Raw genomic sequence first — 72,089 nt, 5'->3', positions numbered from 1 at the left:
TGGGAGTAACAGATGAGATGTGGAGGCATTCTCGGGACTTGGAGTTGTCCTGGGTGGCGCTGCAGGGACAATTACTGGACATTGTAGATCTTCCCATGGCCCACTGGATGGAACGTGGGAGAGTGTGGGCTATGATGTGGACCATTGACCATGAGGTGCAGCGATGCTCAGAGATGTATTCACCAAATGCAATGAATGTGTCATGATAATGGAGGAGAATGTTGCTATGGGGGGAGTAGTGGGGTTAGGGGGATGGGGGGTACATGCAGACCTCATATTTTTTTAATGTAATATTTTAAAAAATGAATTAAAAAAATAAAAACACAAAACAAAACAAACTCCATTTCCCTTTCTCTCTTGATAGCCATTTGGCCCTTTGTGTTTTTAGTATTGTTGAAATTGAGTGTTTCCTGATACTGGTTTGGCCCTTGTTGTGTACCATCAGTTTTCCCTCAGGAAATAGCTGAGGTGTGAACAAAGTGCAGGGTGACACAGAAGGAGGGTTGCTGATGTTGGTGGTGCTGGGGGTAGGAAATGGACGTGACAGTGGAGGAGACCTTGGTACTGCAGATAGAGCTGCTGGCTGAGAAAGGGCACTTGGTAGGAGAAGCAAGTGCTTTCCAGCAGTGGGAAATGGAGCCAGAGACCCAAACCTGGAGGGCACTTCAGGATCAGCTGAGTGGTAGATGGCACCAATAGCCAATTCTCCTGCACTCCCGGCCACCCACAGGAATAACCGTCCCTGCTCCTCTGCTGGTGCTTGCATGTGATCAAGGAGCCATGTGTGACTCTTCAGGCAGAAGCATGTAAGCACCCATGGCCAGGAGCTCCAAAGACTTCACACTGAAAGGACAACAGCCTGACTGGTGACCCTCCCTCCACTTGGGTTCCTGAGACTGGACTGAGCAGAGCCTCCCTGCCACACACACACACATACACACACACACACACACCCCTTGGCATGGGAAGTCTATTTACTTTTAGCCACTGTCTCAGTTTGCCAGGGCTAGTCTGACAATGCCCCAGAACTGCTTATTTAAGCCCCCAGGTTGAAGGTTCTATCATGTGCCTCTCTGACAGTGATCAGATCAGGAAGGAAAGGCTTGGCCCTGTGGACGCAATCCTTAGCAAAAGGGCATTGACCATCACTAGCCGAAGCCAATTAGTCTATGGGGTGTAGCAGTGCTCCAAAATGTATTCACCAAATAGAATGAATGTGCCACACTAATGAAAGAGGTTGATGATGTGGGAGGAGTGGAGTGAGGGGGGTGGGGGTATATGGGAACCTCTTATATTTTTTGAATGTAACATTTTTTGTGATCTATGTATCTTTAAAAAATACAACTAAAAAATTGATGGGAGTGGGGAGTGGAGTATATGGGAACCTCTTATGTTTTTTAATGTAACTTTTTGTGTGATCTATTAACTTTAAAAAAAATATTTAAAAGATTAAAAATTAAAAACCAAACAGTAATTAGAGCTCCACTGACCCAGGGCTTACTGTGAGCCACTGTATGCATCCTAATTACATTCATTCTTATAAGTGGTCCATGAGGTCGGTTCTGTTTGATCTGTCCTAGAATGACAAAGTGAGACAGAGAGGCTGTGACTTGTGAAGGCTCCATAGCTAGTCACCGTAGCGCTGATACTTCCACCCGGGACTCCTCAGCCTGGGATGCTAACCAACACACTGACTACTGTTAACTGTGCTCCACGGAAATTGACTTAGGAAGTAATTTGATCAGCTTTGCTAGGGGCTGAACTTACCTGCAATGAATTTTGGGGCAGTTTGGTCCTTCAGCAAACCTGTAGTACAGAATTCACACTCTTTATGATCAATGATCCCAAGGTTGGAGAAACTGCGCCTGGAGCCCTGGAGTTGATCAAATACCAGTGCCCATAATCCCAATACCATGGTGTGAACATTGGTACAAATGGACTTTGAAATGCCTTTTGCTGTTCTTGTTGCTTTTAAGGCTCTTTTCTTTAGATTTTAATTAATATTTATTTCAGTTGCATAATTTCCTTTTGGCATACACAAAGCTCCAGGACTTGAATTTGCCTGTAACCCCAGCTAATCAAAACGGCCATGAAATGCTTTAAACACATAAAATCCCATTTGAATGAATGTATTCTAAAGACAATTCCCATTTTCCAGGCGGCAGTAAGGCATTAGAGCAGGAGTCAGCGACTTTCTCTGTGAAGGGCCAGGTGGGAACTCTCCTGTCCCAGGGGCTCTGTCACTATCACTCAACCACGACATCCTACACAGGGAGGATAGAGAAATGAATGGGTGTGGCTATGTTCTAATAAAACTTTATCAAAACTGGCTGGGGGCCAGATTTGGCCCACAGGCCTTAGTGTGCCTACAGTGTCATATAGAAAGGCGTGCTTATGGCTCATTCTTGATTTTCCTCCAAGGGGCAGATCCCTAGTCATTCCTACCTCCAGGCCCCTCTCCGGCCTTGTTCAGTCAGCCCTGGAAGGTGGGACTGCTTATCAGACCTGCAAATTCAAGAAGGAGATACTGAGTCTTCAGGCTCACTCTGCCCTTCTTCCTCTTGGGCCTGGCCCGCAGGGGGCAAGGGCTCTGCTCTGCATTTCTACCACATTCAAGCTTCAGAAACCACAAGCCCCACTGTGCAGTCCTCAACAGTACTTTCCATCAGTGACACCCTATCAAGGAGCAATCTACAATCCACCTTAGGGTGCTATGGAAAGGGACTCCTCAAAGGTACAAACAAAATGGTGTAGCATGAACTCTCTTTGTTATTCTGAAAATCCAGATGAATTTTATATTCTCTCGATAAAGAAGCATTGAACAACTTCAGACACCAAGAGTCCTGGCTTTTTCACTATTATCACATGATGGCCATCAACTCACTGGCAGTATCATAGGTACCATAGACTCAAAATGTAAACCCCATTTAATAAGTGAAACTATTTACAGTTGTTCAAAACCTATGGCTCACAGGAAGAAAATACATGAAGTGTGTGTTGGCAGAAGGTCGGGAACCCTTCCGTTCCACCCCTCTCCGTTTCAATGGCCAGCAGAGACAGGTACCTTGTCAGATGGCCCCAGAAGTCCCCTTCCTTCCTTGCTTCCTCCATCCAGTCCTTCCACATGCTAGAAGCCAGGCAGAGGGGTACCTTGAATTCAAGAGACATCCCGGGGGGCAGGCTGAGGGCCATAGTTGCTTCAACTGGAAACTACGCTTCTATGTGTGAAGTGAAGCTCATGAGACTCAAGAGGCCTCCCACTAGTACTCCAGCGAGAGTTGACCAGAACTGGGGACTCACCTGGGCACCACTAATACTGGGTGGCTAGGAGAAGAGGAAGGAGGCATTTTTTGGAATTATTTTCCACACCATTAACTTCCTTTCCAAGGGAATCTGTGTTCCACATTATGGGTTGAGCTGTGTGCCCCAAAAAGATACCTTGAAGTCCTAATCACAGGTACCTGGGAACATGAACTTTTTGCAAAAGCATTACTGCAAGCAGAATCATTTAAACTGAATGAGGCCGACTGCAGTGGGTGGACCTTTAGTCCAGGATGGCTGCTGTCTTTAGAAGGGAGGTGTGGGCACAGATAGAAGGGGAGTGCGCCATGGGAAGAGAGACAGAGCAGGCCATAGGGTGACTGAGGAGGCACTGAAAACCGAAGGCTTGCTGGCAAAGGGACAGGTGCCCCAGCGGCCAGGACTGACCCACCAGAACGGCCCACGCACTTGAGGCTTCAGCCTGCAGGGCTGAGAGAGCGGTTCCTGGTGTTTTTAGCCACCTAGTTCATGGCACTTGTGAAAGCAGCCTGAGAAAAGTGAGATGTCCCTCTTCTGGCACTACCATCCCTCCAGGATGGCTGAGGGATAGCCCAGGTGCCCAGCTGTCCGCCAGGCTGAGGGTCCTCAACCAAGGCTTTTATCTAATCAGATGCCTTGAGGAACGCCCTGGGGACGGACAGAAACAATGTTGAAAAGAAAGGAATGGGTGACCTGGACAACTCTGAACACCCTTCTCTTCCTTCCTTCTGCCCTCTCTTGGGTGCTTCCGGTGCTTAGACCCCAGAGCTCTTCCCACCACGCACATCTTCCCAGAGGGGCCGGGCCAGACGGTGCAGACCTATTCCTGGTTCTTGGTGGGTGGAAAGGCGGCTCGAGGGTTCCAGGGACCCAGGACCGTCCATCAGCCTGACTGCTTATTCACAGCCCCGGGAACCACCGCACATACTGCTCAGGGGAGCGGTGCATCTGTGTCTCTCAGTAATAGAAGCTCTGCTCTTCAGGGTCCAGGTGCCTGTCCCAAAGACCCACGGAGCAGCCCCTGACCCCTCCACTCCCAGGCGCCCCATGGAGTCTTCCTCCCTGGTGAGCAATCCCCGCCCCCTCCAGTCACTTGACCTTCCCGGTAGACCTTTCCCAGTATGATGTCCTGCTCCCACCCCCACAGAAGCATCCCCCACCCTGCCCGGGCCCCGCCCCCACCCCCTGCCTGGTCCCCAGACCCCTTCCACGAGGTGCCGCTGGGTCTCCAGTCCCCCTCCGGGTGGCACAGCCCCGCCCCAGCCGCTCCCTGGCAGGGGAGCCCTGCCCCCCAGCATCGCCTCACCCCGCCGCTCGATGCTGCCCCTCCCGTCTCACCCTGGCCTGGCGGGAGAAGTCGCTGTGCTCCTCGGGGTCCAGGCGCCGCGGCGGGAAGTAGCTGAAGGCGGACAGCGCCGAGATGGGCGGCGGCCGGGGCTTGCCCCGCAGCGTGGCGGCGGCGATCTCCTCGTCCCCCAGGCCGCCCCCTCCAGCTTCTCCGCCCAGGCCAGGTCGGTCTCACCCGGCCGGGGGCCCCTCCCGAGTCCGCCTGGCTGCCAGGCGCCCGAGTTCGGCAGTTGCCGGGAAACCGCGGCCTCGCGTCACAAAGCTGGGCGGGGAGCGCAGGGCTGGGGCGCAGGGCCAGGGGCGCAGGGCCGAGGGCTCAGCCGGGCTGGGGATAGGACCGTGCCCTCCCGTCTCCCTGCGGGTCCCTGGAGCGCCCACTTGGGACGCGAGGAGCCGCGTTTGCTGGACTGGGGGCCTGCGCCGGCTTGCCCTTGCCCTTGAGCTCGCGGAGGGTCCCAAGCGGGCTGTCTGGAAGAAGTGCAGGCCACCCGCGCGCTGCATCTGAAACCCTCCAGGAGCCGCGGAACACTAGTGGAAGAAAAAGGTGGAATTCATTGCCATCGTAGAATTAACTCAGTGTGTCCGCAGCAGCATTGTGTCAACGTGCAACGAATCAATTTTCAGCGCCTCGGTCATCATTAGGGATCACCGCTCACGGTACTGGCAGGTGCGAGTGTGCAGCGGCACAAATCGAATCCAGCCAAGTAATATCTGGGAAAACTGAGCTGTTCCGCAGCGCTCTGCTGTTTCTTGAGTCAAATTCTGGTTCAAGAGGTGCGTTCCTTTTGTCGAAAATTCACTTAATTCTAAAGCCTCGAATGTGTGTGTGTGTATCAGTAAAAAGGAAAAGGGGAACAAAACTGGCCTTGGGAATACTTTAACCAGGGTGGCTCTAGGAAGACCGGCTTGAAACATAAATGATAATGAGGAGCCAGACTTGTGAAATCTGGGGAACAGTTGGTCATTCCAGGCAGAGGGAAGAGCATCTGTGGTGGCCCTGAGGCCGAGCCCATTGATGTGCAGGCGGCAGAAAGGGAGGACAAGGATGGTGCAGCTTTCAGAAGGGGTAGGCAGCAGGGAGTGCAGGTGGACAGGCAAGCAGGGGAGGGGTCGCTCTCAGGCCGGGACCAACGAGCACCCCTCTCAGGGGGCTTCTTGCCCGCAGGTCCTTGCTGCAGGCAGAGGTTTTAGAGATTTTTCAGTACCATGTCCTTGATGCTAATTAACAAAAACAGTAACCACACATTCACATTGGCACCCCTAGAAGTAGAGGACCCTAGAAGTATGGTACCCCTAGAAGTACAGCACACTAGCAGTAGGGGACCCTAGAATTATGGCACCCCTAGAAGTATGACCTAGCAATCCAGTCTGTGCTTCTCCTACCCCTCCTTACACGTACCCTCACCAAAAGCTGTGTCAATAAAATCTGACTGGAAAAGAAAGCACCCTAGCACCTCTATGAGAAGCGACGATAGCACCTGCCATTGACTAAGCATTCCCTTCACTGTTTGCCAGGTGCTGCCCTAAGCAATTCCATGGCATGTTTCATTGACTATCTTCCACTATTTAGACTACACTTATTTGAAATTTTGGGGATATCTCAGCCTCCAGAGGTGCTCAGTTCACCAATGAGCCAAAATCCCCTCTGGATTTGTGGCCCAAGCCCTTGTGGTGGTGTAGCATTTTTGGAGGGAACTGACTGCTCTTCTTCCCCAGGACTATCTCAACTACACTGATTTCTGCTCCTCCCTAGTTTTCCTTCCATCTGACAAGCATTCCCCAAGTTCCTTATGCACCAGCCTACGAAGGCTTGGAAGGCAGCAACTTTAGGACCACACACTCCACAGGCACCTCTCCCAGCAGCACCATCCCTCTGCTTCCAGGCCTGGCTCAGGCAAAGTTCTTCTTCACTGGGAGGAAGGTAAGCAGTGCAAGAGAAACTGCTCCCCTTTTGCTCAGCCGGAACTGTCAGTGTACCGTTCTGCAGCTACTGCTCTGCCCAGCAATTACAGGATCCAGGGACCATCCAGAGTTTCATGGGTGGCGAATAAATCTAAGCTTTGCTGCCCCCTACTGACCGGAGAATACCTCCATTGCTTAAGAGGTGATGCTCACAAGTACAGCTCTGTTTAATCATTTTCCTTTCTCTGCTTTAATTTTGAAGACTAATGGCAAGAAGATGCTGTGTTCAAAATTATCTTCAAATGCATGGCTCCAACACTTCCAACAGGGACACTGGGAAATGTCTTGCTAATCTCTAACCATTTATGTGACTGTCACCTCAAATTCTTCAGGGTCATCATCAGAGACCAGTGCTACGCAGTGAATACTAAAATGGTTTGAATCTTGGTTTCACTTGCTACTAGATGTCACCTGCTTTGTCTAACACCACTACAGGGTTGGTGGGCAGACTATATGAGGAAATTCAGATGGCCCCAGCATTATCGCCCATTTGGCTTGTGTCTATAGAAACATTAGAATTAGATATACATGAGGATTTGGGTCGTAAGGACTGGACTTTGAAATCTAACAACTTGTCAAATCCCTCCTCTTGTTGTGGGATGGTTAGTGAACGCAGCAGTCATGTACTCAGTAGCTTAAATTTTTCATAACAAGCACATGCATTCTTGCAGGATGAAACATTTTAAGCAGTTGCAGAGGGAGCGCCAGCCCCATGGCCTGACTTTGCTTCATGCTTTGCACAGTGTGCTGCAGCCGGCGCCATGTCTCAGATGCTCCCCATCCACGGCAGCCTGCAACTCAGGAACCCACCCAAGGGCCTCCTCTCACTCCCTGGGTTGGCCTGAAGTCTCCTGCACTCCCGCAGAGGTTTGCAGAATGCCGGCTGCACATCACTGGAATGTGGGCTCACTTATCTCTTTGTCCCACACAACTGCTAAGGCAAGCACAGGGGGTCTTTTCTCCTTTACCCTGGAGCACTTAGCACAACACCTGCAAGTGGGAATCCCTTATATGATAGATGTGTGAAGTGCGCAGGGGGAGGCCAGATGAGGCAAGGGCTCCATGGAGGAGGGAACTGAAAGAACAATGCAGGAAAAGGCCATGATGGATGAGGACCTGAGTGGAGAGGGTGGAGGAATGTTCTAGGCTGCACGTTTTCTTCACAGTATTCACAACCACATTACCAATGTGCATGACAATGTAGTGAGGTCTCCCCTCTTTAAACTCTAAACTCAGGGTTTACTTTCATACCAAGGGTGAGCTGAGAAACAAGGAGGATGGACTAGAGTTGTGGGTTGGTGGGGGAGGGCTGCAAGGTGGGGCAGAGAAGGACAAGAGAACTCACAGAAGGCAGACGTGACACTGGGCTTGGTCTTGGTAGCAAAGAGGGACTGTGGAAGGGTTTCTGAGGCATAGAATGATCCAGAACAGGGCTCAGGCCCTAAGCCATGAACTGCATGAACTGTAAGTAAGTACCGCTAAGAACTGTAAATGAGACCACTTCACATGTTTCCAAGATGTGAGAGTCCTTTCAGCCTCGCCCCCAGGTGAGTGGCAATTCACTTGGGCATATGAACACATCTGAATCGATTGCATCTCTCTCCCGGTCAATCTTTAATTTGCTTCTATATGTCTCATTCCTTCTCTGCAAAGAAGCATAAAATTTTAAAGGGAACTTAGAGCTCTAGAACTCATAGAGTTTCAATAACCTATGCTAAAGATATAAAAAAAAACCTTAAAAAGTAAAGATAAAGAGATCTAAAAAGTTACATGTGATGGTTAATCACCATCCAGTTGGTGCCGAGTAATTGGATGATGCAAGCCCTGGCCTGCCACTGTGAGGACATTCTGTTGGTGACTTTAGCTTATTAGGCAGTTGGTTGCATCTAAGGCTGGTTACATCCACAAACAAGGGTGACTGCCTTCAGCAAGGAGGGGAGTCCCATCACCCCAGCAGCTGGAGGTCTTAAAGCAACACCAAGGCTCTCAGCAGTCACAACTCCTTTCTCTACTTCTCCAGCTTCTCCCGAGGAAGTCATCTCCTGTGCTGTTTCCAATGCATGGCCTGCCCTAGGAAATCTGAACTTGCCTATCCCTAGGGTCACTAAGCCAATTCTACTAACAAATCCCTTCCTATTTACATATGGCCCCATATCCTATTGGCTGTTTCTTCAGAGAACCCTAATACTGGTAGAAATGCAGATATTACTAGCTAATATGTCCTGTGATTACTTTGTGGTGGGCCTTTTGCTAAATGTTTTTATGTGTATTAACTCATTTCATCCTTATTTTCTGATTAGCCATTTGGAAATGAGGCCCAAGGTTATACAATTTGCAAGAGAGGTTGAAATCAATCCCACGTGCCTGACTCCTGAACACAGATTCGCAGTCCTCTGCTGCATTGCTGCTCAGACCAGGTTCAAGTCTCATCTTCACCCGTGGTTCTATATCCAAGGCAGGCATTGACCATCTCTGAGCTTTGGAGAGGGAACATTGCCCAAGTCCAAGGCCCCTGGAAATCATACAAGCCTGTGTTCAAGTGCTTAGCATGGAGCTCTGCACAGAGCAGGTGCAAAGTAAATGGCAGCTACTTACCCTGTTCAAGGTCCCAGAAATAGCCGGCGGTAGAAACCCAGTCTCCTAACTCTGCAGCCCTTTCCACACCTGCCTGCCTTGTCTCACTCTCCCCTTGAGCTTTAACCTGACTGTAATTGGAGAGTGAAGCATCTGTACTTCACTAAATGCAATGTAATTCACTCATGATTTACGTTTTAGAAGATTTCCCCCACAATCAAACCTGCCCCCTCACAACCCTCCCTAAATTTACTTTACTTCATTGTACATTTAAAATAAAAGCTCGTGAATACATATATACTTAAAGATTTTATTTTAATTGACTCCCCCCCAGTTGTTTGCACTTGCTGTCTGCTCATCTTCTTTTTAGGAGGCACTGGGAACAGAACCTGGGGCCTCCCATGTGGGAGGGAGGCACCTAATTACTCAAACCACCTCTGCTGCATTTGATATGTCTCATTGTGTTTCTTCACTGTGTCTCTTAGTTACATCACTCACTGCATCATCTGGTTGCATCAACTCACTGTGTCACCTTGTTGCATCAGCTCACCAAGTCCGCTCGTCCTGTCAGCTTGTTATTTGGCTCATCCTCTTTAGGAGGCACTGGGAACTGAAACCGGGACCTACCACATTGTGGGTAGGAGTCCAGCTGCTTAAGACACATTCACTTCCCTGTATTTTATTAAAGGATTTTTTTCTGTATCGTTCTATAATTATAAATATTATAGTAGTCTAAATTGCAGTCATCTGTTTTCCCATTGCTCCTCCTCACCATACATTATATATGCTAACAAAGTTCATCAGGACATGGGGAAAAAATATTTCTTATATTTGTAAAAAGAGGAAATGAATTTCTCTAAAGAGCATACTCTTTTCATTTAGCAGATAACTGTTACAAGATGGCAGGTTTAAAAATAGTCATTCATTGTATTCCTTTATTGTACTTGATCAGTTCTGTTTGACATATAAAGTCAAGTATCTATGATACTAATATTAAATTGAACTTTAATTTTAAATCAATCACTGACACTTGGTATACACAGTATAGGGAAAATAAAGGCTCCTTCCATGTCTCTGTAAGATCTGGACAGATCCTTTTCAGATCACCAAATAGTCCATAATTCTGCAAAATGGCTAATTCACAAATAAGGCTCTTTTTATACTGACTCCCATAAAAACACAACTCCTTTCATGATCTGAGTTCTGAAGTCACTATTCCTTCTTGTCAGCACTGAACCCCAGGGATTTGAGAAAAGAATTTTCTTGATAAATATTTGACAAATTCAAGCCTTGATTTTACCATCTCAGCCTCATGAAAATGGATCAGTTATGAGAAGAAGAAAGAAAAAAGGAACTGGCTAGTATAATCCTTCATAACTGAAATTACCATGTTGAACTTGTTTGTCTCTAACAACCTGCCCACCAACACTTGCACACACATAAGAATGGAAGCTCCTTGAAGGCAAAGTCACAGTTTTCTTACTTGTTTACTCCCAGAGCCCAGAACAATGCCTGGCACATAATAAGAGCTCAATAAATATTTGTTGGTTAAATAAGAGGGATATTTAAAGAAGGATCAAACATGATTCCTGTCCTCAAAGACACAATCAATACTAGAAGTATGCAACAAGCCAAAGCAGAGTGTGTGAAGAAAATCAGCATTCCAGCCCTCAGAGGAGTTCAGGGTTTTAGTTTGTGGGGAAAGAAGAGTCCTGAGTTGGGTGCTAATGAATGGACAGAATTTAGTCACAGGGAGATGCTGTCTGGAGGGAGAGGGAGCACTGGGCAAAGGAGCAAGGCAAGAGAGAATGGAGTGGATTAGGTGGGAGGGAAGAGACCACCAGCTTGGAGCCAGGTAACAAGGTGCAGCCTGCAGGGGTCGCAAAAGTCAGAGCAGAGGAGGTGCTACTGTATCCTGTGAGTAGGAAAGAGACAAGGTTTTTGATAACAGGCTGGCATGCTGAGGGTTTTCAGAACATTAGCCTGGGGTGTGCAAGATGAACTGGACAAGAGTAAGCCAGAGAGGAAACCGGGGAGCAGACTAGCACCAATACCTTAGAGAACTTGGGAAACTCATCTACATTCTAGTCACTCATCATCATAATGCCTTATTAAGTAACTTACAAAGGAAACAATAAGGTCTTAGGCATTAGGGAATGATGAAGATATTGGTTTTAGTGAGTCATCTTGTCCATTCTTTCCCTTATACCAGGGGGAAATTAAAACAGATATTTCAATAATTTAATAACTCTAAAAACAGAGTTGAGCATATCTTATGAAGAATATAGGCATGTTCTGCTTTTGGAAAACTGAAGGTAAGAAAATTCCATATTTCAAAACAGAAGCCAAAGATTTATAAAAAATATCCGGTACCCAGAAAAGCCTAATTAACAAAGTGGGTACTTAAATTAGAGATATGAGATTCTTAGACCACTGGGCTAGCAGACTACTTAGGACCCTGGAAAAAGCAAGTTTGAATTAGGGATTACTTTGGGGGTGGGGGAAATGGAACCATATAAGGACAACTTGATAATCAAGTAACTGGAAGTGGCATTGTTTAATAGCCTCTTTTCCTAGTAAATTTTTGCTGTTAAAATCTTTTGAGGCCATTAATGCATAGTGCTACACTGAAAAAAAATCGAAAAATAAACTTATTTTTTATAACAATCCAAAACATTCTTAATATTTTTTGGCCAGTGTTTACTCAAGATTTGGCTTTTCCTAATGGCCAACACTTTCACGTCAATCACAAATCTGTTACTTTTAGTCTACTGAAAATGTACTCGGCTTTATTAATGATGCTATTTATAAAATATTATAAGGAATTTCAAAAAGAAATATCCTGAGAAGTAGTTTTAATTTCTGAAATCATCTATTTTTCTCACCCTTTTAAGAAAATAATCCTTGCCAATTCACTTCAACAGGCCTTGTAACGTAAAAACCACAATAGTTTCTTTATCTTTTGTGTACATCTTCATCAACTGTAAAAGGTAATACAAATCCTTCTTTATCTAATTTAATTTCAATATCTGGTGAGAGAAGGAAAAAAGTCTTCATGTGATACCCTCACAAACACTATCTTCCTTTACTACTTTGTTCTATTTTGATTTCTTACAAACTATTTATCAATAGGACAGAAGGCTGCAAAGAAATGACCACAACCAAATGAGGATGTTCACTCACTCAGCTTCAAGAACAAGCCTATAACCTGAAATTAGGGAGGCTTCCTGGGCTAAAGCAAGGAGTATGTCCTGAAATTAGCCAGGAGCAGTAGGAACCACCCACTCTCTCCTTCTTCTTACAAATGGTGGCACACTCTCAATTCAGACAGTGAAGAAAATCTTCTAAGTTCAGCAAAGTTAGACACCTATGCAGCTCAACCCATCCATCTCTTCCATGCCTCCTGGCAACTAATGCAGCCCATGACTGCAGCACCCCATCACTGCAACATGTGGCCAAGGGGAGTGGCTGGAGTTCCCTTCCCAGCCCTCTGGTGTATGCCATTCCATCTTTAGAAAGGACCATGAGAGCAGCAGAGGTGGAACATGTGACATGAAGCCTATCAGAGATGGTCCTCTTTGAGATGACTTTTTAATTGATGAAAGGAAGGATTTGGACTTGAAGTCACCATAGTCCAGTAGCTATTTCCGGGATGATTCATGTGCTTACATCTGTGCTAATGTGGTAGCCACCAGCAATGGGAGGCCTTGGAGCACTTGAAATGTGATATATGATTAGGGAAATGAATTTTAAATTTTACTTATGTTTAATTTAATTTTAAGTAGCCATCTGCACTAGTGGCTACTATACTAAACAGCACAGGCCTAAACTATAAGAGCAGCTAAGGAGACATGAGCACTTCTTGTGTTATTCCCTCAATTATACCCTCTTGCCATATGTGTTTGAGGTCAATATTCTTCTTACTCACATTTTACAGATGAGGAAGTAAAGAAAAAGGTTAAGAAGGCTAAATACACTGTGGAAAGTCATTCTGCTGATCTGTGGCAAGCTGGATTCAAATACAATCTATATACTATATTCTACCATCTACACTCTAGAGCCTCATGCGGGGCAGGGAAGATTCCATTTTGCATTCTGTGGCTACTAAGCTCCACCTGTCTCCCAAAGAGATAACAACCACTAAGGTTCTGTAAACAAACTCCCTGGTACTTACCTATTGTATACCAATAGGGTGTTACATTTTGGAAGCAAAGTAGATCTTGCTCCTAAAAGGTCAACCAATCCAATCACTAAAGATTTATGAAAGTGAAAATCCACAGGGGTCTCCAGGGAATGGTATGGAATAAGAAATGATTTCACTTGATATTTAGGAAGAAGTTTGGGACCCTAAAAATTATATATACAAACATGAGAGAGATAAACAAGATACAAAACCAGAGAATAAAGTGAAGGTAGTGAGTTACCTATGTATAAAAGTTTGATACAAAATTCCTTTAATAAATGATGCTTTTCCAGGACTTAGGACTGATACCTTTCTTAACACAGCAATGAAAAATATCCTCATTATACTTCAAGTCTAATAGCTCAAAATATCTTTAAAATGTGTTTTAAAAGTGGTCACTGAAAAAAGAACAATAAACATCACGACAATGCTGTCAAGTTCAAGAAACATCTCTGAAACTCTCAGAATTGCTTTAAGGACCTGAAGGACACTCAGTTAAATTTTTTAATTCAAGAAGAAATGATAAAACTGACATCTCAATTCAATAAATAAAGGATTGCAATAGAACAAATAGTGATGGAAAATTGGTTATCTGTCTAGAAAAGAACAGGTAAACTCCTACCAAACATCAGAATGTGGGCATATCTCCTTTTACTGAGTTTTGCTTTATTGCACTTTGCAGATATTGTGTTTGTTTGTTTTTTTAAATAAACTGAGGGTTTGTGGCAATCCTGTGTCAAGCAAGTCTATCAGTGCCAGTTTTCCAATAACGTGTGCTTGCTTCATCAGTGTCACATTTTATTTTGCCCATTTTCCAACAACATGTGCTCGCTTCATCTGTGTCACATTTTAATTGAGGTATATGTATTTAAAAATAAAAAATAATGTTATAGCATACTTAAAAGACTATAGTATATGTGCACTGGGAAACCAAAACATGCATGTAACTCACTTTATTATGGTGGTCTGGAACTGAACCTGCCAAATCTCTGAGGTATACCTATATAATAAATCCCAGGTGGATTAAAGATCCAATGGGGAAAAATTAGTAAAATATTTGCACTAACACATATTTAGTGAAATAATCTTATGCATGATGGGAAAGTCAGGAACCATTAAATGACATGTAGATTTGGCCACACAAATCTTAAAAACACAAGGCAATAGAAAGATGAATGAGGGAGCAAGAAGGCAATTCCTAGAAAATACAAATGGTCAATAAACATTTGACAAAATGCTCAACTTCATTATTGCTCACTCAAATGCAATTTAAATACATGACAAGACACCCTTTTCCACTGAATTGCTTGGCAAAAGCTAACAGGACAAAAAAACTGTACAGTGGAGGTGGGGGTGACCCAGCCACCTTCACTCTCTGCTGGAGAGGTGGGACATCTACCATTCAGAATCACTATCTACTGACATTACACTAGTAGTCCCACTCTTAGCATTCTAGTCTGAGGCTTGAAGGAGCATGGGCCCCAGTAGAATGACATGCAAGGATGTTTACTACAGCATTGTTGATAGAGACCAAAGATGGAAAGAACCTGAAAGATTATAAGCTGGGTAACTGGTGAGTAAGTCCCATAAAATACTACACCACTTCGAAAAAGAACGTATTTGATCCACACATATTGGTCTTGAGGAAGGTCTATGTATACTGAACATAAGGGTAATTATATGATACACTGAACATAACAAAGAGAAAAGAAAATTGGTTTCCATATTTGTGTACGTTTTGCATAGAAAGCACAGTTACAAATTTGTTATTTCAGGGAATTGAGGTGGTTGGGGTTAACTAATTTTAGTGTTTATCTTTATAGGCCTTGGCATTGTTAAAATTTTTTTAAAAGAAAAGAGTAATGACTTTTTATATATTTAGCTTTTACCAGAATATGATCCTGAGTCAAGTTTGAAGGACACAAAAGAATGTGTTGAAGTCTGTTGAGACTATTTCCAATCACACAAAAAAGGTGTGCTGTGAAATTTATGAGAGGGAATCTTTATAGCACAGATACCACCTAAACTAAAGTTTCGCAGAGAAGAGTGAAATTTCTGACTTGGTTTAAAAATGCACTCAGAAATAATTATGATTTGTAGAGTTCAGAGATTCAGACTTTTTAATCAAATGGCTATTGTGCATGCTAAACCCTTTAAAACCCTTGAAGTGAATCAAGGAATACTAAGACTCATACACCTTCAACACTTGAAACCATCTAGAAATCTCATATAGCGGGAACTGGTCCTATAGGAAAAGACAGAAATGGGGTCAATTTACCAAAGAAAAGGCCAGCTATTACACATAGCTCCAAGTAAATGAAAGTTTTCCCTTTTAATAAAGTTATGGAGACAAGTCAAAAGAGAAGTGACTTAGTTTTCAGAAGGGGCACAAGAAAACTGTTTGCCCTCAGTGAAATAATGCCATATACTTTTTGTTTTTACCTTATAGAAAGGATATTCTAGAACTGAGGATAAGTACAGTTGTGTCAGTTGTGCTAGACTCAGTCTTTCCAGACATGATTCTTCACCTGAAATGAAAAGCATTCCAATCAGTTTTGTTTCAATTTTCCTACTTGTAATGAAAAAAATCATGAACATCCAGCAGTAATTAATTCATTCCAGAAGTGTGATGGATTTTTAAGTGACACTAGAAAATGAAGTTGTTAGAATTATGCCCTCATGCTTGCTTAACCAGTGACATCTTATTTTGACTTCTACAAACCCAAGCTCCTAACTTCTGCCCCTTGTTGGGAGTCAGGCAGTTACAGCAGCAGACGCCTGCTAATGGGAGCATCTCGATGATCCCCCACAGGAGCATGAATGGCCTGTTGAGGTGCTGATGTCTTCCACCTATAGGAAGCATATCCACCAGCCCATCAAGCCACTGAACCACCACCATGGCAGCGCCAATCACGTGAGGGATGACTTCTACAGGAAGAACAACATCCCCAGCATCAAGGCTCCTGGCTTTAGGTACTTTTCTCCAGCCTGAGGGTCACCCCAGGCCCCAAAGGCCCAGGAGCTCCTTTCATGGGGGAAGAGGGACAACTGGGGCATTAAATCCTCATTGTGCTGACATCTCGAAACTGCAGAGATTCCCCTACTTGACCTTATGGTGGGGACAATGAACGACAAGCAGCTTCCCTAAGGGGCCCTGGTTAAGAACCTGGCAGACACCTTTAGAATGTAGGCACATCCAGCAGGTGGATTTTTACATGAGACTTTTTCAGATTAAGTGATGCTGGTGACTCATTCACTGCGGGCACCTTCACAACATTAAAAATATCCCCCCACCTTAAGTGACTGGGATTTGTGTTCATGGGCTTTCTGCATTTGTATTCTGGGAGGGGTGTGCAGTTCTTTTCCTAATAGTCACAGAAGCCACTACTACCTGATATTATCTCTAGTGTACCTAAAACAATGCTTGCAATTTACTTTCCTCAAGAGGAAATATCAGGAAAGTTACATTTTAGCACAAATGAACTCTAGATATACTGCAGTGCAATTTCTCCCCAGAGGTCTGAACTGCAAATAATGGAATTTTGTTCACTTGAGGACAAAAATCCCTAGGAAGGATGGATGGCCCTGGTGGCCAGCATTTTCTGCTGTCAACCTGTAAGTGAGAAGCAGCTGAGGTCATGAGGAAAGCATGGAGCTTGGCATTCACCAGGGTTGGGTAGAATTCTGGCTCCTCCATTTTCTAGCTCTGAGGTCTAGTGTAAGTCTTGTCATCTCTCTGAGCCTACATTCCCCCATCTTTACAGTGGGGAATGCTAACCTTGTCTGTGTCTGAGTCTGAATTCAGTGTCTCAGGGTTTGGAGGCTAGACATCAGATCAAGGGATTAGCAACCACACAGTCCTGCAGGGGGCATCCTGATGTTGGCTCAGCCTCTGCTCATCACATGGCCATCTGAATCCTGTGGTCTCCACTTCTGCACAGGGGTACATCTCTCTAGATCCCCTCCTTGTGAGGTCTCCAGTCCTGTAGGATGAAGGCCCTCCTGGCTCAAAATTTGGTTTCATCTTAAAATGATCTTTGAGATTCTTCCAAATAGCTCCCGCCCACAGCACTAGGGACCAGGATTTGAATGTGTCTTGGGGGATATGAGTCAGCCCCCATCAGTAAGTCTGTGAAGGGCTTGGTGAGCTCACAGAGTTGGTCATAAAACAGGTGGCCCTCTGGTACACCACCCTGCTCATCAATCGTGCTGAAGATCATCAACTTTTGATGATTTTAAAGCAGTTGCTTTTTTTTTCAAATTCTACTCAGTTTATTCATTTTTTAACAAGATATTACATTAAAAAATGAGGTCCCCATTCACCCCCACCGCCCCCACACCACCACTCCCCCCACAGTAACACTCTCCCCCATCATCATGTCACATCCATTGCGTCTGGCGAGTACATCTCCAGGAATCGCTGTACCCCATGTCCTGTATTCCACACCATAGCCCACACTTTCCTATGTTCCATCGGGTGGGCCATGGGAGGACAAACAACATCTGGCAATTGTCCCTGGGGCACCACCCAGGACAACTCCAAGTCCCGAGAATGCCTCCACATTTCTTCTCTTCCTTGCCTTCCCCGCACCCAGCAGCCACCATGGCCACTTTTTCCTCATCAATGCCACATTTTCTTGATTATTAACCACAATAGCTCATAAATAGAATATCATTAAGTCCACTCTGATCCTTACTGTATTCCTCCTTCCTTTGGACATTGGCTTGGTTGTGTCCATTCTACATCTATGTCAAGAGGGGTTTTAGATTCCACATGGATATTGGATGCAATCCTCCTGCTTTCAGTTGTAGGCACTCTAGGCTCCATGTTGTGGTGGTTGACATTCTTCAACTCCATGTTAGCTGAGTCGAGTAAGTCCAATAAATCAGAGTGTAGGAGCTGTAGTCTGTTGAGGGCAGGGCATGCCTATCATATTGTCAGTCCAGAAATTCAAACCCCCAAGATATATCTTAAGCACCAGCACCAACTACAATTCCAGTAAAGTAGCATGAAAGGCTTGTGAAAAGAAATCCCATCTGAGTCCAGCTTCATCATGCAGAAACACCAGTTCCAAAGAAGGGCCAACTGACATGGCAGTGAACCCCATCTGCCATGACCATAGAACCTGTGGGTCTCTTTAGCCCTCAAAAGGACCAATATCTGGGGGTGTATCTACTTTATCTCTCTCTAAGACTCTGCTCAGGTGTGCATATGGGCAATTCTTCTGACAACCTCCAGACTCTTTTTTAGAGACTCATAGCCATATAAACTCATTTGTCCTTTCCATTTCCCCCTTAATTTAGGTCAAACAGCATTTTTAACTCCTGTTATTATATGTAGATAGGGATATTCTGCTGGTCCGCATTGAACCTTTAATTCAAGGTCATTTTCTAGTTGCATCATCAGCTGGTACTTGGAAGTGATCCCTTGGTGCCAGGGAGGCTCATCCCCGGGTGTCATGTCCCACGTTGTTGGGAAGCCATTGCATTTACATGCTGAGTTTGGCTTTGAGACTGGCCACATTTGAGTAACACGGAGGCTGTCAGGAGGGAACTCCTAGGCACAGTGCTGCTCTAGGCCTTGTTCTTATATCAGGTATATAGGCTCACAAGCATAGTCATTAGTATCAGGGGCTCACTGTTGGACCCTCATTCCTTCCTGATCCTTACCGTTGCACCTGGAGTACTACCGCTGCTCCCCTCCGGACAACGGCAGAGCCCCCACTGGCCAGTAACCCAGTACCCCCCCCAGTTGTTGTATTTAATTTTTTCCACTATGAGTATATCCAAACATTTCCATACCCTCTGGACGTATGCCCTGTATAACTCCCTGTCAATCATATATCGCCTGTCAATAACATCCCATACCAGTATTCCTCCGCTGCCATTGTTGAACCACTCTGTGATCCAAAACTTACTGAAAAGTAAAGCCCAATATAATGTCAGGTTCCTTTACTAGTAAAATGGAATATAGCAATGAGTTTAAAGGTTAGCTGTAGAATGCATATTGATTTGGAAAAATACTACATCTTATCTTTTTCTTTTCTTTTTTCCTAATTATACAGCTTCTCTTCAGAGGAGTCCCAGATCACAGTAATTCATATATACAATGTATAGTACTCCCACACATCCACCATAAAACCTTTTCCCTTCCACAGCGATAATCTTTCAACTTAGTCATATCATATTTACTTAAACTGATGTACAGAATCTGAGACAATAGCTTTCAAACAAGGTGACATTTGTGCTTACATTGTGGTCCATACTTTAGGATATACAGTTTTCTGAATTTTTTAGTTATCCTTTGTTTTACATTATGGTTTACATTATTAGGCTGTCATCCCCTATATGTTTTTGGTGTAATATTACATGTTTTATATTCATCCTTGTGTACTCTCACGAAACTCCTCTCTTGCCCCCACATTTACATGGTTCCATCCATTCAACATCCATTTTCCCCTCCCCTTGGGGCCCACAGCGACAGCCAATCTCCATTTCCCAAGGAGCCACGCCCAGATATACTTGCAACAGTGCTCAGGGCCTGACTTGCTCAACTGCCCTAATGCCCTGGGAGTCATCCTTTCTCTCGATTGATACAGTTCCCTCTATTTGATGGCATTAGTCCTCCCCAGGGTGTGGGTCCACCCCCACTCTCACTACTTGGGTCTCTACCCAATGGTACAACCCACCCTGGCAAAATGAGCATTCAGACATTCCCCAGAAGTCTGTCCCACATCAGACCATTCCCTCCAAGCATCCTAAACAGGTAACCCTCCTAATTATATTTTGATACGGTTTTCTCTGCATTTTACTCTCAACCAACACCTGACACTCTCATTTGATCATATGTTGCCCCTCCCTCCCCCAATTTTTTGGGCAATATTACCCCTCCGCCCATCCCCAGGCCCCCTCAAACCCCCAAAGCCCCACCCAAAGGCAACCCCTTGCCCCCATTTTATCTCTTCTTTGTGCGCATACTTACCGCCAGATCATCATAGATTCCACCCCTGCAGACGTCAGCTCACATCCTTCCTCTACCCCCCGATTTCCTGTAAGCCTATCTTCCAGTCTCTAGCTCTCTGAGACAGCTTGCTTATTTCATATCATTGAGGTTATGTAGTATTTGTCCTTCAATGCCTGAGTTGCTTCACTCAATATAAGGCTCTCAAGATTCATCCATTTTATCACGTGTGTTTGTAGTGTATTTGTTCTTAAAGCTGAGTAGTATTCCACTGTATATATATACCATATTTTATTGATCCACTCATCTGTTAATGGGCATTTGGGTTGATTCCAACTTTTGGCAATAGTGAACAATGCTGCAATGAACATTCGTGGACATATATCTGTTTGTGTCCTTGTTTTCAGTTCTTCTGGGTATATACCTGCAGTGGTATTGCTGGGTCAAATGGCAAACCTATGGTTAATTTTTTGAGAAACCACCAAACTGTCCTCCAGAATGGTTGGATCCTTCTGCATTCACACCAGCAGTGGATGAGGATTCCCATTTCTTCACATCCTCTCCAGCATTTGTATTCTTCTGTTTTTTTCATAGCTGCCTATCTTAAGGGAGTAAGATGGTACCTAACTGTAGTTTTGATTTGCATTTTCCAGATAGCTAAAGATTTGGAGCATTTTTTCATGTCATTTTTAGCCATTTGTATTTCTTCTTTGGAGAAGTGTCTGTTGAAACCTTTCCGCCATTTTTTAAATGGGTTGTTTATCTTTTTATTTTCAAGATATAGGAGTTCTTTATATATGCAAGTTACTCGTCTCTTATCAGATATATGGTTGAAAAATATTTTCTCCCATTGTGAAGGTTCCCTTTTTACTTCCTTGACAAACTACTTTGAGGTGTAGAGGGCTTTAATTTTGAAGAAGTCCCATTTAACTATTTGTTCTTTTGCTGCTCCTGCTTTTGGTGTGATGTTCATGAACCCATTTCCTATTACAAGGTCTTGTAGATGTTTCCCTACACTGCTTTCCAAGGTCTTTATGTTTTTGGCTCTTATATTTAGGTCTTTGATCCCTCTTGAGTTGATCTTTGTATAAGGTGTGAGATGGTAATCCGCTTTCATTCTTCTACATATGGATATCCAGTTCTCCAGGCACCATTTATTGAATAGGCCATTCTCTCCCAGTTGAGAGGGTTTGGTGTCTTTATCGAATATTATATGGCTATATATATGAGGTTCTATATCAGAACTTTCAATTCAATTCCATTGGTCTGTGTGTCTCTCCTTATGCCCATACCATGCTGTTTTCACTTCTGTAGCTTTGTAGTATGTTTTGAAGTCAGGTAGTGTGATTACTCCAATTTTAATTTTTCTTTTTCAATACGTCTTTGGCTATTCAGGGCCTCTTTCCTTTACAAATAAATTTCATAGCAAATTTTTCCAGTTCCTTAAAGAAGGCTGTGTTGATTTTTATTGGGATTGCATTGAATGTGTAGATCAGCTTTGGTAGGATAGACATCTTAATAATATTTAGTGTTCCTATCCATGAGCAGGGAATATTCTTCCATTTATTTAGGTCTTCTTTGATTTCCTTGAACAGTCTTGTATAGTTCTCGGTGTATAAGTTTTTTACCTCTTTAGTTAAATTTATTCCCAAGTATTTGATTTTTTTCTTTACTATTGTGAATGGTATTTGTTTCTTGATTTCCTCCTGATCTTGCTCATTATTGGTGTACAGAAATGCTACTGATTTTGCGCATTGGTCTTGTAACCTGTGACTTTACTAAACTCATTTATGAGTTCCAGAAGCTTTGTTGTAGACCTCTCAGGGTTTTCTATGTATAGGATCATGTCATCTGCAAATAATGAAATTTTGACTTCTTCCTTTCTAATTTGAATTCCTTTTATATCTAATTTGAATTCCTTTCAATTCTTGCCTTAGTGCTCGATCAAGTACTTCTAAGACAATGTTTAATAGAAGGGGAGACAGTGGGCATCCTTTTCTTGTTCCTGACTTTAGAGGGAAGGATTTTAGTATTTCTCCATTGTAAACAATGTTGACTGTAAGTTTTTGATATATACTCTTTATCATGGTCAAAAAATTTCCTTGTATTCCAAACTTTTGGAGTGTTTTTATCAAGAAAGCGTGCTGTATTTTGTCAAACACTTTTTCTGTATCTATAGATATAATCATGTGATTTTTTTCCTTCAGTCTGTTTATATGGTGTATTACATTGATTGATTTTCTTATGTTGAACCATGCTTGCATACCTGGAATGAATCCCACTTGGTCGTGGTGTATAATTCGTTTAATGTGTTGTTGAATATGACTAGCAAGTATTTTGTTAAGTATTTTTGCGTCTAAGTTCATTAGAGAAATTGTTTTGTAATTTTCCTTTCTTGTGGTGTCTTTGTTTGGCTTTCGTCCTATGGTAATGTTGGCAAGAAAGAAGGAGTTAGGTAATGTTCCTTCTGTTTTGATTTTTTTGGAAGAGCTTCACCAGGATTGGTGTTAGTTTTTTCTGGAATGTTTTGTAGAATTCACCTGTGAAGCCGTTTGGCTCTGGGCTCTTATTAGCTGCAAGGTTTTTAATGACTGATTCTATCTCTTTACTTGTGATTGGTTTGTTGAGATCATCAATTTCTTCTTTCATCAATATAGGCTGCTTATGTGTTTCTAGGAATTTGTCCATTTCCTCTGAATTGTCATTTTTGTTGGAATATAGCTTTTCAAAGTATCCTTTTATGATAGTCTTTATTTCTGTTGGGTCAGTGGTGATATCTCCTTTCTCGTTTCTTATTTTGTGTATTTGCATCTTCTTTTTTCTTTGTTAGTCTTGCTAAAGGTTTATCAATTTTATTCATGTTCTCAAAAAAACAGCTCTTGGTCTTGTTTATCTTTTCAAGTGCTTTCTTATTTTCTATTTCATTTAGTTCTGCTCTTATCTTTGTTATTTCCTTCCTTCTTCTTCCTGTGGGATTACTTTGTTGTTTGTTTTCTAATTCCTCCAAATATGCAGTTAGTTCATCAATTTTTGCTCTTTCTTCTTTTTTGATGTATGAATTTATGGCTATAAATTTCACTGCCAGTACTGCTTTTGCTGCATCTCATAAATTTTGGTATGTTGTGTTATCATAATCATTTGTTTCAAGGTAGTCATTGATTTCTTTTGAGATTTCTTCTTTGACCCACTGTTTTTCTAAGAGTGTTCTGTTTAATTTCATTATTTTGGTGTGAAATCTGGGCCTCTGGCCCTTGCAGAATTCCAGCTTCCCTCCACTGTGGTCAGAGATATTATTTTGTATGATTTCGATCTTTCTGAATTCATTAAGCCTTTCTTTGTGGCCTAGCATAGGTCTATCTTGGAGAATGATCCATGTGCGCTTGAGAAGAATGTATATCCTGCTGTGTTTGGGTGTAATGATCTGTATATGTCTATTAGACAAGCTCCTCTAATATACTGTTCAAATATTTCATTTCTTTGGTGATTCTCTTTTTAGATGTTCTGTCCAGAGTTGATAGTGGTGTATTAAAATCCCCCACTATAATTGTAGATGTGTCTATTCTTTCACTTAGTTTTTCCAGCATTTGCCTCACGTATTTAGAGGAGCTCTTGTTAGGAGCATAAGTAGTTATGATTGTTCATTCTTCTTGACAGATTGTCCCTTTCACTAATATGTAGTATCCTTCTTTGTCTCTCACTATTGTTTCACATTTAAAGTCTACTTTGTCTGATATTAATATAGCTACTCCTGCCTTTTTTTGGTTATTGTTTGCTTGTAAGATTGTTTTCCAACCATTCATTTTCAGCCTCCATGAATCTCTGGCTCTAAGATGTGTCTCTTGTAGACAACATATAGATGGGTCATATTTTCTTATCCAATGTTCCAGTCTGAATCTTCTCATAGGTGATTTTAATCCATTGACATTCAGTGTTATTACTTTCAAGATATTATTTATGTTAGCCATATTTTGATTGGACTTCTATTTGTCACGTTTTGTTTGGTTTTTTTTTCTTCTTCTCTTTTTTTCTTTTTTGTTGATCTTACACTCTCCTTCAACTCTGTCTGTCCTGTTTTGTCCTTTCTTCCTGCAGAACTCCCTTTAGAATTTCTTGAGGGGGAAGTTTCTTGTTGGCATACTCTTTCAATTTCTGTTTATCTGTGATTATTTTGAACTCTCCATTATTTTTGAATGCTGGTTTATCTGGATAGAGTATTCTTGGTCAGAAATTTTTTTCCTTTAGTACTTTGACTATATCATACCACTGCCTTGCCTCCATGGTTTCAGATGAGAAATCAGCACTTAATTTTATGGAGCTTCCCTTGTATGTGACGGTTTTCTTTTCTCTTGCTGCTTTTAGAATTTTCTCTTTGTCTTGAGCATTGGATAATTTGACAAGTATGTGTCTTGGGGTAGGCCTGTTGCGGTTTTTGATGTTTGGGGTTCACTGTGCTTCTTGGATATGTACATCTGTCTCTTTCAGTAGATTTGGGAAATTTTTGGCCATTATTTCTTGCTACACTCCTTCTGACTCCTTTCTCTTCTTTTCTCCTTCTGGGATGCCTATAATACGTATGTTTGTGCATTTTGCATTGTCATTCATGTCTCTAAGTCCTAGCTGGATATTTTCTATCTTTTTATCAATCAATTTTTCTATCTCTTTGATTTCCGGTGTACTGTCTTCCACATCACTAATTCTCTGCTCTGCCTCTTCTAATCTGCTGCTATTTGCTGCAGGTGTATTTTTGATTTCTTGAACCGTGGTGTTCATTCCCATCATATCTGTTATCTTTTTGCATATGTCTGCAATTTCCCCTCCAAATGTTGACTTCATATTGTTAACCTCTTCCTTTACTTCATTAAATTTGTCTGTGATATATGTTCTGAGATCTTTAATTACTTGTGCAAAGTTCTGCTCCCCTTCCTGATTTTTAGTTCGTTCATTGGATTCAGCCATGTTTTCCTGATTACTGGTTTGTTTTGTAGTTTTTTGTTGCTGTCTGGTCATCATTTTATCTTGATGGGTTAATCAGTTTCTTAGCTTCTTTGTCTAGTCTTGGGGATTAATTAGCTGTTGTTTTTGTGTAAGTGTTATATCTTCTCTTTGTCACTTTGTTCTTCTCATTGTAATTTCTTGTTGCTGGATGAGTTCACTTTGGAGGAAAATATTAGGGCCAGGGAAAGGCAATTTTGTAAGAAAGGAAAATGCATAAAGTAGTATTGGTAAGAAATGTTAACAGAGCAACAATATGAGTTCTGGGGGAATGGATATTAGGTTCATGTATGTTGTGTAGAGTTATAGCAGTAGGTAGAGTACCTATAATGAGGTTGTTGACTGAATATGGGTGGAATATGGTATGAATTAAAAAGCTAGTGTTTTCGTGAGAGAGGGAAAGAGAAAAGAAAGGCAATAGTTTCAAGAGTGGATAAAAGACAGAAAACAAAACAAAGGTATTAGTAATTGACAGTTCGACAATTTTGGGGATCAAAGAAAGGGAGGTGGAATATAGGAGAAACAATAGATGATGGAGGATATCAAGATGTGGGGGAAAGGGGATAGTGTAGGTAGCCAAAATCAATTCACACAGAAATGAGGCAGTGGAGGATGAGGAAACCTAGCAAATGTGAGGTGTTCCCTCCAGCACCTATTGTATAAGTAAGATAAAATAAGAAGAAAATGAGTGACAAGAGAGAAAGAAGAAAAACAAAAGACCTTGGGGGATACAATGGGAGAAAAGATTAGGAGATAATGCAATGTTAGCAATCACTACAATAAAAAAAATAAAACAAAACAAAACAAAACAAAAAAACAAAAAATAAAAAACACAAATGTTGAGGGCTAGGACATTCAATGACATCAGATGGACATCAGGGCGTGGTGGATTCAGGGATGGAAAGTCTGTGATATTGCAGACTCAAGAGGTGTGATTCTTGGGGTGTAGGTCACCAGGGTATAGAGGACACAGACCTGGCAACCTCAAATCTGGTTAACAGGGAGCCTAGGAGCACCGCAGTGCAACACAGCCTTCAGGGATCCCCACAGCTCAGTGCCTGACGTATGGGGGAGATCACATCCACAAACTCTGACCTATGCTTCAGAACACCACTATTCACCCTCTCACTAGTGTCTCCTCTGTGGCTGTATCACTAATTCGACTTCAGGACAGCTCCTGCCCTGCAATCACCCGAAACAGCCACCTCTGGGTCCCTCTACACTGCAGCAAATTTAATGACGCTGCAGATCAACAGCCAGGCCCAGCCAGCGTGGCTCCAGCCGGAAGCGCAGATATCAGTGTCCTAAACCGAAATTCCCATGCCTCGCAAAAGATTCCCCTAATCGGCTTCCAGACATCTCCCACCCTGCAGGCCCCTGAACCAACCTCCTGGTGATGTCTTTTTTTTGTGAGTGATTTAAGGCTGCTACAGATTGGCAGCCAGCCTTGGGGGTGGGGCTCTAGCCGGAAGCACTATTATTCATGTCAGAAATAAAAAATTTCCCCACCTCACACAAAACTCCCATCTGTCTCCCCAAATCAGTCTGCGAAGGCCTCCTGCAGCTCCACCCACCCCAGCAGGGAACGTCCCACACACAGCCCCCACCACTGTGTAAGAGAAACTCAATTTTATCTTATACATGAATTTTCTCTATTGCCTTCCCACCAAATCAATATCCAGACACCTCCTGCCCTGCAAAATCCTGAAACAGCCTGGTCCCGAAGAATTTCCAATGCTGCCCAGTTGCTTCTATGCAGGAGAGACACTCAGGTGCACTCACTCAACCACCATCTTGCCCCGTCCCTCTCCCCCTGCCTTTGAATTCAGCCCCCTGCCCTCCAGCAAGTGTGAGGGAGGAACAATTCTTATCCAACAGTGACCCCTAGTGGTGGTAGTTTTGCCTCTGACTTTCCACCACAGAGCCGCTTTCTTTTTCCTATAGCTTCTTCTGCCTCTTTTCTTCCCATCAGACATACATGAGAGAACTGTCCAGGACACAAGAGCAGAGGTTTTCGTCTCACAAAATGATTTTAAGAGCCAAAGATGGGTTCCACATATTAGTAAAAGGGGTAAACTTTCAAGAAGAAAGAACGAAAACAAACTTTTATGCACCTAAGCACGAGGCTCAAAATACATGAGGCAAACACTGGGAAAATTAAGTGGAGAAATAGATGCTTATACAAGTACAGTGGGGGGATTTAATACAAAATTATTATGACTAGACAGAACATCTCAACAGAGAATCAATAAAGAAACAAAGACTCTGAATAATACACTAGAGGATCTCGACCTAACTGACATATACAGAACAATGCACCCAAATACAGTGGGATATACTTTCTTCTCAAGTGCACATGGACCATTACCCAATATACACCACATACTAAGCCACAGAATAACACTCAAAGAATTAAAAAAGATTGAAATTATACAAAGTAATTTCTCTGATTATAATAGTATGAAGCTTGAAATTAGCAGCGGCCAGAAAACTAGGTCAGACACAAATATATGGAAATTAAACAACACACTCTACAACAAACACTGGGTCAAGGAGGAAATTACAAAAGAAATCAGGAAATACCTTGAAATGAATGAAAAGGACAACAATACATATCAAAACTTATTGGATTCAGCCAAAGCTATATTGAGAGGGAAATTTATAGACATAAATATATAAATGAAAAAAAAAGAAGAGCAAAAATCAAAGACCTAACTACACACCTGTAGGAATTAGATAAAGAAAAAGAAACTTACCCCAAATGAAGTAGAAAGAACTAAAAAGGATTAGAGTAGAATTAAATGAAATAGAAAATAAGAAATCACTAGAAAAAATTAAGAAAACTAAAACCTGGCTCTTTGAGAAGATCATTAAAATTGAAAAACTCTTAGCTATACCAACAAAGAAAAAAGGAGATAAGATGTAAATACACAAAATAATAAATGAAGAAGGGGATATCAACATTAACCCCATAGAAATAGAGTACCAGAAGAGGATACTTTGAGAAATTATATGCCAACAAGAAGGATAATATAAAGGAAATGAAATATTTCTTAGAAACACACAAGCAGCTTACATTAACAAAAGAATTTGATGAACTCAACAGACCAATCACAAGTAAATATGGAATCAGAACCTCCCAAATAAGAAGAGTGCAGGATCAGACAGCTTCACAGGTGAATTCTACCAAACATTCCACAGAGAACTAACACCAATCCTGCTTAAACTCTTCCAAAAAAAACAGAAGTAGAAGGACCGTTGCCTAGCTCATTCTACGATGCCAACATTACCCTAAAAACAAAGCCAAACAAAGACACCACAAGAGAGGAAAAATACAGACCAATTTCTGCAATGTCCTTAGATGCTAAAATCCTCAAAAAAATACTTGCTAATCATATTCAAAAACACATCAAATGAATTATATACCATAACCAAGTGAGTTTCATCCCAGGTATATAAGGATTACCCAACAAAAGAAAATCAATCAATGTAATACACCACATAAACAGATTGAAATAAAAAATCACATGATTATATCTACAGATGCAGAAAAGCATTCACCAAAATACATCACCCTTTTCCTGATAAAAATCCTGCAAAAGAGATAGTAATAGGAGGAAAATTTTTGAACAAGAGTATATATGAAAAAGCCACAGCTAACAACATGTACAATGGTGAAATCCTAAAACCTTTCCCACTAAGATCAAGAACAAGACAAGGATCTCCACTGCCACTGCTTCTATTTAACATTGTGTTAGACGTACTTACTCAAGCACTTAGGCAAGAAAAAGATATAAAATGCATCCAAATTGAAAGGAAGAAGTCAAAATTTCACTATTTGCAGATATCATGATCCAATGTATGAAAGGCCCTGAGACATCTACACCAAAACTTGTAGAACTTATAAATGATTTCAGTAATGTCACAGGTTATAATATTAATGCACTAAAGTCAGTAGCATTTCTGTACACTAGTAATGAGCAATGTGTGAAGGAAATCATGACAAAAATCCAATGTACAAGATCAAATAAAAGAATCCAATACCTAGGAATAAACTTATTGAAAATGTAAAGGATTTCTACACAGAAAATTACACAGCTCTGTTAAAGTAAATCAAAGAAGACTTTTTTAAAAATGAAGAATATTCCATTTTCATGGATGGGAAGACCAAACTTCATTAAGATGTCCATCCTACTGAAAATGATCTACACATTTAAAACAATCTCAATAGAAATCAACACATCCTTTTTATTGAATTGGAAAAACTAAATATGAAATTTAAATGGAAGGGCAAGTGTCCCCAAATAGCAAAAGATATATTGAAAAAGAAAAATGAAATTGGAGGAATCACACTTTTTGACTTTAAAACATTCTATAAAGCTACAGTGGTCAAAACTTCATGGTATTGACACAAGGATAAACATACCAACAAATTGAGCCAAATTGAGAGTTCTGATATAGAATCAGATATTCAAAAATGCTACCAAACACATTCAACTGGGAGAGAATGACATCTCCAACAAATTGTGCTTGGAAAACTGGAATCCATATCCAAAAGAATTTGAAAGAAACACCATCCCACACTATATACAAAAATCAACTCAGGATTGATCAAAGATCTAAATGTAAGAGCAAACAGCATAAAGACCTTGAAAGATAATCTAGTGGAGCATTTACAGGACCTTTTAATAGGGAATATTTTTTCATCTTTTTATTGTTTTTAATGTTACATTAAAAAAATATGAGGCCTCCATATACCCCCCACCCCCCTCACCCCACTCCTCCCACATCAACAACTTCTTTCATCATTGTGGGATATTCATTGCATTTGGTGAATATAATTTGGAGCACTGCTTCACCACATGGATAGTGGTTTACATTGTAGTTTACACTCTCTCCCAGTCCACCTAGTGAGCCATGGTAGGACATATATTGCACACTGTCTTTCCTTGCAGTACCACCGAGGACAACTCCAAGTCCTGAAAATGCCCCCACATCATATCTCTTCTTCCCTCTCCCTAACCTCAGCAGGTACTGTGGCCACTTTCTCCACATCAATGCTACAAATTCTTCCATTACTAATCACAATAGTTCCATAGTTGAATATATCAGTAAGTTTACTCTAATCCATACTCTAATCCTCCAGCCTGTGGACCCTGGGATGTTTATGTCCACTCCACCTCTATATTGCAGGAGCTTAGGTTCCACATGGATGAAGGATGAAATTTTCCTGCTTGCAGGTGTAGGCACTCTTGGCTCTGTGGTGTGGTGGTTGACCTTCTTCACCTCTCTGTTAGGTGGCGAGGGTAAGTCCAATAAACCAGACAGTATAAGTTGCAAGTCTGCTGAGGCTTAGGGCCTGACTATCACTTGGACAGTCCAGAGATTCAGGTCTCCTGAATATACACCAACCCCAGCGCTAACCACAGGTCCAGTAAAAGTGACAGAAGAAGCATGTGTAGAAAGGTCATATGTGAATCCAACTCCATCACACTCAGGAACACAAACTCCAGAGTAGGGCCCACTGACATGGCACTGAACTCCAGAGCCATCTGCCATGACCATAGAACCTGTGGGTCTCTATAGCCCTCAGGAGAACCAGTACCTGAGGTTGTATCTACTTTGGCTGTCTCTGGGACCTTGCTGAGGTGTGTGTAAGCACAACCTCTCTGATGACCTCCTGACTCTCTTTTAGAGACTCATAGCCATATAAACTCATTTGTTCTTTTCATTTCCTTTTATTCAAGATCATAAAGCAGTTTTTAATGCCTAATATTACATGTAGGCTGAGGTAGTCTGCTCTTCTGAGTTGACCCTTTTATTCAAAGTCTTTTTCTAGTTACATCACCAGCTGGTGCTTGGTAGTAATTCCTCAGCACTAGGGAGGTTCATCCCTGGGAGTTGTGTCCCATGATGGGGGGAAGGTAATGCATTTACATTCGGAGTTTGGCTTGAACTTCACATCCAAATCCCAAGCAGTGAAAGAAAAAAATAGATAAATGGGAACTCCTCAAAATTAAAACTTTTACACCTCAAAGGTGTGATGGAAGAAAATATTTGGTAATTATATATCTGATAGGAGCCTAACATACAGCATATATAAAGAAAACATATCTAAAAACAAAAGACAAACAACCCTTTTAAAAATGGGGAAAGGAGAAAGACAAAGTAGATACACCTCCAGGTATTGGTGCTCCTGAGAGGTATGGAGACACACAGATTCTACGGTCATGGCAGATGGCTCTGGAGTGGGCCTTACTATGGAAATTCTGCTCCTGAGTGTGATGGAATTGGACTCAGATGTGACCTTTCTACACATGCCTCTTTTGTCACTTTTATTGAACTTGTAGTTTGTCACTGGGGTTGGTGTATCCTAAGAAGACTTGAAGCTATGGACTGGCCATGTGGCAGCTGGGCTCTAAGCCTCAGCAGATTTGAACTCCTATTCTCTGGTTTGCTGAACTTGCACAGGCCAGCTAACAGGAAAGTGAAAATGGCTAACCACCACACCAGGGAACTGAGATTGCCTACAACTTTAAGTAAGAGAATCATATCCACCAACCATGTTGGATATAAGTCCCCTCTCAATATAGAGGTGGAATGGACATCACCAACCCAGGGTCTACAGGATGGAGGAATAAATTATGGAATAGTGTGAACTTATTGGTATTCTTCTGTAAAATTATTTTGAATAGTAAGGGAAGCAGCTGTAACATTGATCTGGAGAAAGTGGCTATGGTAGTTGCTGAGGGAAGGGAGAAGGAAGAGTTGAGATGTGGGACATTTTTGCTACTTGGAGTTGTCCTAAATGATATTGCAGGGACAGATGCTGGACATTATATATCCTGCCATAACCCACTGAATGTACTGGGGAGAGTGTAAACTACAATGTAAATTATAATCCATGTGGTCTGGCAACGCTCCAAAATGTAGTCACCAAATGCAAATAATATGCCACAATGATAAACAAGGTTTTTGATGTGGGAGGAGTGGGAGGGTGGAGTGTCGGAAATGGAAGAACCTTTTACATTTTTTTAATACAACTTTATTTTGTGATCTCTGTATCTTTAAGAAACATACAATTTAATAAGTAAAAAGAAAGAATACGGAACTAGCTCATGGAATAACATGGATGAACCTTGAGGTCCTTATGTTGAGTGAAGCAAGTCAGACATTGAAGGACAAATATTACATGACTTTTGATATAAATTAAGCAAATCAAGCAGACTCAGAGAGCTATTGTCTGTAAGAGATATTTAGAGGAAATATAAAGGGAGAAGTTTGTGAGCCAATGCCCATATGGACCAAATCTATGATAAGGTGAAAGTGTGTCATTGGGTGGTGAAGGACTATGACAAAACATTGGTGATACTATTGGGTTAGGCATTGCTGGTTTGACAGGGGTGGGGTAGTGAGGGTACGTTGGACAGCTCATGGAACTGGGGGAGGGTTGGGCAATGGACCATGTGAACACTGGGAATTGTCAGGTATGTGGTTGAATGTAAAAAGTTGAGAACACTCCTATGGCAATATGAAAAGGGAGGGTTACTGCCTTATGGTGTTGGATGGGGAGCATTCAGGACAGGGTGCACCTGGGGCAGGCTTCTAGGGAGAGTGTGCGTGATCGTTTTGTCATAATGTTTTGTGTCGGTGTGTGGAAACCCACATAATGAGTGGGAAGCTGTTGAACTCCCATCCTGGGGAGAACCTATATCTTTTCAAACAATGGGACAGGAGTCATTTGAGGGCATAGGTGATTCCTAAGAGGGGAGGACAAACCAGAATGTCAGCACTTCAGTGTTGCAAGTAACTATGAATCTTATCCAAGTAGTGAAGCCAGATGATCAATACTGGCCCCAAGGGGAGGCAGAGGGAGCACACAGCGTATATGAAAGAGGGTTATTTATTGGGCAATGGAAGTGTTCCACATGATCTTACAATGATGGACACTGGTCATGTTAAATGTCATCAAAATTTATAAATGACCACACCATGGAGCCTAGAGTGTCTACATCTGAAAGCAGGAGGAGTGCATCCAGTCTTCATCTGGAATTTAAGCCCCCACTTGACATAGATGTGCAATGGACACAACCAATCCAATGTCCACAGAGAAAATGTGGAATGGGTGTGGGAAGGGTAGCCATGGTGGCTGCTGGGCTTGGGGAATGGGAGGAAGAGATGAGATGTGGAGGCATTTTCGGGATGAGGAGATGTCTTGGGTGGTGCTTCATGGACAATTACGGGACATTGTAGATCCCCCCAGGGCCCACTGGATGGAACGTGGTAGAGTGTGGGCTATGATGTGGACCACTGACTAGGGGTGCAGTGATACTCAGAGATGTACTTACCAGGTGCAATGGATCAGTCACGATGATGGGAGAGAGTGTTGCTGTAGGGGGAGTGGGGGGTGGGGGTGGTGGGGTTGAATGGGACTTCATATTTTTTGAATGTAATTTTTAAAAATAAATAAATAATCTATTAAATAATTTATAAATTAATGTGCTGTAAAATGTAAACCATAATATAAACCATTGACCGTGGTTAGTAGCTATGATTTACTGCTTGTATAACAGTTGAAACAAATGTACCATCCACATGTAAAACGGTATTAACATGGGAAGGGGAAAAGGGGGGAGGATGTTGGGTATATCGGGTCCCCTATATGCTGTGTGTGACTTTTCTGTGACCTAAAACTTCTTTGAAAACAAAATTTTATACTTTTGTTTAATTGAATAAACAAAATGGAGTAAATGGAAGAAAATGTCAGTATACACACAGTACAATATATATTAAACTGATGAAAGAAAAAAGTTTTTAAGAAAATAATAGTTTTCATTATTTTGTAATATCCCAAATTTTAAATTTTATTTTAATTTTTCTTGTATTTTATTTTTAATATTTAACCTATCATTATTATTTGATTTTCCTAATAATTGTATTTGGCTATTTTATTGGCTTCATTTTTGAAGAAGCTTTGGATCACAGAAGAGTTACAATTGGAGAAGGGGAGAATCATTAGTGTGGAGTGTCAGTAATGAGGGATACATGGGAGGAATTTCTCCTGTAAATACACGTAAGGTATATAAATGTTTTCACATATTCATGTGGCATTGCCACAGTGGGTGGAGAGACACACAATAACTGAGAGAATATTGAATTCTAATCCTGGAGAGCTCTGCTACATTCTCTAATGGAACAGCAGCAATCCCCCAAGTACAGGGGCAATGACTAGTGAAGAAAAATGGCCCATTGATGGACCCTTGATATTGATGACTATGCTTATGAGCCTTTGCTCTTGAAATTGAAACTTAGCCTTGTGTTTAGGGTGCCTAAAATTACCTTCTGAGATCCTCCTTGTTGCTCAAATGTAGCCTCTTTCTAAGACAAATTCAGCATACAAATGCGTTGTCTTCCCCCCAGAGTAGGACATGACTCCTAGGGATGAGCCTTCTGTACATTGAGGGATTACCATCACCAATCAAATAGCAGGGTAACTGGAAAAAGATGTAAAAGAAAAGGGGGGGAATGTAAAAACAAATGAGTTCAGAGGGCTGAGAGACTTCAAAGTGAATTGGGAGGTCATTTCAGAGGTAGCACTTATGCACATCTCAGCAGGATCTCATAGACTGCCAAAATAGATACTACCCCAAATAGTCTCCTGAGAGCTCTGGAGACACCTAGGTCCTATGGTCATGATAGATAGGTCAGGAATTTGGTGCCTTCCCAGTGGGCCTACCTTGGGGTTTGTGCTCCCCATTGTGACAGAGCTGGGACTCAGTTATGACTTCCCTACTCATAGCTCATCTGTCCCTTCTATTTGAACTTGTACTTGGTGATGGTGTTAGTAGGTGTACACCCAAGAAACTTAAGTCTTTGGACTGCCCATGTGCCAGCTGTGCCCTGAGCCTCAGTGGAGTTGCAACACCTACTCTCCAGTTCATTGGACCCACCCAGGGCAATTAACAAAGAGGTGAGGATGGGCAACCACTATACCAAGGAAATAAGAAAGCCTACAACTGCCAGCAAGAGCATCCCATCCATATATGGGATCAAACTCCCCTCTCAATTAGAGTTGGATTGGGCATCACCATCCCAGATTCCTTAAGAATGGGAAAGAACTTTGGACTAGAGTGGACTTACTGGTATTCTTCTATAGCCTTATTGTCTATACTTATTGTTACTTATTGTAATTCTAGCAATGGAAGAAATTATAACATTGGTGTGGAGGCAGTGACCGCTGGAGGATCTGAGGGCAAGGAGAGGGAAAAACAGTTGTAACACGGGGGCATTTTGGGGACTTGGAGTTGTTCTGAATGGCTTTGCAATGAAAAATAAAGGCCATTATATGTCTTCCCATAACGTACAAAATTATGTGGGAGAGAGTGTCAACTACAATGTAAACTATAATCGATGCTCAGTAGCAATATCCTGAAATGTGTTTATCAATTGCAATAATGTATGTCCCTAATGAAAGATGTTGTTTATGTGGGAGAATGTGGGAGCTACGAGGAGCAGGGCATATGGAAATTCCTACACTTTTTATGTAACATTTATGTAATCTAAGTACCTATAAAATAATTTAAAAAAATATTTTTTAAAAAAGAAACCAGTCTAATTGGATAAGACAAAACAGCAGAGATATTAGAATGATCACTGTTTGCCCAGGCCTTAGGCAGAGGGAGGTACATTGAGTAGGTGAAGCTTAGAAATTTTCAGAACAGTGAAATTATTCTCTATTATACTGGGATTGCAGGCATATGACATTATGCATTTTTCAAAACCCATTGAACTTGACAACATCCAAGTTCAAAAATAATCTAACTGTATTGTAAATGCATCAAATGCCCTATCTGAGGGGTATGGGAGGAAAAGATGCTGGATTAGTAATACTGGATATGAACAGTGTCTGTAATATGAAATCAATGTGCACTGTACACAGGTATGCTACTCTATTTGATATTATGTCCCATCAGGGTATGGGTTAACAAATTTTACTTTTATACATGTACACTGGAATTAAGCAATGAAGTAAATGAATGGAATATGGAAAATATGCTTCCCAACATGGTGTGGAAGGATTCAGATAAGCAAGGGGAGGATGTTAGATTGTTCTGTTAATGATTTAGAGACAGACACATCAGTGTGAATTCGTGTGGAGGTAAATATAGTTACACAGGGTTGCTTGTAGAAATATTTGCAGATATGTATATATACATAGGATTGTGTACACACATGTGTGTTTTTGTAATATCCATGGAGATGGCCCAGTAGCAAGGCACATATATCGTCCAGACTTTAGATATTAAAAGCATTTTTGCAATAAGAATTTTCTTGGAAAAAATAGCTGCCTGCAGGACTAGGTCAAGAAATATACAAAAAGAGTCTGGAGTATCTCTTAGTACCAAAAAGTTAGTATGTGTTAAAATAAAACTGGTAATATTGGGGATAATTTCAAATAGACACAGCACATAGCCAAAAGGGTTCCAAAGGTCAAAACTGGAGTAAACTGAAAAACAAAATAAAGTAGTACTGTATCACAACACAAAGTAAGAAATAAATGTCATGAGGCAATCCTAATATAAATAATTGATTTTTAAAAGATACATATTTATTGTGAAGATGAATTCCATAATATATGGAGATATTTTTCTCTCAAGGCAGTGGCACAAACATCACACTCCTGAATGTGGACTTCATGTATTAATTTCATTCCAAAAGCCATATATGGAAATGCAGAGAATTGATGAGTATTGGGGAAGCTAGGGAAGCTCCAAACACTGTTGATCAAGGTCAACATCAAGAGTGATAAGTCATGTTGATAGGATGCACCCTAGATATGATGCAATGAAAATAACACATTATCCTGGTATCTTCCTCCAAAATCCCATTAACCCTGTCTAAACATGAGAAGAATATCAGGCAAATTCAGAGTGAGGGGCACTTTACAAAATACCCGACCTACACTCCTCAAAAGTAGACAAGTCATAAAACATGAGGAGAAAATCTGAGACGTTGTCACTGCCTGAATGGCTTAAGAATTTTTTGAAAATAAATATAATTTGCTATTCTGGCTTGGAGGTGTTAAGATATTGGAAAAGTATGTGAGAAGTTCTTGAAAATCCTCTCTACTATCCTTGCACCTTTTCTGTAAATCTAACACAGTTTTAAAATATTAATTTTATTAATAAATAAATTATTAGTGAAGTGCAAAATTCTAGAAACTTTGAACTCCAAGGTTCAATCCATGACAATTACATTTACATACCTTGGATAAGAATATAGCATTGCTGCCTCACATTATTCTTCCATTAAATCAGAATAGTGAAAAACAATTTTATGGAATAATTGAATTAAATGAAATAATGAATACAAAATGCCTGACATTGTGCTTAGGATAAAAATGAATATTTTTCTTTGTAGTCCAAGCCCACACAGATTCACTTCCCACTACAATTGTGCTATTTCCATCCCTCATCCTCTCTGTAGGGTTTTGGAAACAGCGTTCGTCATGTTGACTGAGAGTAAGCTTTCATCATGGCAAGTAATTTCACGACCATCACCTTCTATAAACCTGCCCTGACTCTCAATAATTTAAAACATAAATATCCATGTTCTGCACAAAACACCAGGCTCTCTATACTATGGCTACTGCAAAACTGGCCAGGCTGCTTATCCCCTTTTCACATCCTACCCCTTCATTGTTCATCAGATAGCAAGAACTAATTTTAAAACCTCACCACACCATATGGTTACCTTGATTGGATTGTTTCCCTCTTGTTTCTTCTTGGTGCGCTTCTGCACCTTTCTCCTCTTGAAGTTACCCCAATCTCTACTTTCATTGTCAGTGCAGTCATCTCCCTTGTGAAGCCTTCACTTGTCTCCACAGAATGAGCATAAACTTTTAGATCCACTTCACCAGGATGTCAGTGCCATCTCAGGGTATTTCATGTAGTCACTACTATTTTTGCTTGCACATAATCGCTATAAGATGTGGAATAATATTTTACTTATCTCTTTATTCACAAAATATTATTTAGTAACTTCCATGATGTGTTTGATGACTAAATGATTGTTGAATGACTAAAATTAAAAATGAATGAGGGATGTGCAGAAAGGTCACATCTGAGTAAAATTCCATCATACTCAGGAATACAAACTCCAAAGTAGGGCCCACTGACATGGCACTGAACTCCAGAGCCAGCTGCCGTGATCATAGAACCCGTGGGTCTCTGAAGCCTTCAGGAGAACTAGTACCTGACCTTCTATCTACTTTGGCTGTCTCTGGGACCCTGCTGAGGCATGCATAAGCACGACTCTTCTGATGACCCCCTGACTCTTTTTTGGAAACTCATAGCCATATAAACTCATTTCTCCTTTCCATTTCCTCCTTTTATTCAAGGTCAAAAAACAGTTTTTAACAACTGTTATTACGTTATTACGTGAAGGTTGAGATATTCTGCTGGTCTGACTTGACCCTTTTATTCAAAGTCTTCTTCTAGTTACATCATCAGCTGGTGCTTGGTAGTAATCCCTCAGCACCAGAGAAGCTCATCCCTGGGAGTCATGTCCCATGATGGGGGAAAGTAATGCATTTTCATGTTGAGTTTGGCTTAGAGAGTGGCCACATTTGACCAACATGGAGAATCTCAGGAGGTAACTCAGGCAAACTGCACCTCTAGGCCTAGTTCATATTTTAGGCACACAGGCTCATAAGCATAGTCATCAGTATAAAGGGCACATTGTTGGACCATCCTTATTAGTCTTTGTCATTGCATTTGGGGATTGATGCTGTTCCATTGGGGAATGTGATAGAGCTCCCTAGTTTAGGAACTCAACATTCCCTTATTTGAAGTTTTTAATTGTAACCACTATGAAAATATCCAAACATTTTTATGTACCTTATATACATGCCTGGAGAACTCCCTCCCAACCATGTGGCTCCCATCAATCACATCCCAAACAGTGTTCCTCCCCTGCCAGAGTTGAACCTCTCTGTTCACACTGAGACTATTTTAATATTTACTCTTTGAAATCTAAATGTGATTTTGAAAATAATTGATTCTTCCTTCCAATGTACAATATATAGTCAAAATAACCTGCTGGATGTTGATTAAATTTAGAATATTAAATTTTGTTGAACACACAAAAAAAAATTCTTAAAAAATGAAGCCTAATATATTGCCAATTTCCACAAATAATAAAGTGGAAGATAGTGATGGATTTAAAGGTTAGATATAGAATACATAGTAATTTAGAAAAACTAAATAAAGTAAAAATAAATTGGGGTATCAAAAAATGAAAATGCTTCATTTTTGATGTTTTGTCTTTCATTAATGCAATAGGTGTTGCCCCGTATGTACAGTGGCAAGGCAATTTCATTTCTTCCTCAGTGTCTACATCCTTTCTTTTTTTCTAATTATTTGTTTTGTCTTCACAAAATAATTAGATCACAGTAATTCACATTTATAATATAGGGTATTCCCACATATCCAATAATAAACATTTTGTCCCTTCCCTAGCAATGATATTTTTACATGTTCATATTGTGTTTGCTGCACTTGATGTACAGATATTGAAACATAGATTGCAACCAAGGTTCCATTTTGTCTTACATTATGATCTATATTTTAGACTATACAATTTTCTAAATTTTTAGGTATCTTATGTTTTACATTATAGTTTACATTTTAACCTATATACTTTTATACAATTTTGGTGTAATTTAACATGTCCTATATCCATCATTGCATGATCTTGTGGAACACTTCCATTACCCTACAGTTACCCTGATTCCATCTATTCAATACCCCTCTCCCCCTCCCCAGAGCACCCACTGTGACAATCAGTCTTCATTACTTGAAGGACCTATTCAGAGATACTTGCAACAGTGTTGATGGCTTGACATACTCGACTGTCCTAACCCATTTAGAGCCACCAGTATTCTTGAGAGACACATTTCCCTGTTTGAGAACATCAGTCCTCAGGATGTGGGTATAACTTCACACTAATTGTATGGATCTCCAACGAGTGATATAACCCACTATGACAAAATGAGCATTCACACACTACCTGGAAGCCTGACCTGTGTAAGATGTCCCACCTTAAGCATCTTAAACATGTAAACTTCCTTATTATATTTTCTAAAAAGTTTTCTCAACATTACAGTTTCAACCACATGCCTGACAATCTACTATGTCCAAATATTTTCCCACCCTCCCCCCAATTTCTAGGGCCATCTAACCCTTCCTCCCATCCCTAGCCCCGCTCAAGCCATTAAATCTCCACCCAAGGCATCCGTATGCCCCCATTTTATTCCTTCCCTCTACAAATATTTACATACAGCTTATCATAGATTTCACCCATGTAGGTGTTAGCTCTCTTCCAAACTTTCTTTAAGCCTATCAACCAGTCTGTAGCTCTCTGAGCAACTTAACATGTAATATTTGTGCTTCAATGCCTGGGTTGCTTCACTCAACATAAGGTTTTCAAGATTCATCCATGTTATCACATGTGTTTGTACTGTATTCCATCTTATAGCTGAGTAGTAGTCCATTGTATGTATATGCCACATTTTATTTATCCATTCATCTATTGATGGGCATTTGCATTGATTCCAACTTTTGGCAATAGTAAATAATGCTGCTATGAACATTGGTGTGCATATATCAGTTTGTATCCTTGTTTTCAGTTCTACTGGGTAAATACCCACCAGTGGACTTGCTGGGCCATATGGCAAATCCATAGCTAGTTTTTTTTGAAAAACCACCAAACTGTTCTCCAGAATGGCTATATCCTTCTGCATTTCCACCAGCATGAGTGAGTGTTCCCATTCCTCCACATCCTCTCCAGTACTTGTAGTCTTCTGTGTTTTTGATGGCTGCTAGTCTCGTGGGAGTAAGATGGTATCTCATTGTAGTTTTGATTTGCATTTCCCTAATATCTAGTGATTTTGAGCATTTTTCATGTGCTTTTTAGTCATTTGCATTTCTTATTTGGAGAAGTTTCTATTTATTTTTTTATTTTTTATTTTTTATTTATTTATATATTTTTATTGACTTTGTAATAATATTACATTAAAAAAATATATATATATATATGAAGTCCCATTCAACCCCACTACCCCCACCCCACCTCTGCCCCCCCAGCAAAACTCATTCCCATCATCATGACACATCCATTGCATTTGGTAAGTACATCTTTGGGCACCTCTGCACCTCATGGTCAATGGTCCACTTCATGGCCCATACTCTCCCCCATTCCATCCAGTGGGCCCTGTGAGGATTTACAATGTCCGGTGATTGCCCCTGAAGCACCATCCAGCGCAGATCCATGTCCCAAAGACGCCTCCACCTCTCATCTCTTCCTGCCTTTCCCCATACCCATCAGCCCCCATGTCAACTTTTCCCAATCCAATGCCACCTTTTCTATGTGGACATTCGATTGGTTGTGTCCATTGCACCTCTATGTCAAGAGGAGGCTCAGAATCCACATGGATGCTGGATGCAATCCTCCCACTTTCAGTTGTAATCACTCTAGGCTCCATGGTGTGGTGGTTGTCCTTCTTCAACTCCATCTTAGCTGAGTGTGGTGAGTCCAATAATTCAGATTGTAGGTTCTGGAGTCTGTTGAGGCTCAGGACCTGGCTATCACATTGTCAGTCCAGAGATTCAAATCCCCTAAATATCTCTTAAACCCCAACACTAACTGCACCTCCAGCACATTAGCATGAAAGTCTTATGAAGAGAGATCCCATCTGAGTCCAGATTCATCACACTTAAACACCATTTCCAAAGAGGGGCCATCTGACCTGGTAGTTAAGCCCATCAGCCTTGACCATAACTCCCATGGGTCTCTTTAGCCCTCAAAGGAACCAATACCTGGGGGTTGTATCTGCTTTATCTGTCTCTCTGACTCTGCTCAGTTGTGCATAAGGGCAATCCTTCTGCCAGCCTCCAGACTCTTTTTTAGAGACTCATAGCCATATAAACTCATTTCTCCTTTCCATTTCCCCCTTACATTAGTCAAACAGCATTTTAAAGTCATGTTATTTTATGTAGACAGGGATATTCTGCTGATCCGCATTGAACTTTCCGTATAACGTCATTTTCCAGTTGCATCATCAGTTGGCAGTTGATAGTGCTCCCTCGGTGCCAGGGAGCCTCATCCCCGGGTGTCATGTCCCACGCTGGGGGGAAGGCACTGCATTTACATGCTGAGTTTGCCTTCAAGACTGGCCACATTTGAGTAACATGAAGGCTGACTGGAGGAAATTCCCAGGCACAATGCTGCTCTAGGCCTTGTTCTTATTTTAGGCTTATCAGCTCACAAGCATAGTCATTAGCATCAGGGGCTCACTGTTGAGCCCTCACTCCCTCCCGGTCCCCACCGCTGCACCTGGGAGACTGTCGCTGCTCCCCTAGGGACCACAACAGAGCACCACTGGCCAGGAACCCAGGACCCCCCCTGCTGTGGTTTTTAATTGTTGCCACTATGAGTATATCCAAACATTACCATGCACCCTGGACATATGTTCTGTACAGCTCCCTGTCAGCCATATATCACCTGTCAATGGTATCCTATACCAGTATCCCTCCATTGCCATTGTTGAACCACTCTGTGATCCAGAACTCCCTGAAATTTGAAGCCCAATATAATGTCAGGGACCCTTACTAGGAAATGCCATATAGCAATAGGTTTAAAGGTTAGATAAAGAATACGTGATGACTTGGAAAAAATTCTACATCCTATCTTTTTCTTTTTTTTTTCCCCCTAATTATTGAGCTTCTCTTCACAGGAGCCCTAGACCACAGCAATGCATATATATAATATACAGCACTCCCATACATCCACCACAAAACCTTTTCCCTTCCACAGCGATACGCTTACACCCTATTCACATCATATTTACTTAACGTGATGTACAGAGTCTGAGACAATAGCTTTCTAACAAGGTGACATCTGTGCTTACATTGTGGTGCATACTTTAGGATACACAGTTTTTTACATTCTTAGTTATCGTATGTTTTACATTATGGTTTACATTATCAGTCTGTCATCTCCTATATGTTATGGTGTAATATTACATGTTTTATATCCATCCTTGTGTACTCTCACGAAACTCCTCTCTTACCCCCCCCCCCATTTACCTTGGTTTGCGGGTTTGAGGGTGGCTGGGGAGGGGCGGATGGGTAACAATGCCCAAAAGTGGGGGGAGGGAGGAGTAGCATACGAAGACAGGAGAGGGTCAGGTGTTGGTGGAGAGTAAAATGTGGAGAAAATCATATCAAAATATAATAAAGAGGGTTACCTGTTTAGAACGCTCGGAGGGGAGGGTCTGATGCAGGACGGACTCCTGGGGAATGTCTACATGCTCATTCTGCCAGTGTGGGTGACACCATGGGGTAGAAACCCAAGTAGTGAGAGTGGGGGTGGACCCAAATCCTGGGGATGACTTATGCCATCAAATAGAGGGAACTGTATCCCCTCGAGAGAAAGGGTGGCTCCCAGGGCATTGGGGCAGTTGAGCAAGTTAGGCCCTGAACACTATTCCATCTATCTTTGGAAGTGGCTCCTCGGGAAACGGAGGTTGGCTGTCAATGTAGGCAGCAAGGTGGAAGGGAAAATGGAAGTTAAATGTGTGGAACCGAGGAGTTTCTATTTAAGTCTTGCCACTTTTTAAAATGGGTGGGTTGTCTTTTTATTTTTGAGATATAAGAATTCTTTATATTTGAAGGATATTGGTCTCCTATCTGATATATGGTTACCAAATATTTTTACCCATGGGGTAGGCTCTCTTTTCATTTTCTTGACAAAGTCCTTTGAGGTGCAAAAGGCTTTAATTTTGAAGAAGTCTCATGTATCTATTTGTTCTTCTACTCGTGCTTCTGGTGTGAAGTACATGAAGCCATTTCCTACTACAAGGTCCTGTAGGTGTTTCCCTACATTGCGTTCTAAGGTCCTTATGGTCTTATGGTCTTGGCTCTTATATTCAGTTCTTTGATCCATCTTGAGTTGATTTTTTTATAAGGTGTGAGTTGGTAATCCTCTTTCAGTGGGTTTGGTGGTCTTGTGAATATCATATGACTGTATCTATGAGGAGCTATATCAGAATTTTCAAATTGGTTCCATTTGTCAGTGTGTCTCTCCTTGTGCCAGTACCATGCTGTTTTCACTACTGTACTATGTTTTGAAGTCAGGTGGTGTAATTCCTCCAATTTTTTTTTTTCTTTTTCAATATGTCTTTGGCTATTCGGGGCCTCTTTCCTTTCCAAATAAATTTCTTAGCGAGTTTTTCTAGTTCATTAAAGAATGTTGTGTTGATTTTCATTGGGATTACATTGAATGTGTAGATCAGTTTTGGTAGGATAGACATCTTAATAATATTTAGCCTTCTTATCCATGAACAGGGAGTATTCTTCCATTTATTTAAGTCTTCTTTGATTTCCTTGAACAGTGTTGTGTAGTTTTCTGTGTATAAATTTTGTACATCTTTAGTTAAATTTATTTCTAGGTATTTGATTTTTTAATTTACTATTGCAAATGGTATTTTTTCTTGATTTCCTCCTCAGGTTTTTCATTAGTGTTGTACAGACATGCTACTGATTTTTGTGCATTGATCTCATAACCTGTGACATTACTGAACTCATTTATAAATTCTAGAAGCTTTGTTGTAGATTTCTCAGGTTTTCTATGTATAGGGTCATATCATCTACAAATAGTGGAATTTTGACTTCTTCTTTTCAAATTTGAATGCCTTTTATGTCTGGTTCTTGCCTCAATGCTCAGGCAAGTACTTCTAACACAATATTAAATAGAAGGGGTAATAATGGGCATCGTTGTCTTGTTCTTGATCTTAGAGGGAAAGATTTTCAGATTTCAAAATTGTAAATGATGTTAACTGGGGGTTTTCCAAATATATCTTTTATCATTTTCAGAAAGTTTCCATCTACTCCAATCTTTTGCAGAGTTTTTATTAAGAAATAGTGCTGTATTTTGTCAAATGCTTTTTCTGCATCTGCAGATATGATCATATGATTTTTTTCCTTCAATCTGTTTATGTGGTGTTTACATTAGTGTATTTTCTTATGTTAAACCATCCTTTCATATGAGGAATGAATTCCTCCTGGTCATGGTGTATAATTCGTTTAATGTGCTGCTGAATATGATTAGTAAGTATTTTGTTGAGGATTTCCACATCTATGTTCATTAGAGAGATTGGTCTGTAATTTTCCTTTCCTGTGGCGTCTTTGTTCAGCTTTGATATTAGGGCAATATTGGCATCATAGTATAAGTTAAGCAATGTTCTTCTGTTTCAATTTTTTGGAAGAGTTTCAGCAAGATTGGCATTAGTTCTTTATGGAAAGTTTGGTAGAATTCACCTCTGAAGCCATCTGGCCCAGAACTCTTATTAATTGGGAGGCTTTTAATGACTGATTTTATATCTTTACTTGTGGTTGATTTATTGAGATTGTCAGTTTCCTCTTTCAATAATATAGGTTGCTTATGTGTTTCCAGGAATTTGTCCATTTTCTCTGAATTTTCATTTTTGTTGGAATATAGTTTTTCAAAGTATCTTCTTATGATAGTCTTTTTTTCTGTGGGGTCAGTGGTGATATCCCCTTTCTCATTTCTTATTTTCTGTATTTGCATCTTTTTTTTTTCTTGTTAGTCTAGCTAAGGGTTTGTCAATTTTATAGATCTTGTCAAAGAACTGGCTCTTGGTTTTGTTTATTTTTTCAAGTGCTTTCTTATTTTTTCATTTAGTTCTGCTCTGATCTTTGTTATTTCTTTCCTTTTCCTTTGCGTTTAGTTTGTCATTGTTTTTTTTTTTTACTAAATCCTCCAACTGTGAAGTTAGTTTTTCAATTTTAACTCTTCTTTTATCACGTGTGAATTTATGGCTATAAATTGCCCTCTCAGTACCACTTTTGCTGCATCCCATAAGTTTTGATATGTGCATTATCATTTTCATTTGTTTCAAGGTAGTTATTGATTTCTTTTCAGAGTTCCTCCTTGACCCACTGTTTTTCTAAGAGTGTGTTATTTAACTTTCATATCTTGTTGCCAAATCCAGGTCTCTGACCTTTGCAGATTTCCAGCTTCATTCCACTGTAGTCAGAGAAATTATTTTGTATGATTTCAAACTTTCTGAATTCACTGAGACTTTCTCAGCAACCTATCCTGTTGTCTATCTTGGAGAATGATCCATGTGCACTTGAGAAGAATGTTTATCCTGCTTTATTTGGATGTAATGTTCTGTATATGTCTATTAGGTCCAGTTCCTCTAATATATTGTTCAAAGTCTTTTCTTCTTTATTGATTTTCTTTTGAGATGTTCTGTCCAAAGGTGATAGTGGTGTATTAAAGTCCCCCACTATAACTGTAGAGGCATCAATTCCTTCCCTTAGGTTCTCCAGTGTTTATCTTACATATTTGTAGGTACCCTTGTTAGGAGTGTAATGTTCTTTGTTTGTTTTTGTTTTTGTTGTTAAAGATGTATTTATTTATTTCTCTCCCCTCCCCCACACACTAGTTGTCTGTTCTCTGTCTTTTTGCTGAATCTTCTTTGTCGGCTTCTGTTGTCAGTGGCATTGGAATCTGTGTTTCTTTTTGTTGCATCATCTTGCTGTGTCAGCTCTCTGTGTGTGCAGTGCCATTCCTGAGTAACCTGCACTTTCTTTCACGCTGAGTAGCTCTCCTTACAGGGTGCACTCCTTACGCTTGGGGCTCCCCTACACGGGGACACCCCTGCATGGCACAACAATCTGTGTGCGCATCAGCACTGTGCATGGGCCAGCTCCACATGGGTCAAGGAGGCCCCAAGCACGTCCAGGGTTTGAACCATGGACCTCCCATGTGGTAGATAGATGCCCTAATCACTGAGTCAAGTCTGCTTCCCAGGAGCATAAATGTTTATACCTGTTCTTTCCTTTTTGAATGATTATCCCTTTCACTAATATGTAGTGTCCATATTTGTCTCTCACAATTATTTTGCATTTAAAGTCTATTTTGTCTGATATTAACATAGTTACTCCTGCCCATTTTTGGTTATTATTTGCCTGTAAGATGTTTTCCAGCTATTCATTTTCAACCTCTTTGAATCCCTAGGTCTAAGATGTTTTTCATGTAGACAACATATATGTGGATCATACTTTCTTATCCAATCTTCCAGTCTGAGTCCCTTGACAGGTGAGTTTAATCCATTGACATTCAGTGTTATCACTTTCAAGGAATTATTTATATTAGCCATATTTTCTTTGGATTTGTATTTGTTATATTTTGTTTGGTTTTTTACTTTCTTTTGTCTTTTTATTGCTCTTACACTCTCCTCCAACTCTGTCTCTTCTGTTTTTTATCTTTCCCCCTATAGAACTTCCTTTAGTATTTCTTGAAGGGCAGTATTCTTGTTGGTATAATCTATTAATTTCTGTTTGTCTGTGAATATTTGAACTCTCTATCATATCGAATGTCAGTTTAGGTGGACAGAGTATTCTTTTTTGGAAATTATTTCTTTTAGTACTTTGACTATATCATCCCACTGCCTTCTTGCCTCCTTGGTTTGAGATGAGAAATCAGCACTTAGTTTTATGAAGCCTCCTTTGTATGTGATGTTTCTCTTTTCTCCTGCTGCTTTTAGTATTTTCTCTTTGTCTTGAGCATTGGATAATTTGACAAGTATATGTCTTTGGGTAGGCCTGTTGGGATTTATGCTATTTAGGGTGCATTGTGCTTCCTGGATGTGGACATTCATCTCCCTCAATAGGTTTGGGAGGTTTTCACCCATTATTTCCTCCAACACCCCTTCTGTTCCCTTTCCCTTCTCTTCTTATTCTGGGATGCCTATAATGCATATTTTTCACATTTTGCTTTGTCATTCAGGTCCCAAAGTCCCTGTTGAATTTTTTCTCTCTTTTTATCTATCAATTCTACTGTCCGTTTGATTTAGGATGTACTACCTTCCATAGTGGAAGACAGTACATCACTAGTTCTTTCCTCTCCCTCTTCAAATCTGCTGTTATTTGCTGAGAGTGTATTTTTGATTTCTTGGATTGTGCTGTTACTCCCCATCATATCCATTGTCTTTTTTTTTTTTGCATGATTGCAATTTCTTCTGTATGCTCTCCAAGTGTTTTCTTCATAGTCTTATCTCTTCCTTCACCTCATTAAACTGGCCGCTATTAAATGTTTTTAGAGCTTTAATTACTTGTTTGATGTTCTGCTCTTCTTCCTACTTTTTAGTTTGCTCATTGAATTGGGTCATGTTTTCCTGATTATTGGTTTGGTTTGTAGTTTTTTGTTGCTGTCTGGTCATCATTTTATCTTGGTGGGTTGATTAGCTTCTTTGTCTAGTGTCAGGGTTTAATTAGTTGCTGCTTTTCATGTGTGTTAAGTCTTCTCTTTGCCATTTTGTTCTTCTTATTCTATTTCTGTCCTGTTGGCTAAGTTCACTTGAAGGAAAATATTAGGGTAAGTGAAAGCAAAAAGAGTAAGAAAAGAAAAAAGTATAATAGTAGTATTGTTAGTAAATATTAGCAGAAGAACCATGTGAGATCTAGAAGAATGGGTATTAGACTCATGTAAGCTGTGTAGAGTTATAACAGTAAGAAAAATGGAGTATCTATAATGAGACAGTAACCTGAATATGGTGAGGAATATAGTATTAATTAAAAGACCAGTGTGGTCAGGAAAGTGGGAAGAGAAAGGAAAGGACAATAATATAGAGAGTGAATAAAAGACAGAAAACAGTACAAAGGTATTAGAAATAAAAATTGGGGGCTAAATTAAGAGCAGTGGAATGTAAGAGAAACACTAAATGATGGAGGATAGAAAGATGTAGAGGAAAGGGGTAAGTATTTGTAGCCAAAATCAGTACACACAGAAAAGAGGAAATAGAGGATGAGGAAACACAGCAAATGTGAATCACTCCCTGCCACACCTAATATAAAAAATATAAAAAAGAAGAGAAAGGGAAAAAAGGGGGAAAAGTGGGGGTGGAAATTCAAGCAAGAAAAGGGGGATGAAGAAGAAGAGGAGGAGGAGAAGGAGGAGGGGGAGGAGGAAAGGGCTGTGGGGTTATAAAGAGGAAGGAAAAACAAAAAAATAAGCCAATAAAAAAGACCAACATTTCAAGCAAGGAATCCTCTTTGCATTTAAATAAAATGCTTAGGAGTCTGACCTTCCCCCTTTCTCCCTTTTTCCCTTCTCTCTCTCCCAGGGCAGCAGGAAAGCTGTGTGAGGTGTCCAGTAGGAGAATCAAGTGGGTCCTTGGTGAACCAAATCACCAGAGAAAACAATGTCTCTTAATTTCCAAAGAGAGCGTGCCCACACATCACCAGGAACACCAAATATGCTAATGGAAGTTTTCAAAACACATCTTTTTTTTTTATTTGTTTATTGACTTTTTAATAATATTACATTTAAAAAAATGTGAGGTCCCATTCAACCCCAAGCCCCCCACACCACCTCTCCCCCCACCAGCAACACTCGTTCCCATCATCATGACACATCCATTGGATTTGGTAAGTACATCTTTGGGCACCTCTGCTCCTCATAGTCAATGGTCCACATCATGGCCCATACTCTCCTCCATTCCATCCAGTGGGCCCTGTGAGGATTTACAATGTCCGGTGATTGCCTCTGAAGCACCATCCAGGGCAGCTCCTTTTCCCAAAGACGCCTCCACCTCTCATCTCTTCCTGCCTTTCCCCATACCCATCAGCCACCATGTCCACTTTTCCCAATCCAATGCCACCTCTTCTATGTGCAAATTGGATTGTTTGTGTCCATTGCACCTCTATGTCAAGAGGAGGCTCAGATTCCACATGGATGCTGGATGCAATCCTCCCACTTTCAGTTGTAATCACTCTAGGCTCCATGGTGTGGTGGTTGTCCTTCTTCAACTCCATCTTAGCTGAGTGTGGTAAGTCCAATAAATCAGATTGTAGGTGCTTGAGTCTGTTGAGGCTCAGGACCTGGCTATCACATTGTCAGTCCAGAGATACAAATCCCCTAAATATATCTTAAACCCCAACATTAACTGCACCTCCAGCACATTAGCATGAAAGTCTTATGAAGGAAGATCCCATCTGAGTCCAGATTCATCACACATAAACACCATTTCCAAAGAGAGGCCATCTGCCCTGGTAGTTAACCTCATCAGACATGACCATAACTCCCATGGGTCTCTTTAGCCCTCAAAGGAACTAATATCTGGGGGTTGTATCTGCTTTATCTGTCTCTCTGACTCTGCTCCGTTGTGCATGAGGGCAATCCTTCTGCCAGCCTCCAGACTCTTTTTTAGAAACTCGTATCCATATAAACTCATTTCTCCTTTCCATTTCCCCCTTACTTTAGGTCAAACAGCATTTTAAAGTCATGTTATTTTATGTAGACAGGGATATTCTGCTGATCCGCATTGAACCTTCCATATAAGGTCATTTTCCAGTTGCATCATGAGTTGGTAGTTGATAGTGGTCCCTCGGTGCCAGGGAGGCTCATCCCCGGGTGTCATGTCCCACGCTGGGGGGAAGGCATTGCATTTACATGCTGAGTTTGGCTTCGAGACTGGCCACATTTGAGTAACATGAAGGCTGACAGGAGGAAATTCCCAGGCACAATGTTGCTCTAGGCCTTGTTCTTATTTTAGGCTTATCAGCTCACAAGCATAGTCATTAGTATCAGGGGCTCACTGTTGAACCTTCACTCTCTCCCGGTCCCCTCAAAATACATGTTACAGTCCATCTCCCTTAGTTGTACTACAGGAGGGCTAGTTGAATTTTTTTTTGAAGATTTATTTATTTATTTCTCTCCCCTTCCCCCGCCCCCCCCAGTTTTCTGTGTCTATTTGCTGTGTCTTCTTTGTTCGCTTCTGTTGTTGTCAGGGGCACGGGAATCTGTGTTTCTTTCTGTTGCATCATCTTGTTGTTTCAGCTCTCCGTGTGTGCGGCATCAATCCTGGGCAGACTGCACTTTCTTTCATGCTGGGTGGCTCTCCTTAGAGGGCACAGTCCTTGCACATGGTGCTCCCCTATGTGGGGGACCCTCCTGCTTAGCAGGGTAATCTTTGCGTGCATCAGCACTGCGCATGGGCCAGCTCCACACAGGTCAATGAGGCCCGGGGGTTTGAACCGCAGACCTCCTATGTGGTAGGCAGACACTATGACAACTGGGCCAAGTCTGCTGCCTAGTTGATTTTCTGACTCCACCTTCTCCCAGACCAAGTTTCCGATCCCAGCACTTTTAGGTAAATTGGGCTTTCTCGGCAGATTTGCCTTTCCTTTCTTACCCAGTTTTCCCCAAGCCAGCTGGAATGCTCCTCAGCTCAAAAAAAAAAAAAAAGAAGGGGGGTGTCAGGACCTGAAAATTGAACCCCCATCTCATTTGGCCCCTCTGCACCTCCCACCAAAACCCTCCAACTCACAGAGTCACTCCAAAACTGAACGGCTAGTGTATTCCCTTACGGCAGGGAGCACTGGATTTGGCAGAGCGCTGGATTTGGCAGTGGGAAGTCAAGGATATTGTCCGCTTGGGGCCTGTGGGTCTGTGGAAAGTGGGCTGCGGTGGCTTAGGGGTCATGGACCTGGGGACCATTCTTCTGGGGAACACAGGGCTTGGGAATGTTGCCACACTACTAACAGTTCAGGGAATGCCCTAGGGGGAAGAGTCCCACCTCTCCACAACTTCTGACCTCAGTGTTAGAAACCCACAATTCTACCCTTAGCAAGCACGACTTCTGTTCCAGTCTCTCCAAATCAATGTCCAAACACTTCCTGCCTTGCAAGTCCCCGAAACAGCCCACTGCAGCAAGATTCCAACTGTACTCAGCCGACCTTTTGCAGGAACAATTATGAAGTGCATTCACTCAGGTGCCATCTTGCCCCACCCATCAGCTATCATCTTTTAATATCTCCATTTGTTCATCCCAGCTTGTCCTTAAAGGGAAAGTACGTCTGCCTCATTATCTAAAAAAATGAAGAAATGCACTTGCTAGCTGTTCTTTAATCCTCCCCTGGTTAGCCATGTATATCACTTTGGCTGCTTATATCCTCCCGACAGTGATCTCAGACACGTGGTCTTGCTGGATTTGGACAGGATAAGGTCTCGAACCTAATGCCAGGTTGCCTAAGGTTGTTTTTGCCTTACTTTTTTCCTCTGGGTGGGTAACAAAAGGAAGCATTTCTACCAACTACAAGGCACAAGGTAGAAAGTACAGTTAAGAGAATGCAGCACATATGCAGAGTATGTTGGAAAACCCAGTAACCCCCAAGCTCACTGACTCCAGGAACTCAGACTGGGTGAAAGCAGCTTCAACTGAGTCTCTACAGACCCTTCACACACCTTCCATCCTGTGCAAGACACCTGGTCATTCTGAGAAAGGTGTGAAGATAAGTCAGCCTGGTTGTTGTCCACAGCCACCCTGCTAAGGCCAGCAAGGCAATCCTTAGTATTGTCTTAAAGTTCTTAAGAACTCCAGGGGTGCCATGCTAAAAGAACTTGTCTCACAGCTGCTGGAAAATCTGGTGTGCCTGTGCTCCAACTCACTTTACAGGATGGGGAAGACAGAAAACCTCCCAGTATGGGCTCAGGGCTCCTGCTCACACACCACCACTGGCCAGAACAAGCCCACCACACCTGAGCTTCCTCCCACTGTGGCCTTCAAGCTTGTCCACTTATGGCATGGTCACAGGGTGCCCTGGTCCACTGTGCCTGTCCACTTCTGGCATGGTCACAAGGGGCCCTGGTCCACTGTGGCCTTCACTTCTGTGGAAAGCATCTCCTCCAGTATGGCTCCTACACTCCTAGGTTAACAAGAAGCCCAAACCATGGCCAGAGATAAAGTTTTCAGTGTTTGGTACTGTGAAAACTGGATAGCTCTTTGGGTTAAAAATAAACTTGTATTTTCCCACTTCATTGCAGACAAAAGAAAATTCTGGATGGATTTTAAAAGGTAAGTGAAAAAACAGCTCTAAGGGCCTTTTAATCATCAAAGCAATGGGGAGAAATCAAAAAGAAAATATCAAACACTTTGACTATATGCCTTAGTCAACAAAAGGGGTACTGATGCAAAGTACCAGAAATCTGTTGGCATTGACAAAGGGGGTTTATTTTGGGTAGAAGCTTACAGTCACAAGGCCATAAAGTGTAAGTTATTTCCCTCACCAAAGTCTGTTGCCACATGTTGGAGCAAGATGGCTGCTGGTCTCTGTGAGGATTCAGCCTTCTTCTTCAGACTCCATGGTCCCAGCTTCTTCTGGTCTCAGCTGTAGGCTGGCATAAGGCTTGTCTCTCTGTCTGGGGCTTGTTTCTTTATGGGCTTGGCGGCTCTGGTGTTGCCACAAGGTCAACAGTAGACCACCAGGTTCTCTCTCTTTCCAGGCCTCTGCCATGTCTATAGAGCCATCTCTGTTCCTCTGTGTTCTTCTCCTGTGTGTTTACTTCCCTGGGATCCAGCATCAAAACTCCAACTACTTCTTTTGCCATGTCTTTTTCTTAGTGAGTCCCTGCCCACCAAGGGGGTGAAGACTCAATGTCCTACTGACATGCGCCATTTCAACCCCTGATCATAATTTAACAAAGTAAAAGTGAAACCTCTGAAGTTAATACAATCTATTATGCCCATAGGAAGAGACCAGTTTACAAACATAATCCAATATCTATGTTTGGAATTCATAAACAGTATCAAATGGCTATACTATATAAAAATTAAAGATATTTGAATTAAATCTAATAAAATCCAACATTTTAAGAAATGTAATACACCGTGGAGAGATCACATTATCTTTAACATACATAACGTAGGATGTTGATTGGCCGAGAGTCACCTCTTGCTGGCAGTGTTATGTCCTCTTGAAGGAAACTTTGTAGGTAAACCCCCAGATCAGAAGGCCCTTCGGGAACCCAAGGAAGCCCAAGCACCCCACCCACTCTTCTGGGATGATACAAGGTCAATTCTCCAGAGGAGGAACTTGGTCTCCTGTCAGGGAAAGTTCTGGAATCCAGACCCTCCCCTCTGAGGTTCAGAGTTACTGCCCAGCCCACTTGAGGCCATCTGGAAAGAAAAAAAGATAACATGGTCCCCATCACTCACATCACCTCCATATGCCTAGTAAATTAAGGACTTAGAAGGAAGCTGGGCTCCTGGTCATTCTGTGGCTTAAGTCCTTCCTGGCCAGCCCACCAGTGGAACACATGTGTGGCTGGAGAAGAGCCACAGGGTCCAACACATACACCAGGTCTCCAGACACGTGGTGGAGAGGTGGGAGGCACCTTCCTCTCTCACACCTGAAAGCCTGGTGCCAAAGGGGACAGGGCAGCAGGGTAGCCAGCAGGGGACAGTGCTAACAGCAGGGGAACAAGGAAACAGAAGATCCTCATGGAAAAGGCTGGGCTTGTGCTTCCTCTGACCCTTCTGAGCTGAGTTAACCCCTAGGGTTCTTATTCTGAGAGGAAGATCCTAAAGGGGAAGGATGGACTCAAGAACAGAACATGCAATTACCCTACACTGAATGTAAGAGCTCATGGCACTTTATTTTGTTCCCTAAACTGGAGAAAATCAGCATAATAGAGTATGATATGCAACATTATTGAAAAATGCCCATTTCTTTTCCTAATGAGTTCTAAAACTCTCTTTAAAGTAAGAATGATGAGTAAGCAGCAATGCCTGTCCCCCAAGCCCTGGATTAGTTACCAGGAGCCTATCATAGCTCAGAATAACTTCCCTTAGCAATGCTGGTGGAAGCTATCACAATCTTAGACAGCTCTTCTTTGTGGGGATTTCGCATATTCAGAACTTTTGCAGAACAAAATGAAATTTTCTATCACAGAAAAATAAAGAAAAAAATATTCATCACCAGCCAGCCTCAGTTAGTAACATGACTATCCATTTCCAAAAACTAATCAAACAAAAATCTGCTTTTCCTTGATTTGTTTCACCAATTTTTCTTCTTTCCTCTTTTTTTCTTTCACTACTTTATGGATTGAAGCAGAATGTCATTAATAAAACCGACCCAGATTTACATGCTACCACAAAACGGAGCTTCTGGGTTTATTGGTATTTCATTATTACCATTTCTCAAGGGATTTCTTGTTTCACACAGGATGATGCTTTTAAAACACAAAGCAAAAAGAACCCCACTTACTTTTCTCTCTTGATGTCCATTTGGCCCTTTGTGTTTTGAGTATTATTGAAATTCAGTGTTTCCTGATACTGGTTTGGCCCTTGCTGTCTACCATCAGTTTTCCCTCAGAAAACAGCTGAGGTGTGAACAAAGTGCAGGGTGACACAGAAGGATGGTTGCTGAGGTTGTTGGTGCTGGGGGTAGGAAACAGACGTGACAGTGGAGCAGACCTTGCTACTGCAGGTTGAGCTGCTGGCTGAGAAAGGGCACTTGGTAGGAGAAGCAAGGGCTTTCCAACAGTGGGAAGTGGAGCCAGAGACACAACCTCAGAGCGTTGTTCAGGATCAGCTGAGTGGTAGATGGCACGAATAGCCAATTCTCCTGCACTCCCGGCCACCCACAGGAGTAACCGTCCCTGCTCCTCTGCTAGGTGCTTGCATGTGACCAAGGAGCCATGTGTGACTCTTCAGGCAGAAGCATGTAAGCACCCATGGCCAGGAGCTCCAAAGACTTAACACTGAAAGGACAACAGCATGACTGGTGACCCGCCCTCCACCTGGGTTCCTGAGATTGGACTGGGCAGAGCCTCCCTGCCACATACACAAACACAAACACACACACACACACACACACACCTTTTGGCATGGGAAGTCTATCTTTACTTTTAGCCGCTGTCTCAGTTTGCCAGGGCTAGTCTGACAATGCCCCAGAACTGCTTATTTAAGCCCCCAGGTTAAGGTTCTATCATGTGCCTCTCTGACAGTGGTCAGATCAGGAAGGAAAGGCTTGGCCCAGTGGACCCAGTACTTAGCAAAAGGGCACTGACCATCACTAGCCAAAGCCAATTAGTCTATGGGGTACAGCAGTCCTCCAAAATTCACCAAATACAATGAATGTGCCACACTAATGAAAGACGTTGTTGATGTGGGAGGAGTGGAGTGAGGCGGTTGGGGGTATATGGGAACCTCTTATATTTTTTGAATGTAACATTTTTTGTGATCTATGTATCTTCAAAAAATACAACTAAAAAATTGATAGGGGTGGGGGTGGGGAGTGGGGTATATGGGAACCTCTTATGTTTTCTAATGTAACATTTTGTGTGATCTATTAACTTTGAAAAAAGATAATTAAAAAATAAAAAAATAAAAACAAAACAGTAATTAGAGCTCCACCGACCCAGGGCTTACTGTGAGCCACTGTATGCGCACTAAGCACATTCATTCTCTTAAGTGGTCCATGAGGTCAGTTCTGTTTGATCTGTCCTAGAATGGCAAAGTGAGACAGAGAGGCTGTGACTTGTGAAGGCTCCACAGCTAGTCACCACAGAGCTGATACTTCCACTTGGGGCTCCTCAGCCTGGGCTGCTAACCAACACACTGACTACTGTTAACTGTGCTCCAAGGAAATTGATTTAGGAAGAATTTGATCAGCTTTAGTACAGAGTTTGATCAGCTGTAGTACAGAATTCGCCCTCTTTATGACCAATGATCCCAAGGTCAGAGAAACTGCTCCTGGAGCCCTGGAGCTGATCAGATACCAGTGCCCATAATCCCAATACCATGGTGTGAACATTGGTTCAAATAGACTTTGAAATGCCTTTTGCTGTTCTTGTTACTTTTAACGCTCTTTTCTTTAGATTTTAATTAATATTTATTTCAGTTACATAATTTCCTTTTGGCATGCACAAAGCCCCAGGACTTGAATTTGCCTGCAACCTCAGCTAACCAAAACTGCCCTGAAATGCTTTAAACACATAAAATCCCATTTTAATGCATGCGTTCTAAAGACAGTTACCAGACATTGTATGTCCTCCCATGGCCCACTGGGTGGACTGTGGGAGAATGTGGGCTATAATGGGGACCATTGACCATGAGGTGCAGCGGTGCTCAGAGATGTATTCACCAAGTGCAATGAATGTCTCATGATGATAGAGGAGGTTGTTGCTATGGGGGGAGGAGAGGGGTGAGGGGAGTGGGGGGGTATATGGGGACCTCATATTTTTTTAATGTAATATTAAAAAAGTAAAGACAAAAAAATAAATAAATAAAGACATTTCCCATTTTCCAGGAGACAATAAGGCATTTGAGCAGCAGTCAGCGACTTTCTTTCTGGAGGGCCAGGGGGGAACTCTTCTGGCCCTGTGGGCTCTGTCGTTATCACTCAACCCCAACATCCTGCACAGGAACGTTAGAGAAATGAATTGGTGTGGGTGTGTTCTAATAAAACTTTATCAAAACAGGCAGGCAGCCAGATTTGGCCTGCAGGCCTTAGTTTGCCGACCCTGTCATATAGAAATGTGTGCTTATGGCTCATTCCTGATGTCCCACCAAGAGATAGAGCCCTGGTCAATTCTTACCTCGGGGCCCCTCTCTGGCCCTTGTTCAGTTAGCCCTTGAAGGTGGGGCCACTTATCAGACTGCCAAATTCTGGAAGGAGACATTGAGTCTTCAGGCTCACTCTGCCCTTCTCCCTCTTGGGCCTGGCCCGCAGGGAGCAGGGCCTCTGCTCTGCATTTCTACCACATTTAAGCTTCAGAATCCACAATCCCCACTGTGCAGTATTCAGCGGTACCTTCCATCAGTGACACCCCATCGAGGAGCAGTCTACAGTCCACCTTATGGAAAGGGACTCCTCAAAGGTACAAACAAAATGGTGTAGTGTGGTCTGTTATTCTGAAAATCCAGATGAAATTTATATATTCTAGATAAAGAAGATTTGAACAACTTCATACACCAAGAGTCCTGGCTTTTTGACTATTATCTCATGATGGCCATCAACTCACTGGCAGTATCATAGGTACCGTAGACTCAAAATGTAAACCCCACTTAGTAGTGAAACTATTTACAGTTGTTCAAAAGCTATTGCTCACAGGAAGAAAACAGATGAGGTGTGTGTTTACAGAAGGTCAGGAACCCTTCCGTTCCACCCCCCTCCTGTTTTAATGGCCAGCAGAGACAGGTACCTTGTCAGATGGCCCCAGAAGTCCCATTCCTCCATCCAGTTCTTCCACACACTAGAAGCCAGGCAGAGGGGTACCTCAGATTCAACAGACATCCCGGGGGGCAGGCTGAGGGCCATGGTTGCTTCAACCGGAAACTACGCTTCTGTGTGTGAAGTGAAGCTCATGAGACTCAAGGGGCCTCCCATCAGTACTCGAGCGAGAGTTGACCTGAACTGGGGACTCACCTGGGCACCACTGATTGTGGGTGGCTAGGAGAAGAGGAAGGAGGCATTTTGTGGGATTATTTTATACACCATTAACTTCCTTTCCAATGGAATCTGTGTTCCACGTTATGGGTTGAGCTGTGTACCCCAAAAAGATACCTTGAAGTCCTAATCCTGGGTACCTGGGAACACGGACTTTTTGCAAAAGCGTTATTGCAAGCAGAATCATTTAAATTGAATGAGGCTGACTGCAGTGGGTGGACCCTTAGTCCAGGATGGCTGGTGTCTTTAGAGGGGGGTGTGGACACAGACAAAAGTGGGGGGCGGTAGCACCATGGGAAAAGAGACAGAGCAGGCCATAGGGTGACTGAGGAGGCACTGAAAACCCAAGGCTTGCTGGCCAAGGGACAGGCGCCCCAGCGGCCAGGACTGACACACCAGCACGGCCCACGCACTTGCGGCTTCAGCCTGCCGGGCTGAGAGAGCCGTTTCTGGTGTTTTTAGCCACCCAGTTCATGGCACTTGTGACAGCAGCCTGAGAAAAGTGAGGCGTCCCTCTTCTGGCAGTCCCTTCCCTCCAGGAGGCCTGAGGGATAGCCCAGGTGCCCAGCCGTCCGCCAGGCTGAGGGTCCCCAATCAAGGCTTTTATCTAATCAGATGCCCTGAGGAACACCCTGGGGACGGACAGAAACAATGTTGAAAAGAAAGGAATGGGTGACCTGGACAACTCTGAACACCCTTCTCTTCCTTCCTTCCACCCTCTCTTGGGGGCTTCGGCTGCTAGATCCCCGAGGTCTTCCCACCACGCACACCTTCCCAGAGGGGCCGGGCCAGACGGTGCAGACCTATTCCTGGTTCTCCTTGTCGGTGGGAAGGCGGCCCGAGGGATCCAGTGGCCCAGGACCGTCCATCAGCCTGGTTGCTTATTCACGGCCTCGGGAACCACCGCACATACTGCTCAGGGGGCCGCATCCTGCACACTGGATAGCCTCGGGGCTCCCTTTCTAGACTGTCCACGCACCCCCGGATTGCTGCAAGGCCCCTCCAGCCCGGGGGAGGGGTGCCTCTGTGTCTCGCAATACTAAAAGCTCTGCTCTTTCGGGTCCAGGGGCCCATCTCACCGACCCTGCCTAGCAGCCCCTGCCCTCTTCACCCCCGGGCGCCCCATCGAGTCTTCCTCCCTGGTGAGCACTCCCTCCTTGCTCGCCTCCCACTTGACCTTCCCGGTAGCCCTTTCCCACTATGATGTCCTGCTCCCACCCCCACAGAAGCATCGCCCACCCTGCCGGGGTCCCGCCCCCACGCCCTTGCTTGGCCCCCAGATCCCTTCCACGCGGTGCCGCTGGATGTCCAGTCCCCGCTCGGGGTGGCACAGCCCTGCCCCAGCCCCTCCCTGGCAGGGGACCCCTGCCCCCAGCACCCTCTCACCCCCACCGCGCAGTGCCGCCCCTCCCGCCTCACCCGGGTCTGGCGGGAGAAGTAGCTGCGCTCCTTGGGGTCCAGGCGCGGAGGCGGGACGTAGCTGAAGGCGGACTGCGTGGAGATGGGCGGCGGCCCTGGCGTGCCCCGCAGCGTGGCGGTGGTGATATCCTCCTCATCCGCCAGGCCGCCAGCTTCCAGCTTCTCCGCCCAGGCCATGTCGGTCGCACCCGGCCAGGGGCCCCGCCCGAGTCCGCCTCCCTGGCTGCTTGGCGCGCGCGTTCAGCAGTTGCCTGGGAACAGAGGCCTCGCGTCACAAAGCTGGGCGGCGGGCGCAGGGCTGGGGCGCAGGGCCAGGGGCGCAGGGTGGAGGGCGCAGCTGGGCTGGGGATGGGACCGTGCCCTCCTGTCTCCTTGCGGGTCCCTGGAGGGCCCACTTGGGACGCAAGGAGCCGCGTCTGCTGGACTGGGGGCCTCCGCCTGCTTGCCCTTGCCCTTGCGCTCCGGGAGGGTTTCAAGCGGGCTGTCCGGAAGAAGAGCAGGCCATGGCAGCGCGGCATCTGAAACCCTCCAGGAGCCGCGGAACAGTAGCGGAAGACTCAGGTGGAATTCACTGCCATGGTATATTAACTCAGTGTGTCCGCAGCAGCATCGTGTCAAAGTGCAACGAGTCGGTTTTCAGCGCCTCGGTCACCACGAGCAGGCAACGCTCACGGTACTGGCAGGTGCTGTTGTGCAGCGGCACAAATCGAATCCATTCAAGTAGTATCTGGCAAAATTGAGCTGTTCCTCAGCGCTCTGCTGTGTCTTGAGTCAAATGCTGCTTCAAGAGGTGTGTTCCTTCTGTCGAAAATTCGCTTAACTCTAAAGCCTGGGATGTGTGTGTATCAGTAAAAAGGAAAAGGAGAACTAAACAGGCCTTGGGAATACTTTAACCAGGGCGGCTCTAGGAAGACTGGCTTGAAACATAAATGATAATGAGGGGCAAGACTTGTGGAATCTGGGGAACAGTCGGTCATTCCAGGCAGAGGGAAGAGCATCTGTGGTGGCCCTGAGGCCGAGCCCATTGATGTGCGGGTGGCAGAAAGGGAGGACAAGGGCGGTGCAGCTTTCAGAAGGGGAAGGCAGTAAGGAGTGCAGGTGGACAGGCAGGCAGGGGAGGGGGCAGTCTCAGGCCCGGACCAATGAGCACCCCTCTCAGGAGGCTTCTTGCCTGTATGTCCTTGATTCAGGCAGAGGTTTCAGAGATTTTTCAGTACCATGTCCTTGATGCTAATTAACAAAAGCAATAACCACACACTTACAGTGGCACCCCTAGCAGTAGGGAACCCTAGAATTATGGCACCCCTAGAAGTATGACCCAGCAAGCCAGTCTGTGCTCCTCCTACACCTCTTTACACATGGACACAACCATTCTAAGGTCCACAGGATGGAGGAATAGAGTATGGATTGGAGTGGACTTACTGATATTTCTATTCATGAACTATTGTGATTAGTAATTGAAGAAAATGTGGCATTGGTGTGGAGAAAGTGGCCATGTTGGCTGCTGGGGGTGGGACTGGGAGGAAGAAATGTAAATGTGGGGGCATTTTTGGGATTTGGAGTTCTCCTGGGTGTTGCTGCAGGGACAGTTACTGGATATTGTATGTCCTCCCATGGCGCACTGGGTGGACTGTGGGAGAGTGTGGGCTATGGTGTGGATGATTGACCATGAGGTGCAGCGGTACTCAGAGCTGTATTCACCAAATGCAATGAATGTCTCATGATGATGGAAGAGATTGTTGTTATGGGGGTTGGAGTAGGGTGAGGGGGGTGGGGGGTATAGGGTGTGACAGGGAGGGACAAGAGAGCTCACAGAAGGCAGAAGTGACACTGGGCTTGGTCTGGGTAGCAAAGAGGGACTGTGGAAGGGTTTCTGAGGCATAGTATGATCCAGAATAGTGCTCAGGCCCAAAGCCATGAAATGCTCTAAGAACTGTAAGTGAGACCACTTCACAGGTTTCCCAGAGATGTGAGAATCCTTTTGGCCTGGCCCCCAGGTGAGCGGAATTCACTTGGGTATATGAACACATCTGAATAGATTGCAGCTCTCTCCTGGTCAATCTTTCATTTGCTTCTATTTGTCTCATTCATTCTCTGCAAAGAAGCATAAAATTTAAAAGTGAACTTAGAGTTCTAGAACTCATAGAGTTTCAATAACCTATGCTAAAGCTTAAAAAGCCTTAAAAAGTAAAGATAAAGAGATCTAAAATGTTACAGCATGATGGGGTCATGCGATGGTTAATCACCATCCAGTTGGTGACGAGTCATTGGATGATGCAAGCCCTGGCCTGCCAGTGTGAGGGCATTCTGTAAGTGGCTTTAGACCATTAGGCAGTTGCAGCTATGGCTGATGACATCCACAAACAAGGGCGACTGCCTTCAGCAAGGACGGGAGTCCCATCACCCCGGCAGCTGGAGGTCTTAAAGCAACACCAAGGCCCTCAGCAGTGGCAAATCCTTTCTCTCCTTCTCCAGCTTCTCCCAAGGAAGTCATCCCCTGTGCTGTCTCCAATGCATGGCCTGCCCTAGGAAATCTGAACTTGCCTATCCCCAGGGTCACTGAGCCAATTCTACTAACAAATCCCTCCCTATTTACGTATGGACCCATATCCTGTTGGCTGTTTCTTCAGAGAATCCTAATACTGGTAGAAATGCAGACGTTACTAGCTTATATGTCCTGTGATTACTTTGTGGTGGGTCTTTTTCTAAATGTTTTTATGTGTATTAACTCATTTCATCCTTATTTTCTGATTAGCCATTTGGAAATGAGGCCCAAGGTCATACAATTTGCGAGAGAGGTTGAAATCAACCCCACGTGCCTGACTCCTGAACACAGATTCTCAGTCCTCTGTTACATTGCTGCTCAGACCAGGTTCAAGTCTCATCTTCACCTGTGGTTCTGTATCCAAGGCAGGCATTGACCATCTGTGAGCTTTGGAGAGGAAATACTGCCCAAGTCCAAGGCCCCTGGAAATCATACAAGCCTGTGTTCAAGTGCTTAGCATAGAGCTCAGCACAGAGCGGGTGAGAAGTAAATGGAAGCTCCTTTCCCTGTCCAAGGCCCCGGAACTAGCCAGAGGTCGAAACCCAGTCTCCAAACTCTACGGCCCTTTCCACATCTGCCTGCCTTGTCTCACTCTCCCCTCAAGCTTTAACCTGACTGTAATTGGAGAGTGATGCATCTGTACTTCACTAAATACAATGTAATTCACGCATGATTTACATTTTAGATTTTCCCCCAATCAAACCTGCCCCCTTACAACCCTACCTAAATTTACTTTACTTCATTGTATATTTAAAAAGAGAATACTCCTGAATATATATATACTTAAAGATTTTATTTTAATTTACCCCTTCCCCCTGGTTGTTTGTACTTGCTGTCTGCTCATCTTCTTTTTAGGAGGCACTGGGAACAGAACCTGGGGCCTCCAATGTGGGAGGGAGGCACCTAATTACTCAAACCACCTCTGCTCCATTTCATATGTCTCATTGTGTTTCTTCACTGTGTCTCTTACTGCATCATCTTGTTGCATCAGCTCACTGAGTCATCTGGTTGCATCAGCTCACCAAGTCAGCTAGTCCTGTCAGCTTGCTATTTGGCTCATCATCTTTACGAGGCCCTGGGAACTGAACCTGGGATCTACCACAGTGTGGGTATGAGTCCAGCTGCTTAAGACACATCCACTTCCCTATATTTTATTAAAGGATTATTTCTGTATAATTCTACATTTATAAATGTTATAGTAATCCAAAGTGCTGTCATCTGTTTTCCCATTGCTCCTCCTCACCATACATTATATCTGCTAACAAAGTACATCAGGAAATGGGAAAAAAAACATTTCTTATATTTGTAGGAGGAGGAAATGAAGGTCTCTAAAAAGCATACTCTTTTCATTTAGCAGATAACTGTTACAAGATGGCAGATTTAAAAATAGTCATTCATTGTATTCATTTACTGTACTTGATCGATTCTGTTTGACATATAAAATCAATTATCTATGATACTAATATTAAATTGAACTTTAATTTTAAATCAATCACTGACACTTGGTGTTCACGGTATAGGGAAAATAAAGGCTCCTTCCATGTCTCTGTAAGATCTAGACAGATCCTTTTCAGATCACCAAATAGTCCATAATTCTGCAAAATGGCTAATTCACAAATAAGGCTCTTTTTATGCTGAGACCCATAAAAACACAACTTCTTTCATGATCTGAGTTCTGAAGTCATTATTCCTTCTTGTCAGCACTGAACCCCGGGGTTTTGAGAAAACAATTTTCTTGATAAAGATTTGACAAATTCAAGCCTTGATTTTAGCATCTCAGCCTCATGAAAATGGATCTGTTATGGGAAGAATAAAAAAAAAAAAAGGAACTGGCTAGTATAATCCTTCACAATTGAAATTACTGTGTTGAACTTGTTTGTCTCTAACAACCTGCCCACAAATACTTGCACACACATAAGAATGGAAGCTCCTCGAGGGCAAAGTCACAGCTATCTTACTGGTGTACTCCCAGAGCCCAGAACAATGCTTAGTACATAATAAGAGCTCAATAAATATTAGTTGCTTAAATAAGAGGGATATTTAAAGGATCAAAGATGATTCCTGTCCTCGAAGACACAATCAATACTAGAAGTTTGCAACAAGCCAATGCAGAGTGTGTGAAGAAAATCAACATTCCAGCCCTCAGAGGAGGTCAGGGTTTTAGGTTGTGGGGAAAGAAGAGACCTGAGTGGGGTGTTGCTGAATGGACAGAATTTAGTCATGAGGAGATGCTGTCTGGAGGGAGAGGGGGCACCTGGTCAAAGGAGCAAGGGGAGAGAGAATGGAGTGGGTTAGGTGGGAGGGAAGAGACCGCCAGCTTGAAGACAGGTAACAAGGTGCAGCCTCAGGGGATCCCAAATGTCAGAGCAGAGGAGGTTCTACTGTATCCCGTGAGTAGGAAAGAAACAAGGTTTCTGATCACAGGCTGGCATGCTGAGGGTTTTCAGAAGATTAGTCTGGGGTGTGCAAGATGAACTGGACAAGAGTAAGCCAGAGAGGAAACCAGGGAGCAGACTAGCACCAATACCTTAGAGAACTTGGGAAATTCATCTACATTCTAGTCACTCATCATCATAATGCCTTATTAAGTAACTTACAAAGGAAACAATAAGGTCTTAGACATTAGGTAATGATGAAGATACTGGTTTTAGTGAGTCATCCTGTCCATTCTTACACTTACATCAGGGGGAAATTAAAACAGATATTCCAATAATTTAATAACTCTAAAAGCAGAGTTGAGCATAGCTTATGAAGAATATAGGCATATTCTGCTTTTGGAAAACTGAAGATCAGAAAATTCTGTATTTCAAGGGAAGCAGACTTGGCCCAGTGGTTAGTGCATCTGTCTACCACATGGGAAGTCCACGGTTCAAACCCCGGGCCTCCTTGACCCGTGTGGAGCTGGCCCATGCACAGTGCTGATGCACGCAAGGAGTGCTGTGCCATGCAGGGGTGTTCCCCGCATAGGGGAGCCCCACACGCCAGGAGTGCGCCCCATAAGGAGAGCAACCCAGCATAAAAGAAAGTGCAGCCTGCCCAGGAATGGTGCTGCACACACGGAGAGCTGACACAACAGGATGACACAACCAAAAGAGACACAGATTCCCATGCCACTGACAACAACAGAAGCAGACAAAGAAGATGCAGCAAATAGACACAGAGAACAGACAACCGGGGTGGGGGTTGGGAGGGGAGAGAAATAAATAAAATAGATAAATCTTAAAAAAAAAAGAAAAATCTGTATTTCAAAACATAAGCCAAAAATTTATAAAAAATATCAAGTACATTGAAAAGCCTAATTAACAAAGTGGGTACTTCAATTAGAGATATAAGATTCTCAGCCCACTGTCCTAGCAGACTACTTAGGACCCTGGAAAAAGCAAGTATGAATGAGGGATTACTTTGGGGGGTGGAGGGAATGGACCCATACCTGGAAAACTTGATAACCAAGTAAATGGAGTTGCCGTTGTTTAATAGCCTCTTTTCCTAGTAAATTTTTGCTGTTAAAACAAACTCTTTTGGGGCCATTAATGCATAGTGCTCCTCTGAAAAAAAAAATCAAAGAGAAATAAACTTAGTTTTTATAACAATCCAAAACATTATTTTTTTTGGCCAAAATTTACTCAAAATGTGGCTTTTCCTAATGGCCAGTACTCTCACATCAATCATAAATGTGTTACTCTTTAGTCTACTGAAAAAGTACTTGGCTTAATTAATGATGCTGTTTATAAAATATTACAAGGAATTTCCAGAAAACATATCCTGAAATGTAGTTTTAATTTCTGGAATCATCTATTTTTCTCACCTTTTTAAGAAAATGATCCTTTCCTATTCACCTCAACAGGCCTTTTAATATAAAAACTAGAACAATTTCTTTATCTTTTGTGTACATCTTCATCAACTGTAAAAGGTAATACAAATCCTTCTTTATCTAATTTAATTTCAATATCTAGTGAGAGAAGGAAAAAATTCTTCATGTGATACCCTCACAAACACTATCTTCCTTTACTTCTTTGTTCTGTTTTGATTTCTTCCAAACTGTATTTACCAATAGGACAGAAGGCTGCAAAGTAATGACCACAACCAAATGAGGATGTTCACTCACTCAGCTTCAAGAACAAGCCTGTCAGCCTGAAATTAAGGAGGCTTCCTGGGCTAAAGCAAGGAGTAGGTCCTCAAATTAACAGGGGAGCAGTAGGAACCACACACTTCCTCCTTCTCCTTACAAATGGGAGCACACTTTCAATTCAGACAGTGAAGAAAATGTTCTAAGTTCAGCAAAATTAGACAACTAAGCAGCTCAACACATCCCTCTCTTCCATGTCTCCTGACAGCTAATGCAGCCCATGACCGTGGCACCCCACAACTGCAACATGTGGCCAAGGGGAGTGGCTGGAGTTCCCTTCCCAGCCCTCTGGTATATGCCATTCCTTCTGTAGAAAGGACCATGAGAGCAGCAGAGGTGGAACATGTGACCATTTGAAGCCTATCAGAGATGGTTCTCTTTGAGATGATTTTTAATTGATGAAAGGAAGGACTTCGACTCAAAGTCAGCATAGTCAAGCAGCTATTTCTGGGAGGATTTGTGTGCTTATATCTGTGCTAATGTGGTAGCCACCAGCTATGGGAGGCTTTGGAGCACTTGAAATGTGATATATGATTAGGGAAATGAATTATAAACTTTACTTATGTTTAATGTAAATTTAAGTAGCCATCTGCACTAGTGGCTACTATACTGGACAGTGCAGGCCTAGACTATAAGAGCAGCTAAACAGACATGAGCACTTACTGTGTTATTCCCTCACTTATTCCTTCTTACCATAAGTGTTTGAGGTCAATATTCTTCTTAATCACATTTTACAGATGAGGAAGCAAACAGAAAAAGGTTAAAAAGGGTAAGTACACTGTGCAAAGACATTCTGCTACTCTGTGGCAAGCTGGATTCAAATACAGTCTATATACTATATTCTACCATCTACACTCTAGAGCCTCATGTGGGGCAGGGAAGATTCCATTTTGCATTCTGTGGCTACTAAGCTCCACCTGTCTCCCAAAGAGATAACAAACACTAAGGTTCTGTAAATAAAACCCCTGTTACTTACCTACTGTATACCAATAGGTTATTAACATTTTGGAAGCAAAGTAGGATCTTGCTCCTAAAAGGTCGATCAATTCAATTACCAGAGATTTATGAAAGTGAAAATCCACAGGGGTCTCCAGGGAATGGTATGGAGTAAAAAATGATTTCATTTGATATTTAGGAAGGGGTTTGGGATCCTAAAAATCATATATTCAAATATGAGAGAAAAATAAGATACAATACCAGAGAATAAAGTGAAGGTAGTGAGTTACCTATGTATAAAAGTTTGACACAATATTCCTTTAATGAATGATATTTTTCTAGGACTTAGGACTGATATCTTTCTTAACACAGCAATGAAAAATATTCTTGTTATAGTTAAAGTCTAATAGCTCAACATATTCTTAAAATGTGTTTTAAAAGTAGTCACTGAAAAAAGAACAATAAACATCATGGCAATGCTGTCATATTCAAGAAACATCTCTGAAACTCTCAGAATTGCTTTAAGGAGGACACTCAGTTAAAATTTTTAATCCAAGAAGAAATGATAAAACTGACATCTCAATTCAATAAATAAAGGATTGCAATGGAACAATTAGTGCTGGAAAATTAGTTATCTGTCTAGTAAAGAAGAGTTAAACTCCTACCAAACATCAGACTATGAGCATATCTCCTTTTACTGAGTTTTGCTTTATTGCACTTTGCAGATATTGTGTTTGTTTGTTTTTTTAAATAAACTGAGGTTTTGTGGCAATCCTGGGTCAAGCAAGTCTATCAGTTCCAGTTTTCCAACAATGTGTGCTTTCTTCATCTGTGTCACATTTTAATTGAGGTATATACATTTAAAAATAAAAATAATGCTTTTGCATATTTAAAAGGCTATAGTACACGTGCACTGGGAAACCAAAACATGCATGTAACTCACTTTATTATGGTGGCCTGAAACTCGACCAGCCAAATGTCTGAGGTATACCTATATAATAAATCACAGGTGGATTAAAGATCCAATGGGGAAAAATTAGTAAATATTTGCACTAACACATATTTGGTGAAATAATCTTATGCATGATGGAAAAGTCAGGAACCATTAAAAGACAGGTAGATTTGGTCACACAAAACTTAAAAACACAAAGCAATAGAAAGATGAATAAGGGAGCAGGAAGGCAATACCTAGGAAATACAAATGGCCAAAAACATTTGACAAAATGCTCAACTTCATTACTGCTCACTCAAATGCTATTTAAATACATGACAAGACACCCTTTTCCACTGAACTGAGTGGCAAAAGCTAACAGGACTAAAAAAACACAGCCACCTTCACTCACTGCTGGGGAGGTGTGACATCTACCATTCAGAGTCACTACTGACATTACACCAGTGGTCCCACTCTTAACATTCTAGTCTGCAGCTTAAAGGAACATGGGCTGCAGTAGAATGACACACAAGGGTGTTTACTACAGCACTGCTGATAGAGACCAAACTTGAAAAGAACCTGTGCGACGGTTTGCTCGGTCGGTAGAGGTGGGGTCTGGCTGCGGATGAGGGGTCGGTCCAGCTCTGGACGAGGGGTCGGTCCCGCTTGGGACGAAGGGTCGGTCCCACTTGGGACGAGGGGTCGGTCCGGCAGCAGACGAGGGATCGGTCTCACAAGGGGTTGCGCGGTTCGGCTGACGGGGTCGCCCAGCGAAGCCGGCGACGAAGGGGTCACCCGGAGAAGCAGGTGACGAAGGGGTCGCCTGGAGAAGCAGGCGACGAACTGGGGACAAGGGAGGCCAGGCCCTTGTCGGGGGCTCTCAGGACTGGAGGGCGCACGGCAGAAGAACTACCGCGGAGACAAGGTAAACACGCAAGTCCACTTTACTGAGGGAGAGGCAACAGTTTTATAGGGGCTGGGGAAGGCTGATTGGTCGAAGCCACGCCCTGTTCTGATTGGTTGCCAGCAAAAGGTCAGTTGGGCGGTACTGGACGGGGGAGGGGTGGTGGTTAGGGATTGGCTGTCGCTGTTGCTGGGGGAAGGGGCAGGGTTTAGGGATTGGTGGCTGCTGTTGCTGGGGTGGAGGGCAGACTTGAGTTTCCCGCCCACGCCTGGCTGTTGCTGCTGTCGGGGGAGGGGAAAAGGGCAGACTGGATTTTTCCGCCCACGCCTGGCTGTTGCTGCTGTCGGGGGAGGGGAAAAGGGCAGACTGGAATTTTCCGCCCTGCGCCTGCGCAGGGAGAAGGAAGAAGAAGGGTGCCGCCCCACAGGCATCGTGTGGCGCCATCCGGGAGGAGGGGCGGCCGCGGAAGCACGGCTGCCGAGAAGGGGAGACCTGAGGGCACTCTGCGCCCATGCCGAGCTTCCTTCAGGGGTGGCGGTGAGTCCGACCAGCCCCCCTATTATGGGGGCAGCGGCTTGGCCTGCCGTGGCCGCTCCCCCGCCAGGACAGCAAACCACACTTCAGCCCAAGGGGTGACCGCATTTCCCCCTTCTTTTCAAATAAGGGCCAGGATGGCAGCAGCAACAAGTAGCCGAGGCCTAAGAGGCAGTAAGCAATGAGGGAAGCGGGGCTGAAGAGGGAGGTGAGTATGACGGGGATACAAATGTACAATTTGGGGGGCGGTATCTTGCCGTTGCAAGCAAGGGTGGCCAATGTCCAATTCTCTTTGATCTCGGTGGCTATAAGGTCTATCTGTTGTTAAAAGTCCCAAATGACAGCGCATTACAGGTAGTTGATCTCTTCTTGGCGGCGAAGAGTGGTAGAGGCAGACTGTGTGATGGTCTGGAGGATCGCAGCGGTGAGGACAAGTCCCGTCAGGGCACCAGTGACGGTGGTGGCAGCAGCGCTGGGAGTGGTGGAGACGTAGGCGAGGACAAGAAGGCCAAGGTCTCCACGGGCGCGAGAGAGGCCGATGTTAATGGGGCGGGCTGACATGGGGTGGCCCAATCTGCAACGCAATGGGGGTTCAAACAAAAAAAGGAGGGGGGCGGGGGACGAGAAGGGACGCTTTGGATGGCTGAGAAGAGGAGTGAGGTCGAGACAGGAGGAAGCTCCGCAGAAGTATGGGGAGCTGTTAAAAGCAGAAACGTTATTAGATGCTAGAAAGCAGGCCGCAGGCTGGGGAAAGCAGGTTGCGGGCCGTTTCGTGGGGCTGGAGCTGCTTGAGAGCGATGGCGGCATGGAGGGCCGCGGTTACAGAAGACTTGGGGCTGTTTCAAAGAGATCTTACACCGGTGAGTGTCTAGGAGATCGGCGAGGGCCCGAACTTGCGGGGCTTGCTTAGCAGATAGGATGTTACCCATTGCTAATGGCCTTTTGGAGCCGATAAGAAAAGGGGCTCTTACCTTGAGAGCGCGGCGATGGGAGCCGAGGTGCGCGGTGAGACGAGGGGTCGGAGCCGATGGGACTCCGACGGTGGTCGCGGGCCAAAAGAAGGCCCCGACGAGGGGAGGGCGGGACGACGAGCAGTGGAGCAAGGCAAATGGGAGCAAGCGCAGAGGGGAGGAGGCAGAGGTGAAGGCAGGGGTGGAGGTGCTCAGCACGCGCTCCTGAGAGTTTTATTGGCGCCTCTTAATCATAGCGGGTCGGTATAAGCCCCCGACATGGAAGGAGAAAGCCATCCAGCGATTCTCCCAGACTGCCGTGGATCGTATGAGGTCACCAAGGTTCAGGAGCAGCAATGCAGAGCGAAAAGATAGGGGTGAGAAAAGAGGAGAGTGTAGGGCTAGGGTAGGGTTACTTCAGACGTGCAAGCGCGCGCTCCCGAGAAATCCAAGGCTCCTCTTAATCATAGCGGGTCGGTATAAGCCCCCAACATGGAAGGAGAAAGCCATCCAGCGATTCTCCCAGACCGCCGTGGATCATATGAGGTAGCCAAGGCTCAGGTAGCAGCAATGTTGCACAAGAGAAGTCCCAAGGTGAGAAGAGAGGAGGGCGTAGGGCTGTGGTAGGATTACTTCAGACGTGCAAGTGCGCGCTCCCGAGAAATCCAAGGCTCCTCTTAATCATAGCGGGTCGGTATAAGCCCCCGACATGGAAGGAGAAAGCCATCCAGCGATTCTCCCAGACCGCCGTGGATCATATGAGGTAGCCAAGGCTCAGGTAGCAGCAATGTTGCACAAGAGAAGTCCCAAGGTGAGAAGAGAGGAGGGCGTAGGGCTGTGGTAGGATTACTTCAGACGTGCAAGTGCGCGCTCCCGAGAAATCCAAGGCTCCTCTTAATCATAGCGGGTCGGTATAAGCCCCCGACATGGAAGGAGAAAGCCATCCAGCGATTCTCCCAGACCGCCGTGGATCATATGAGGTAGCCAAGGCTCAGGTAGCAGCAATGTTGCACAAGAGAAGTCCCAAGGTGAGAAGAGAGGAGGGCGTAGGGCTGTGGTAGGATTACTTCAGACGTGCAAGCGCGCGCTCCCGAGAAATCCA

This window comes from Dasypus novemcinctus, chromosome 31 (assembly GCF_030445035.2).
Source record: "Dasypus novemcinctus isolate mDasNov1 chromosome 31, mDasNov1.1.hap2, whole genome shotgun sequence".
NCBI classification, from domain to species: domain Eukaryota; kingdom Metazoa; phylum Chordata; class Mammalia; order Cingulata; family Dasypodidae; genus Dasypus; species Dasypus novemcinctus.
Note: the sequence above shows the minus strand (reverse complement) of the source record.